Source organism: Rhinopithecus roxellana, chromosome 21 (assembly GCF_007565055.1).
Source record: "Rhinopithecus roxellana isolate Shanxi Qingling chromosome 21, ASM756505v1, whole genome shotgun sequence".
NCBI classification, from domain to species: domain Eukaryota; kingdom Metazoa; phylum Chordata; class Mammalia; order Primates; family Cercopithecidae; genus Rhinopithecus; species Rhinopithecus roxellana.
In genome coordinates this window covers 70,412,872-70,484,960 of record NC_044569.1, presented here as the reverse complement: position 1 = coordinate 70,484,960, position 72,089 = coordinate 70,412,872, and positions in this window count along the sequence as shown.

The following is a 72,089-nucleotide window of genomic DNA, read 5'->3' as shown; positions in this document are numbered from 1 at the left end:
CCCACCTCACTGAATAAAGTATTCTTTGTTGGAACAAGCATTCTTTGTTTAACCAGAAAAATATGCATCTTTCTCAAAATAAATGGAAGCAACTCTTTATATCACTGGGTATATTTTTTGATAGGTTCATATGCTGTTATATAAAAAGTCGTTTGTAGTTTAAGGCTGTAACCATTTCTGTTTCTTTACACATATTGTTTTCTTATATTTCTTATTTTTCTTTTCTTTTTTTTTTAAAAAAAGAAAAAGTAATGTGGTTCAACCTGAAGTTAATTTGAAGCTCAAAATGTCTTAAAGCAAGTAGATCATGTTCCTTTTCTGGTTCCTCACACTGTTTTGATGTACCCCTTTAGGAATAGCAGCTGATATAAAGTGGTTTGTTTATTAGAGCAGAGAGAAAAATAAAAATGAAAGAGGTAAGAGAATGAAGGAAGATGATTTCCCTTGATTGAAAAAGTTACCATCTCATAAATACTTGGTGGGAGTGGATTTTTGCTGTTAGTATGGTTTTGTGACCAGAGATAGAATAAAAAAGAGTGACCCAAGGCCACTCCTTGAAGGCGTAGCCACTCCTCTGGTACTTCCTCCAGCCTGTGTGTCATAAAAATAAGAGTTACATTCTAAAGATTCATGAGATGTGGAATTGATATTTCTACAACTTGAGAAGGGAGATTTTCAAATGGTATTTCTGTTATAGTTAATTTAGGTAATATGTTAGGGGTTTTGGAGGTTTTTTGTTTTTTTGGTTTGGTTTTTTGTTTTGTTTTTTCAGAGATGTCTCACTCTGTTGCACAGTCTGGAGTGCAGCAGTGCAATCATAGCTCACTGTAACCTCAATGCTGGGCTGGGACTATGAGAGTGTGCCACCATGCCTGACTAATTTTTATTTTATTTCTTGTAGGATCAGGGTCTCCTTATGTTGCTCAATCTGGCCTTGAACTCCTGGGCTCAAGTCATCCTCTCACCTTGGCCTCCTAAAGTGCTAGGATTACAGGCATAACCCACCATGTCCAGCGTAGGTATTGTTAGTGAAGAGACAATAAAACATCTTTGCTTCACTATGTTTTACCAAAAGATTTGTTGAATTTCTGATTCACTATATTGACTCCAATAAATAATAACTGTAATGCTCAGTACAGTAATTATGAGAAAATATTTCTGAGTTTGGTATTTTGAGCTATTTAAAAATAGTTTCCCAAGTCCAAGTATCAGAGTTTGTCTTCCTACAGGCCCCATTTCTTTAGCACAACTGAAAAACATTTTTCCTTCATAAAGATTATGCTATTGTTGTTCACCATGCATTTGGAATGTGAGGTCATGTTATGACTTATCAGGGGAAAAAAGTTGCTAAGAATACTAAAAAAAAAAACAAAAGTAAGCGTTTACCAAGTATTGTATCATAAATGTGTGGCAGAAATGTCAACAATAACTCGTTAATGAAAATTTGTCAGGCACATACAGAGAGGTAAATAGAGGCAATCTGTACTGTGGCTTGATAGATAAACTTCTTTAGGTCTAGGTGTCTTTGCTGTAGCTTTTTTCAGAACTCTCCTGATTATGTATGTAACCTACGTTTAGGCGGCCATCTCCAACCCTTCCTGATGGCCAACTTTGTCTCCTTCCCCTAATTTCTATTTCCTATAAAACTTTCAGTCAAGATTATATTTATTGAGTTCTCACCTGTGCCTGAAAACTGACCTGAATAAGTGTCCCCTTAGTTTATTATTTCATCTGAGTTTTTCTCATCCTCAGTTTTTCTCATGTGTCAGAGTCATTTTGTTGAATACAACGAGAAAGGAAAAATGTAAATAATTCCGGCCGGGCGCGGTGGCTCAAGCCTGTAATCCCAGCACTTTGGGAGGCCGAGACGGGCGGATCACGAGGTCAGGAGATCCAGACCATCCTGGCTAACACGGTGAAACCCCGTCTCTACTAAAAAATACAAAAACCTAGCCGGGCGAGGTGGCGGGCGCCTGTAGTCCCAGCTACTCGGGAGGCTGAGGCAGGAGAATGGCGTAAACCCGGGAGGCAGAGCTTGCAGTGAGCTGAGATCCGGCCACTGCACTCCAGCCCGGGCGATAGAGCGAGACTCCGTCTCAAAAAAAAAAAAAAAAAAGGAAAAAAAAGAAAAAGAAAAATGTAAATAATTCCAAGCAGAAGAAACAGCAGGAACCAATGCACAGATGATGGGATAAGTTGATATAACAGGGAGGCAACCTACCCAGATTGAGATGGATGAAGACAGAAGTAGGATGAGATAATCATAGTCATAGTAATTTTATTATCCCTCACTATCTATATATTATAACGGTACATTATGGTTAGTTGGTTAAACTTAGAATGCTTGGCCTGACTTACTATTCTTGAATTTGTTTAGGGGTTAGAAAATTCATCACAACATTCTTTTCATAAGCGAAAGGAATATACCAAATACCTTTTCTGTGCTTACAATAGCACCCAGATATTATCAGAATCCCTGGCAGTGCTACTCCAAGGAGGTGCCCTAGCAGCCTATCCTTTCAAAATGTTTTGGTATGATGTCAGTTGAAAATTCAAAAGTGACTCTGGTGGCCATTTGCCGTCTGAGCATCTGATGCACATCTTTTTTGATGGGAAAATTGTTTTGGGAAACCACGGTTAGGACCTCAGTCCCATTGGAGATACCTGAAGAAAGTTCCGGAGATTGCAGATTGATGAATCTGAATAATTTGAGAAGGAAGCCCACCCATGAAAATGGAAATAGTTACTTTTGAGCTAAGAGAGAGCTACTCTGTTTATGTCACTGGATAAAAATATACTATGGAAATATGAGGAGTTGAAAAGCTTCCTAGACCAATGTCTTGAAATCAGCAGACAAAAGTATTTAAAAAAAGAAGTAAATATTATTGTTTTCTACCAACATCAGTGTTTTAGAAAAATGTATTGCAAAAATAATGACAATGTCTTCTCTCCCTGAATTTACGAGTCTCATTGATCCTTTCCTTTGGTCAGTGTATCCAAAATCAAATGAAAACTTTATAGAAGATTTTTCTATATGACAAACCAATTTTTCACTTTTTAAAATCTGGCTGTCAAATATATAGATTCCCATGTCACTGTTAGGAGAGATTGCCCAGAATGTGAAAGATTACTTAGGTACATGAGAGTATCCTGAACTCAAGCACAATGAACAATTCATCAAGGCCTTCCATTGTCCTAGTTTGACAATGTAAATTTAGCTAGGAGAATATTCAATTCTGAAATAATCACTTCAGCATGTATTACAAGGGTCAGCAAACTAAACGGCCAGGTAGTAAATATCTAAATATGTAAATATGGCTTTGTGGGCCATATGGCCTCAGTCTCAACACTCAATTCTGATGTACTAGTATAAAAGCAGTCATAGACCACTGGTAAACAAATGAGCCTGGCTTTGTTCCAAAAAATCTTTATTTATAGACATTGATATTTAAATTTCACAGAATTGTCAAGTTCCAGGAAATTTCTTCTTTTTTTAATCACCTAAATTATAAAAAATATACTGGGCTCACAGTCTGTTTGAAAACAGTAAGCAGATTTGGCTTGTGGTCTATAATTTGCCAACTCCTAGTATATTATAATTCAGTGTATTCTAAATTTTTTAAAATTATTTTACTTTCTAAAATTTCATTTTTTTTAATTTTAAAAGATTAAAATGTTATTTCTGTACCTCCTATGTGGTTATAAGAAGAAAAACTAATTTGGGTACATTATATAATAAAAAACAAGAAGTATGCCTATGCACAAAAATAGCTTTTGTAGGTAAAAATGAAGCTAAGATCCTGAATGTTGACACGACTGTGGGCCTAAAGTAGTTGTTGCAATTAAACCCATCTCCAGATAAGAAAAGAAATTACACAGACTTCTTCCAAAAACCACAGTCATAGTGTCTCACCTAGGAGTTGGGAAAATATTCCTTAGGTATCAGAGGAAGAAACATCTGTGTGACTGGGAAGAGCCCAGATTGTCAGGATGCCTCTAGGTTCAGCTTTGTTATTACCCAGTGAGATCCATGTCCTAAAACACAGAGTCTCTCTTGGCCTTCGTCTTGATTCAGAAAATAAGATATACTCTTTATTCTCCAGCAGGATTCTTGTTTGAGGTCTGGTGTAATATAATTCCTTTCATTGGATGTTTCAGAGAATGAATACATTGCTTAGTTTCCTTCTCATAAAATCTGTTTTCTTATCAAGGCAATCTTCTTTTAAATCACTATAGCTTTTATATGTTGTTTATGATTCATCCTATTTATCTGGCAAACTCTATCTGGTATTGCCATATCATAAACCTTGTAGGATGATAACACAAATAAACATGCCTAATTCAAGGTTGGGCAATTAGCAAATGCTCAATAAGTGTTCCTTAGTTTCTATTTTGACAACAGTGTATTTCAGTATTCAACAATGAATATTCTACATGCCTTAATACATTTATAATAATGATGACTATGATTAAAACATTCCTTCTTCTTTAGCTTAAGCATTTCAAGTGTGTGTGTGTGTGTGTGTGTGTGTGTGTGTAACCAGAGAAAAGAGATAACATAATATAGTCTGGTGAAACAGTGGCCTTTTATTTCCTTTATTGTTTAATAAGAATCCTTAAAAAGAAATTTGTCTTGGATTTTCCAGGGCTTGTCTAGTTTTTAATTTATTTTTTTCTTTCTCTAGTCCCAATCTCACAGCCTGGATAAAATAATCATAAAACAGTTTATTCTAGTCCTTGACAACTTTATACTAGATTACAATAGGGTGACCCATACAGTACTTGAAAATGTAACAAAATTGGGCTTTCCATATCTATAGAGAAGTTTTTTGAGTTGGGCTTTACTTCAGAGGCTTTCTGTCAGTGTTTCAGCATTTCTGTATCTGCTCTTTGCTTTCCTTTTATTCTACAAATAGGACAGGGTTCAGAAGAGGTCATAGTCTTATTTTCTTTTGCAGCATTTTGCCCAGTCTAAATATATTTCTGGATTACAGTGGGTCAAGAACCCCATGAATTTCTAGATTTGATAAACTAATGTTTAACGAAAAAAAAAAAAAAGAAACCAATAACATCTGAAAATAAAGCTCTGTCGAGGCAAACTATCTTTGAGGAAGAAAAAATATAATTTTGCATCTTGTAACATTTTTATCAGCCATATAGTTACCATGATCAAGTATAAGGGAGGAACAGAGAGTAAAAGTTAATAGAACCTCATTAGAAGATATTAGAAATGAAAAAGAAGTATGCCTTTCTAAAGTATATTGTAAATGCAAATGTGAAATCTGTAAGAGTTGGAGGAAATTGAAAAATATATCCTGCCATCTTTTAGGGAATAAATATGGTTAAATTAAGAAAACCAATTAAGATATAAAAAACAGCAGGCTTGATGGTTTCAAGGCAAGAGATAGCAGATAAAAAGTTTCAGGAAAAGACAGATCTTAGCTTGCAGCAAAAAAAAAAAAAAAAAAAAAAAAAAAGAAAAGAAGAAAAAATAGCATATGAAGTTTGTCAGCCTTTGCAGAAAGTAATAGGAGTTGAAAGCGTAAAAATGAAATGATCAGAGAAAATGAATACGGACCTTCAGAGTAGAAAGATTGGGAAAGTTTTCCATGAGTTAATAGAGTGCCACAAAGAGAAAGAGACAAAAAGCAAAAGGTATATTGATGATAAATTTTTGGCAAATACCCATGAATGAATTGAATACAATAAAAATTTCCAAGTGTTACTACCTAAGAGTTATGGGATGTTTCTTCCTCAAAGCTAAGTTGATTTTTTAAAAAACTGAAAACATTTCAAGTATCAAAATAGATTCTAAACCCTATCTATTAAAATATATGCAAATGTATAACCCAAAATACCACCTTAAATTATAGGCTTATGGTTGATCATACAAGCTAAATCAATTCCATTTGAAAAATCTGTGCTAGAAATAATATTGATATTTAAACATTCATTCACTGTGGTAGAATGTGACTAAAGATAGTCTCAAGTTTTTTGATATCATTCCCTTTCAGAGATGAGGGTTTATGTCCCATCCTTCAATCTGAGCAGTCGTCATAACTGCTTGATCAATAGAATATAGCAGAAGTGACATGCTACTTTCTAGATTCAGTCCTTAAGTACCAGATTGTTTCTACTTCCTGTTTCTAAGAACACTCAATCGGAGAGACCTAAACCACCAGGTTAGAAGTCCAACTACCCTGCTGAAGAGAACACTGGGAGATAACCCAAGACTCCATGCAGAGGGAGAGAGCCTCACATTGGCCCACTCTTCCTGCCATCCACATCCTGGTGCTAAATGCGTGAATAACCACCAGGTCATCCTGGCTGTCAGTTCAGTGTCAATTGAGCATGGCCCAAGTTCCTGAGCCACAAAATGACAAGGTAGAATAAAATCACTGTTGTTTGAAGTCATCAAGTTTTGAAATTATTTCTTGCTCAGCAGTTAGCAGCCAGAATTTAATTAGTTCCTAGAAGTCAAGTGCTATGGCAACAAAAATCTGAGACATGGAAAGTGAGCAAGAGAAAAGGGGTTCCCTTTTATGAAGTGTCCATACATTTGTCAACATTATTCAGTGACAAAATGGGAAATAGAGAGGAGACTTAGTGAACTCATGGATTTTACTGGATAGATTTTCAGGACAAAATGTAGAAAGTTCTAAGAGACTAGTTGCCTATGATAAAGTATGAGGAGAAAAATGAAGGAGCTATTAAGTCATTGAGCAGAATTTAAAGGATAAATGAAGGAAACAAGTTTAAGGGTCTAATATGGACTGTTTCTTATTTCTAATCTCTATGAGAAATAGATTCTTAAAGTAAGATATGATTTTAGGGTGAACACCAAATCCAGTGGGCTGTCAAAATGGGATGGCTTCATTGTAAACGTCTCCCTGACATTACTAAAAGAGTCTTTTATTTTCAGAACTCGAAAAGTTTTAAGGGCATGCCTAATAGGGTTCCTAATATTCCTAATATTGTGCCTTGTAGTTAAGTAACAGGTTTTCTAAGAATTGCAAAGGTGTTTTCTCACAGTGGCCTCACTGGAGCCCTTAGAAGAGTATATCTCGAAGAGATTGGCATTGAATAGATTTTATCTAATGTAGTGGATTATAATTGATCTGTGGGAACTCGACCAATATTTTATTAATTATGCTAGCATGAAATAAAAGGTACATAGAAAATACAAAATAAAATGAGGCTTTGGGGCTCTTAATTTACAACATCAGAAGTTTAAGAAAACCACTCAGCTACAAACATGGGGTTTCTAATAGGAAACAAAGGGATCATTCAGAGTACAGAGCCAAGAGCCATGGAAAATCATTCTCAAACGCAAGGCTGAACAATAATTAATGAACTGATGATATGTATTTAGTTAGGTTCTAGAAATGCTATGAACCAGTGACTTCCATGTGTCTAATTCTTCTCTTTTTAAATGGGGCAGTCTATTGCTGTCATCCTATCTCCCATTATATTTTGTGCATGTAGGGTCAAATAACTTCCCTGTTGCATCACAGGATGTGAAGAACAGCCACTATGCTGCAGGAAAGTTCCAGCAGCCTCATGGAGAGACTTATTTGTAGAGAAACAAAGGCCCCAGCCTAGCTCTCAGCTGACAGCTATCACCCACTTTTCAACCATCTGTGAACCATCTGTAAGTGGATACTTCTGCTTAAACTGCCTCAGCTGATGCCATGTGAACCCAAGATGAGCCATCCTCATTGAAACCTGCCCAAACTGATGATTCAATAAACAAAGTATTGGCATCATCTTACACCACTGAGTTTGTCATATAAGAATAGGTATCTTGCACAGTCTTATGAGGTAGAGAACAAAATGAATCTACCCTCTGCAAGATGTTTCCTTGCAGAAGCAGGAACAAAGAAGGCCATAAAAGCAAACAAAACTCCTCACAGGCAACACAAACACAATTCAGGAAGTAAGATAAATGAGGCATTCATATCAATGTAAATTGCATGATTGTTACATAAGCACATACAATATTATAGCTATAAGCATCAGTAAGATGATTCAGAAGTTTCATAATGTTATTTTTGAAAAGGCAAGGCATTATTATGGCAAAGTGGAAACTTTAGGTTGCTGTCTGATCTTCCCAAAGATCTGATTATCTACAGACAACATTCCATCGCTACTGGGTGCAACAGAAGTAGACATGACTTGAATTGAGAATAAAGAGTGCTTACCAGAATAGAGAGAGAAAAACAAAACACTGCACTGTCAAGAAGGAAAGGTATCATAAGCAATCCTGGTGCCAAAATGTCTTTGGTTGCAGGTACAAAAGATAACTTTTGACTTGAGAAATACTGTTTACTTGGACAGATGACAAGAAATTATTTAGGAGCAGGGATTAAATAAAAACGGCTAGGAAATAAGATGGAGGCCCTTGAAATTTGTGAAAAATAAGAGTGGATTGGATCTGTACCCTTGAACAGTTAGAAATATATCATATCTGGAAGTTTAGAATAGACGTATTTTATACATGATATATCTCCTGATACTATTTTCTTTATAAGTATGTCATTTTGAAGATTCTGAAAATAGAATAAAACAAAGAATTACAAATTTATATTCATTAAAAATGCTAAATCTTTAAAAGCTTCTTATTGGCAATTATAATGGCATAGTTTCAGAGAAGATTGCAGGGCTCTTCATAGTCATACTCTCCCAGTGCTGCAAAAGTGCCTTGAACTCTTTCTAATACCAACATTCACCTTTTGGGGGGAAGCTAGATCTTATTTTATTACATAATCTGAAGTACATTCAATGGGAGTTATGATGAGTTATACCTTTAACTCAACATAACTTTAAGGAGTTATATCTTAAAGTATGTTGAGGAACATATTTAATTAGGAAAAACATTTAAATACAATCAAAGCCAGTCAGGAAAGTAAATGTAAACACAAACAATACACCCGTACTGTGGCAATAGTCACTTTGAATTCACTTTGGGCTCTTTTAGGAATAACAGGCCATTGAAATAGCCTCTCACCACTATTCTTGTTGAGTCTATTTTTATGAATAGATGAAATGAAAAAGCCCTCAGTTAAATTTAAAACATGTGATTTTATTACTGAAAATAAAATAAATTAGATTTCCATTTATGAAACTACTCAAGGGTCTATATTTAAATCAACTAAAGAAATCTAGATGTTGTTTTATATTTATGAATTAACAAAACTCATTACATATATTAACAGAAGAGCGATGGTTTGTAAGTTCAAAGGAAAAGGTTGTCTTCTATACCATCATCATACTCATATGCGCCATTCACCCCAATTGAGTGCGCACTGTCTCAAATACTTCCACATTTCTTCCCCAGTAGCTGTGCTACACCTGGAATTCTTTCATCATTGCTCTCTATGTCCCTAGGTTACACGCAGATTTTTTTTATTATTAGTATACTTTAAGTTCTAGGGTACATGTGCACAACGTGCAGGTTTGTTACATATGTATACATGTGCCATGTTGGTGTGCTGCACCCATTAACTCATCATTTACATTAGGTATATCTCCTAATGCTATCCCTCCTCCCTCCCTGGTCCCCACAATAGGCCCCGGTGTGTGATGTTCCCCTTCCTGTGTCCAAGTGATCTCATTGTTCAATTCCCACCTATGAGTGAGAACATGCAGTGTTTGGTTTTCTGGTCTTGCAATAGTTTGCTGAGAATGATGGTTTCCAGCTGCATCCACGTCCCTACAAAGGACACGAATTCATCCTTTTTTTATGGCTGCATAGTAGGCCATGGTGTATACGTGCCACATTTTCTTAATCCAGTCTGTCACTGATGGACATTTGGGTTGATTCCAAGTCTTTGCTATTGTGAATAGTGCTGCAACAAACATATGTGTGCATGTGTGTTTATAGCAGCATGATTTATAATCCTTTGGGTATATACCCAGTAATGGGATGACTGGGTCAAATGGTATTTCTAGTTCTAGATCGTTGAGGAATCACCACACTGTTTTCCACAATGTTTGAACTAGTTTACGTCCCACCAACAGTGTAAAAGTGTTCCTATTTCTCCACATCCTCTCCAGCACCTGTTGTTTCCTGACTTTTTAATGATTGGTGTGAGATGGTATCTCATTGTGGTTTTGATTTGCATTTCTCTGATGGCCAGTGATGATGAGCATTTTTTTCATGTGTCTGTTGGCTGTATGAATGTCTTCTTTTGAGAAGTGTCTGTTCATATCCTTTGCCCACTTTTTGATGGGGTTGTTTGTTTTTTTCTTGTAAATTTGTTTGAGTTCTTTGTCAGTTCCGGATATTAGCCCTTTGTCAGATGAGTAGATTGCAAAAATTTTCTCCCATTCTGTAGGTTGCCTGTTCACTCTGATGGTAGTTTCTTTTGCTGTGCAGAAGCTGTTTCGTTTAATTAGATCCCATTTGTCAGTTTTGGCTTTTGTTGCCGTTGCTTTTGATGTTTTTGACATGAAGTCCTTGCCCATGCCTATGTCCTGAATGGTATTGCCTAGGATTTCTTCCACAGTTTTTATGGTTTTAGGTCTAACATTTAAGTCTCTAATCCATGTTGAATTAATTTTTGTATAAGGAGTAAGGAAATGATCCAGTTTCAGCTTTCTACTTATGGCTAGCCAATTTTCCCAGCACCATTTATTAAATAGGGAATCCTTTCCCCATTTCTTGTTTTTGTCAGGTTTGTCAGATCAGATGCCTGTAGATGTGTGGTATTATTTCTGAGGGCTCTGTTCTGTTCCATTGGTCTATATCTCTGTTTTGGTACTAGTATCACGCTGTTTTGGTTACTGTAGCCTTGTAGCATAGTTTGAAGTCAGGTAGCGTGATGCTTCCAGCTTTGTTCTTTTGGCTTAGGATTCTCTTGGCGATGCGGGGTCTTTTTTGGTTCCATATGAACTTTAAAGCAGTTTTTTCCAATTCTGTGAAGAAAGTCATTGGTAGCTTAATGGGGATAGCATACACCCAGATTTCAGACTCAGCAAGTGTTACTCAGACTCTGAATGACCTCTTCTGGCCACTCTTTCTTACAGGATTCTTCTTCTCCTCTAAAACCCTAGAACACTATGCCCATATTATACATATGTCATTATTATTCACTAACATATATTTATTTGATGGTTCTATGCATCATTTTTCCAAATGTATACAAGGAACACATATTTCTGAAATGACTAAATTATCATTGAATAAAAATGGACCATATTTAATCAATCAGGAAATATTTATTGAAAATCTACTCAATGAAATTGGCAAGTAGAACATTTTTCTTGCCATAATTCTCACCTATATCAATTACTATATGATTCCTTAGTAGTGTAAAGAGTTCCTTTTCTTCATAGTCTAAGACATCCTGAGCATAGTCCTTTCCTCTGAAGATCATCAGTTTGGAAAGATACGAATATTATTTTATTGGTGGTTTGATTTCTCTTTCTTTGGTAATAGTGAGAGTGACCATTTTTAATGTATTTGTCACTATTCTCCATTCCGCCACACAGGCATTCCATTTTATGACTACAGGAGAAAGAAAGAAAGAAAAAAAAAAAACCCTTCTCCTTTTCTTGCTTTTGCCTATACTCTAGGTTTTCACTAGATCTGTTGCGACACCTGCTCCCCTAAGAGTCACTACCCCCAAAGATTGCAGGTTTCCCACATTTCTCTAAAATCTCATCAACTTTCATTGTCTCCTGGGCCCTCTTTGGCTGATGTGTATATTGAGGATTTTACCAGCACTAGGAGAGTAAGATTGCCTTAAAGTCAAATGAATGTGAAAAATTTCCTATAGGCAAAAAAAAAAAAAAAAAATCAAGTCAGTAGTAGGTAACTAAACAATACTCTTTAATATATGGGTGGGCAGCAAAATCAATCTGTTAGAAAAAGAAACAAGTCATAGCTTGGACATTTAAAAACTAGCTTAGAATTTTAACTTAGCATTAGCGGGTTTTGATTCTGAGCTCCCTTTTTGCTAAACAGTGACCATGTTAATACCTGCTCAATTATTCTTACAGGGTTCTTTGTAAGAATCCAATGAGGAAGTATATGTGAGGTTAATGTTGCAGAGTCCAGAAATTTAAAAATATATTTTACGCGATAAATGTTTAAGTATTAAATGATTAAAGTAAAATCAAGGAAGTGTAAATTGGAAGGAAGAGTGACACAAAATCTTTACTTTGGCTTTTATCTTTTCTAAGTTGAGAAGAAGACACAAAAATTAAAAAAAAAAAAAAATCAGCAGCTTGAACTATGAACTTGTTTACTCTTAGTTGTTCCAGTGAAACACAACTTTCTTTAATAGCTCTCAGTGGGAACTGGGAACATTCAGTGGGGTATTTGATACTTTTTAATGATAGTTATATCACTTAGAATTTTTAACATCCTACACCAAGGTTGTTAGTTTCATTTCAGAACCATAAATGAGGACATGATATCTTGTGTTCTTGGCAGAGCTGGGTACTGATGTCTTCAGTTGCTGTTCTCTGGAAGTGAACCTAAAGGGCATCCGTGGAGCAGAATTATCTCAGTAAAGTGTATTGCCATTTAGTCTTCAGGGATCAAGAGAAGGTGTGCCATTCCTCTGTTCTTTTCTCTAGAGTCTGAACTAACATTATCATTCGGGGAATAGATTTACCAATTAGGCCTGAACACAAAATGCTATTTGCATAAAGCAAATCTTCAACTGCTCTTTTGGGGGGGACATGTGGACTTGTGCTATTTTCTATTGCATCTCTAATGTGATGCTGCTTAGTAGCAGCCTCCAGGAGGAAGACATGCTGGGGAGGGTTGGAATTGCCCAGTTTGGTAAGGAAAGTAATTCAAAGACACATCAGGAAATCCTGGCTTCTCACTGGATGTGTGTTTTATCAGTTATCTCTGCTCTAAAAATAAAGTAAGGAAAAGACAGTTATAATAGGGGGAGGGTTCTAAAAAAGTCAGTCCCTTTAAGAAATTAATGTGCTGGCATCTCCTGCATGTTGCCTAGGGAAAATGATATAATGCAAAAAGACCACAGAATGGATACTTAGCAAAGAAGGCATTGGAAAAAATGTACCCAGGATAGAATCAGCCTTAATCATTGCTTTTCAACATTTTTCATAAGAAAAACTGTTTCCTCAAGTTTCAAAAAAAATGGAGTAAAAGAAATCAAACAAGAATGAGGTAAAGTATTCCAGGGTTTATACTAAATAAGGCTGTGGTAAAAGTCAAAGTTGCTAGCAAAAGGCAGAATCACTTAAATTACAGGGGAGAAATATTTAGTGCCTGGATAGAAAATTCTCTTCTTCACCTGGCAGGCAACGACTCCTTGTACTGCTTGATTGTGTTAGGAAGTGACTGGGTAAAAAATCACAATGAATCAAATTAGCAAGAAAATCTAAACATGGGACTCATCACTGCTCCAGCCCAGGAGAGCATTACTTCTACAAGAAAATTCTGTCTCCTGAGGCTTTCAAAGTGAAAATACTGAGCTGTTCAACAGGACACTGTTCCTTTTGGGCCAGACAATGCCAACCATTAGACTTGGTTTCACATTGAAATATGGGGGAAAGACACTCTTTCCCCACTATCTAATATCTGGTCACCTGGATTATGAAGCAACATAATTTATGTGCCTCTAATGAAGATTACACTTTCAATTTCCATCTGCAGATACTTTCTATATAGGAAAAAAAATAAATTCTAGGACAAAACTGGGAACAGATTACTCATTACAGGCAGGTTGTTCTAATTAGGGAGAGAAGGCATACACCAGTGGGTCAATGCAGCAAAACAAACAAAGTCGATGTCTTTATCCATTGGAGGGCTCAACAGAACACCTGGCTCCATAAATTTCAGCGAAATTCTTCCTGTTTTAATTAATGTTTGAATGAAATTCAGAGATAACTATTATCTTCAAATTTCATGTAACTTGGCACCTGCAATATTGAATTATTTTTCTTACCAATTTCTTTTTTTTTCTAAATTTACTGATAAAACGTAAAAGAATATTGTGTGTGTTTCAAAGTCAGAAAGTTGGGAATTAAAGAAGTTTCCAATTTTTTGTTGACTGTTAGAAGAAATTAGTTTATATTGAATATTAAGTGTTGGTATGCTAGAGCCAACTCTTACCAGCTGGCAAGGACTGATTGTGCACGACTCTTCCAGCTCTGCAACATGATGTTACTTTGGTAGCTTGAAATCAGCCAAAGAGAGAGTACTTACACCACAGGAATTGGCAAATAATATAAGTTAGAGCTTTTCCAGTAATTAAATGTTTACCAGCCTCTAACTGATGATAGGAGATGGCAAGTAGAAGGAATCAGATATACGAATTTCTGAAAGCTGATGGAAAGACAATGCAAGCTAAGCAACCTGAATAATATTCAATATAGAAAATTCTAGTATCCTTCAAACATCAAAAATTCAATTAATTTAATTTAATCAGATCAAACAGTGGACAACTACACAGTTATAAGAAAAAACTACGTATCTTTATATTGCATTATATATCATTATATAGTAGTTTTCAAAGCACAGTAAACAATACATTAATTGCTGCATAGTAGCACTTGTAGAGTGCTACTATAGAGTTACTATTATCCATATTTTATAGATGAGGAAACTAAAGGTCATTAAGGTTAAATGTTGCCTATGGTCATATAGCTAGTATATGCCAAAAACAAGAATAGCAGTTTTCAGTTGATTTTCCTGCTATTGATTGCGAGAGAAAGAGTTGTATATAATGACCCAAATGTTTTCCTAGAAGGCAGCTATTATCATTCAATATTATTCTTGGCTCATTTTATTTTCTTAAGTATTTCTGAGAAGATGAGCCACAGCCCCAAGCTCATTCCTCTTCTACTACACACGCTCAGCTTCATTGAGGTTCCGCACTGGTTGTCCACCAGATGTTCAATGTTATCTCCCCACTGAAGGTTGTGACAAAACCCCAGAGAGTAAAATGACAGCAATCTGTCAACCAGTCATCATTATACTTTTTTTTTTCATTTTCCATTATTCTCCACCTTATGTCACTGTTTTTAGTGTGTAAATTGCTCATTGTTTATTTCTGCTCATTTCTTCCATCAGTATTTTAAATTTTAACGACATTTAACTGCTGAGTATATTTAGAGTAAAACTATACTTTTCTTCATTGAAGAGAGAGATAACAAGGAGGTATCCAATACTCTGAGAAATGCAGAGGTGCAGGGTGTTTTGCCACTAACATGGGACATGTGATAAATACCCTGATTCACATTTTAATGCCATCAGATCTTTTTATGAAAATTATGATATCCTGGTTACTTATCCACTAAAAGTTTCACAATGTAATTGAAAAAGGTTAATTTGAATCATCCTGCAAGAGACCAGAATTTGGGTTGGTTGAGTCCTTAGAAGTGTAAACTGTTATACTGTTAAACACATTTTTTGTTATCTTCTCCTACATGATTTCTGTTTCTAAATCTAATACAATAAATCAGCAAATTTTACTAACCAAAATTAAATGCCACCCTCTATGATAAGTGCAGGTCCAACAAGTATGACCAACAAAGGTCCTACCCTCAAGGACTTTATGGCCATGTCCTAAAAATATTATTTAAAAACTATTTATAATAAAATATAACAGAGACATCAGAGAAAGAAAGAAAATGACTATGGGATAACTGAAGAGAGAATAACTAATTTTTAGTAACAACTTCAAAAGTCTTCACAGAACTAATGATATTATATCTGAACATAGAGTTTTGAAGGCAATTTTTCTATATACATGAATTAAGAAGGGTGCTCTGTGTATTAAATAATATATGGCTAAAAGTCACAGCGGGAATGAATGTTGTTCTGCTGAAATATTCATTTCTGTTACCTGGTACAATGGCAGGAGATAAAAATTAAAATATAGTAAAGTACGAACTGAGAACAACTTTGAATGTTGGGCTAACATTTCAGAAATTTATCTAATAGGTGTTGCAGGCTCCATTAGAAAATTTTAATCACTCTTGTTTATGTGAGTCCCACAAAGGATCTAACTTTAATCTTATTTTGATTCATATTCTGAATATTAAGTGAAAACAGAAAATGTCCTTTGTTGAGTAACTCTTGAATAGAAACTTTGTTTAGTTAATTTATATCACAAATATTTTTCAATACTTCATCAACATTCTCCTAGGGAATAAAGTATACTAAAGGACAATATAGACAAGTTTCATGACAAGACAGACAGGACTCTTCTTGCAATAGCTAAAACTGTTGTGGGTGTTAACCTGGCTGTACAAAATGATTCTGGCTTAAATATTCAGGATTTAAGAAAAGGTTTGGAATAATAAAAAAGGTGATCTTTATGATTACCTACCCTATTCCACTTGGTATTTATGAACTCAGATTTTTATTACTGAGTCATAACCCTTTCATGACTAATTTTCAAAATCTATTCCTTATTAGAGGTATTGAATATTACCAAAGTATTAGCAAATAAGTATTTTTGGATGTCTTTACTTATCAGGTCTTGTACTTATTAGTAATTTAGTTAATATAACCCTGTAAATTAGGTATAGGTTGTATTATTAACTCTATTCTGTGTTACAGAAATCCAAGGTTTTGAGTAATGAGATAAATTAGCTTCTTTTCATTACTTATTACTGAAAATAAATTCAAACTCAAATTTGTCTAGACTCTGAGACCAAACCCTAACACATTATGTATTCATTTGTGTTTAGTTATTTATGTACCAGGTAGAGAGGCAAAGACAGTATCAATTGGGATGGGAGTAGGTCTTTCTATTTTTACCTGTTTTAGCCCATTTGTATTGCTGGAAAAGAATACCTGAGGCTGGGATTTTTATTTAAAAAACAAAACAAAACAAACAACAACAACCAAAAACAGATGTACTGCATTCACAGATCTACAAGCCCTGCAACTGATGTGGACTTCAGACTGCTTCCACTTACGTGAAAGACAAAGGAAAGCCACATGTGCAGAAATCACATGGCAAGAGAAACGAGAGAGAGATGAGGAGGAGCAGAGGAGGGAGGTACCAGGCTCTTTCTAACAGACAGGAACTAATAGGGGAAGAATTCACTCGTTACTGCGAGGTTGGCACCAACACATTCATGAGAGATCTGCTTCCATGACCCAACACCTCCCATTAGGCCTTACCTCCAACATTGGAGATTAAATTACAATATGAGGTTTGGAGGGCCAAATATCCAAGCTCTAGAACTGTACAAGTACTAGTCATTACATAATTGTTAAATTTGAACTAAAGACTTACTAATCCACCCCTAAAATGTAGAAATAATATGAAATCTGTGTAATGTGATGTTTGCTATCTTCTTCAGGAAATGACACATAATTTTTGCAAAACTAATCAAATTTATTGCATCAAGTCAAGTCTTTATCTTCCTTTTGATAAGAAAACTGTTTGTGTCTGAAAATATTCATATAATCTTACTCATTTGATGAAATCAAAGCCATTCCTGTTTGATTAATACCCAAAAGTTAAACTTATTTCTGCCAATTAAGTAGAAATTGTTGCTAATTAACAACTTTTTTAAGAGCAATGATCTTGATTATATTGCACTGAAACAACTACATACACCTAAATGAACAATTATAAGAAAGGATATGGCTTCTCAGAAAACATGAAAATTTCACACAGATTCAACATAACTGTTTTGATCCTAGAAGGAAAGTGAAGTTTCACATAAATGTCTATTATTATTTTTCAAAAAACTTTGGCTATGCATGTATAAAGTCAGAACAGCTAGATAGGTAGATAGATGTTCAAAAGATGAAAACTCAGCAACTGAAGTATACAAGGATAGTTTTAAGACTCTTATGAACAGATCACCTTTTTAACTAATATTTATCATATTTTATAAATATGCAACTTTTTATAAGGCATTAGCTGAAACCTTATTCATAATTCTCTTATGTCTCAGTTCCTTAAAATTCTACAAACATCAGAGCAATTCTGCTACTGCTACTGAGGATGGGAACTTGAAATGGCATTTTGAATGTAGATGGAAATTGGGTTTGCCAAGAAATTCTTCTGCTTACCCATTCACTGCAGACAAAGATTTTTGTGTGGGCATTGTAGCATTAAAAAAGGGAAGTGTAAATTTAAACCTGCTGTATTGTGATCTGTGATCATTATCAGTAAGAACACTAGATATCCTGGAAACCAAAATAAAATGTCTCCACTGGGCTCATTACCTGAGATCTTTTTGTTGACCTTTTCTTGAGTTTTCCATCATTTCCTCATCCGTGATTACATATTATATCTGTTCCCAATCAGCGGCTGACCTCTTAAGAGACAAGCTAAATATGTAGAATTTTAGCAGCGACCAGAGTGTTGTCTTAAAACCACATTAAAATGAGAGCAGTAGAAGAAATCAATGGGTTCCAGCACGTGAGATGGAGACCCGACGTTGAATCTGCATTAGCTGCTAGTAGGTCTTTGGTGAACGTTACTTCCTTTTATCCCCAGAGATATCCTTAACCATGGAAATCAGGTCATGTTAATTCCATTTCATGATCACTCCAGGAAAGGACACAATGTGTTATTCTCATTGCTGGACTCCGCAGATTCCATTGCATGCATTAACCTTCATGGTATTTGTTGAGTTATTCGACTCTTTGTATACCATGAATAATTTCATTAAATATTAAGAATTTACCCACACTGTATCTTTGTGTATTTTTAAATATTTACAATTTGTAATACTGAATAAATATGTAATAGGTGGGTCAGGGTTTCTAGGATTTAATATTGCTTAAACCTGTCATGTATTATAACCTTTTGGAGCTTATGTAATATTCAGCTCCTTAATTCAGCGTCAGAGCTGTTATCATAGGTTGATGGGAAAATAACAGCCATGTTGGGTCTCTCCAGTCACTAATAATTCCTATTTTGATTTGATTAGCATATAAATGTTCCTGGATTTATGCAGTGTCAGGGGAAAATGTATTAAAAATACTCCTCAGGGTTCTCTCTTTCTCTCATTTTAATCAGGCAAGAGAGAAAGAATCTTGTCATGCATGAAGCCTAACTTGCTTTTGTTCAAATCCTTGATTTATGGAAGTTTCCAGAAAAAAAATTTTGGTAAAAGATAACATCAAAGAAGACTTTATTTCATACTTTATGACCAGGGATCATTGATAAAATAAACTTTTTATTGAGTTTGTTTTTCCCAGAGAGTCCATAATGTGATGGAGGAGTGGATAAAGATTCTGCTCATAGACACAAATCAACTAAGCTCTGGCCAGACCACCTAACAAATTTGTAAAGCTTCCTCTTGGAGTAATCCTAAATAATGACAGCCCAGTTAACCAAACTATAGGATTAGGTTTGCACATATTTATCTTTTTCTAATACACTGAAAAACCAAAGATATCTATTTTGCCTCTGCTACTATTAAGAGTGCTCCTCAAAAATGTAACCAATACAAATGTTGATATCACAAAAGCATTATTATAGTCATAAAGCTACAGCCTCCGAAAAAAAAAGAAAAAAAGGAGAAAAAAAAAAAAGCTCAGTATTCATTGTACTAGAAGAAAATGAAAAGGGAAAGGAAGAGAGTCAATGCTTAAAGTAATCATGCTTTATTAGATTAAAACAATCAAGCAGACGCAAAATACCCCTATCCTGTGAGTGAGCAACATGGCTCTCATCACAGACTCAGCCCATAAAAGAAACCTTAAAAACAAGAACTTAACCAAAATACTTGAATTTTTAATAATATAATATAACTTAAGAGACATTAAGACTCATTTACCTAGGGGGGAGTGACTATCAATAGATATACGAGATCACAAAAATTATAATTCACATCAAAATAAAAGGCAAAAAATCAAGGATGAGGATCAAAATTAAAGTCTAGAAAGATATGCTTAGAAGAAAATGAGTTATTCAGAAGTTATGTTTTTTTTTTTGAGACGGAGTCTCGCTCTGTCGCCCGGGCTGGAGTGCAGTGGCCAGATCTCAGCTCACTGCAAGCTCCAACTCCCGGATTCACGCCATTCTCCTGCCTCAGCCTCCCGAGTAGCTGGGACTACAGGCGCCCGCCACCTCGGCCGGCTAGTTTTTTGTATTTTTTAGTAGAGACGGGGTTTCACAGTGTTAGCCAGGATGGTCTCGATCTCCTGACCTCGTGATCCGCCTGTCTCGGCCTCCCAAAGTGCTGGGATTACAGGCTTGAGCCACGGCGCCCGGCCAGAAGTTATGTTTAAAAAATGTTAAAGTTATCTCACCCTTGTCAAGTTAAATTTATATTTATCTTATCAATTTTACACGTGTATGTGCCCTTTTTGATTGCTGATTATTTTCAAAATCATCTTGATCTGAACACATTTCTAAGATCAAACTTTTAAGGCTCAATAATTTTTATCCCAAATGTTTTGTTATCTTGAGTTTTACCTTCTTGACACTGTTCAGCGTACATTTTGTATACCATTCAGACAGATATTTGCTGCCTGCCCCTTTATGCAATCATCTCGTTGATTTTTCTTCTTGCCATTTAGAGCACATGTGTTTTAAAAACCTTAGCCCTTTTTACCAAAAGAACTACATTGTCCTCATAGGCTACTCCTACTTAACTCTTATCAGAATAATTTTAAAATGTGATCTTTTCAATTATTTAATGTAATAATCAGAAATTTGTTCATGATAATTTTGCTAATCTTTTGAGATTTTTTTAAAAAATTAAAGACATGTAAAATTGCCTACCATTTATTTGAACACTTAATGATTTGCCTTAGGTCCAAGTAAAATTATATTTCTTTCCTGGATATCAGACTCTAGATATCATAATCACTTTCTCACAAGATTTCTATAATATACATGCTGTCAACTTATCCCTCCATATTATGCATGATTAGGGTGAGGTCCCCTATCATTTCTTTTGTCTTTCTGGAAGACAAAATTGTCAATTAGTACACAGAGAGTTTGTCAGATTAACCAGGGTACAGTCTAAATCGAACACTAGGCAGACATTTTATAAATATTTACTACATGGATTATAAAGATGCTTATGTCATAATTTTATAATAAATAAGAAGGTGAGTCACCAGCCTGAGTGACAGAGTTCGAGACCAGCCTGGGAAATGTCTAAGACTACATCTCTATCTAAAAAAAAAAAATAATGCTTTCTGCGTTTTCCAGGATATAGGGAGCAGCCCACAATATGTGTTTAGATGTTATCTTGCAGCTAGACTCGGCAGAGTTTAGGCTATTTTCCTATGTATGGTTTAATTCATCTGCACAAAATTCTAATCATATTGCACATAAAATTCTGCATCCTTTTTTTTTGTGTGAGACAAGGTCTTACTCTCATCACTTAGGCTGAAGTCTACCTTCTTATTTATTAAAAAATTATGACATAAGCATCTTTATAATTCATGCTGAGTTTATTTTATTCACAGGAAATATCAGGAAGATTCTTGGAAAAGCTTTTTCATGATGCTAGCTGGAGATTGGAAAGAGCAGCCACCGCCAACGTTCACTGGGACTTACTCCCCCATCTGTTTGGGAAACGAAAAGCCTTAAAGGTAAGTGAAAGAGCAATGAAACGTGTATATTGTAGGCACCAGTGAAAATCAGTTGCAGCTGGAAGAGAGAAATGGCAGCCACCACCAAAACTGCATCCAGAGTTTTCTGGCTTACTTTTTCTTATGGAACAAAAAACCTGACTCCGCAGCGGGAAGGGAATCAAAAAGGTAGCGTGTGGGCTCTTTTGGAAATACACGGCAGCTGGAGAAGGTAAGAACAGGAAAAAAAAGTTATTTCCTCAGGAGAGATGAAGGAATATCTGCTAAACTCAGCAGTGCATCTGGAGAAAGGGCAAGAATACTTTTCGGGGCCAGGATGCTGAGGGCTACGTTCACAGTGCATGAATAAAGCTAACAGTTAATCGGAATTTTAGAGGCCCACCTTCTTTTTCTGTCCCCTCCCACCACACTAACAAACACTAAGTAAAAACAATATAGAATACAATTGAGAGAGTTGCAAGGCAAGGATTCGCTCTGGGAGCCTCCTTAAAATGGAAATAATCAAAGTCAACTGGGGACACTAAAGTACAAATAGAAAGCAGAGTTCAATCCCAGTGTGACTTCTGACAGGTGTAAAATAACTTTCCAGACTAGGGCCTAAAAAAATAATATAAACTCATATCCAAACATAAAATTATGTAACTAAGACTACTGCTTTATACAACATGTCTTTCAATCAAACATTGTGAAGCATATATTAAATGACAAGGAATAAAAGTAAAAGAAAACAACCACCAAAACCAGATTCAAATATGACACGGATATTGGAACTATCAGAGAGAGAAATGAAAATGATTATTATCAATATGTTAAGTTTTCTCAAAGAAAAGAGGCAGCAAGCAATATCAGGTCATTTGTTCAGATTTGGAAATTATAAGAAATAATCCATTGGAAACACCAGAAATAAACAGACATGTGAAATCAGTAATGGATATTAAAATAGTAATCAGTGGGCACTTACAGAGATGTGAAATAGTCACAGAAAGAGTCAGTTAACTTGAAAGTCAATAAAAATTTACCCAAACTGAAATATAAACAGAAAAATTAGTGAAAAATTAAAACTAACAGAACAGACCAACCAAAGCTATGGGGCAATATCAAAAGGTCTAACATGTCTTGGTACACCAGAGAGAAAAGGACAGAAGATGTATTTGAAGAAGTAATAGTCAATAATTTCCCAAAATTAATAGTGGACTCCAAATAGCCAATCCAAGAAGTTGACAGAACACCAAAGAGATTAAATTAAAAATAAACAAAAACTAATCACAGCCTGAGAATATCCTAATCAAACTGATGAAAATGAAAGGGAAAGAGAACATCTTAAAAATAACCAGGAGGTAAAGGGTAGAGGGGAGTCACATTATTTACAGTAGAAAGTGAAAAATAATTACATCAGACTTCTCAACAGAAACTGTGGAAGCAAGAAAAAAATGGAGGAACAACTTTATGTCCTGAAAGAAGTAAAAAAGCCTGTTAGAAATTCTATACCCAGTGAAAATGTTCATTAAAAATTAAGAAGAAATACTATCTCATCAAGCAAAAACTCATTGAATCATTGCCAGTAGATTTGATCTACTGAAGATGTTAAAGAAAGTTTTTCATGTTGATGAAATATGATGTCATAAACTTGTCTAAAGAGCATCAAAAATGAAAAAAATTTAGGAAAAGAAAATATTTTAGTCATTTGTAAATTAATGAATAAATCATTGGAAAAGAAAGTATTTTTAGTCATTTATGATTTAACTGAACAATAAGTGTTCAAAGCAGAACTTGCAACAGCAGTGTGTTTTACATAAAACAGAGATGTATAAACAATAAGAGAAAGAAGATACACTGATACATAGATTGTTGCACTGTACATAGAGCAACATGATATTATTCAAGACTATACTGAGGTTATTTAAAAATGAATATTGCAAAACTCAAATCTAGCCCCAATAAGCTTTTTAAAATAAATATAAAGAGTAAACAAGATAAAAACTAATTATAAAAGGGATCAAATATACTCAGAAGTTACAGAAAAGAGGAAAAGGGAAGCAAAGTACAAATAAAACACAGAAAATAGCCAGCAAGATTAATTATATATTAATCAACCATACAAAAATTACTTTAAATGTGAATGATGTCATGCATTAATTTAAAAAGATATATACATATATATATATATATATATATGTAATGAAATAAACCAAAAGAAAGCTGAAATAGATATTTGCTTAAAACAACTATTTAAGCAAAATAAACTTCAGGAAAAGGGCTATGATCAAAGATAAAGTAAAATACTACAAAATAATAAAGGAATCAAGTTATCCAAGAGGCAATAAAAATTCCAAATTTGTATAAACCTAAAAACAATACTTCAAAACACATAAGACAAAAACTGGTTTTATTTATTTATTCATCTATTTTAAAATTTTTTCAAATGTTTATATTTATAGTATACAACATGTTTTATTATTTTTAAAATTAACATATATACATATTTGGAGGTACAATATGTTGTCTTGTACATATATACATTTTGCAATGATCAAATTAAAGTAATTAACATATCCGTTACTTCAAAGGTTTATCACATTTTGTGTTGAGAATATTCAAAATTCTCTCTTCTAGCTCTTTGAAAATACACAATAAGTTATTGTCAACTATAGTCACTCTACAGGCCTATAGTACAGTAGAATTTATTCTTCCTATATAATTGTGATTTTATATTATTTAATCTCCTTATCCCCTCACTCCCATGCATCCTAGTCTCTAGTAATAGTTATTCAACTTCCTATTACTGTGAGATCAATTTTTTAGTTTTACATGTTAGTGAGAACATGTGGTATTTACCTTTCTGTGTCTGCCTTATTTTACTTAATATAATGTCCTTTAGGCTCAATGATTCTGCTGTGAATTAAAGGATTTCTTTATTCTTTGTAGCTGAATAGTATTTAGTTGTGTATATATGCCAAAATTTTTTATCCATTCATCATTTAGTTTGATTCCCTATCTTAACTATTGTGAATAGTGCTACAATAAGCATGGGGATACATGAATTTCTTTGATATAATGATTTTCTTTTCTTTTGATAAATACCCATTAGTGGGATTGCTTTGGTAATTATATTTTTAGTTTTTTTAGAATTCTCTATACCATTTTCTGTAACAGCCGTAATAATTTACATTACCAAAAAGAGTGTAAAAAGGTTTTCTCAGCATCCTCACTACCATTTGTTTATGTGTGTGTGTGTGTGTGGTTTTGATTTGCATTTCTGCAAATCAAACCCTGATGATTAGGGGTGTTCAGCACAACAATTTGTATGTCTTCTTTTGAGGGATGTCTATTCAAATCATTGCCCATTTTTCTATCGGATTTTTTTTTTCTTTTTTTTTTTTTTTTTTTTTTTTTTTTACTGTTGAGTCGTTTGTGCTTCTTGCATATCCTGAATATTAATCCTGAAGTAAATGAATAGTTTGCAAATATTTTCTCCCATTTTGCATGTTCTATCTTCAATCTGTTGCTTGTTTCCTTTAATCTTCAAAAGCTTTTTAGTTTGATATAATTCCATTTGTCTATTTTTGCTTTTGTTGTCTGTGATTTTGAAGTCTTAATCATCAAATCTTTGCTCGCACTAATGTTCTGAAGCATTTCCCCGGTTTTCTTCCAGTAGTCTCACTGTTTCAGGTCTCATATTGAAATCTTTAATCCATTTTGAGTTTATTTTTATCTCTGGTGTAAAACACGAGTCTTGTTTCTTTCTCTTGTATATAAATATCCAGTTTTTCCAACAAGATTTATTAAAGAGATGTCTTTTCTCCAATGTGTGTTGCTGGTGTTACCTTTTAAAAAATGTAATTGACCAGAAATATGTGTACTTTTTATTTCTGAACTGCCTATTCTATTCTGATGGCTTATTTGTTTCTTTTTATTCCAGGACCATATTGTTTTGATTACTATAGCTTTGTAGCATATTTTGGAGGTAGTGTGGTGCTTTTAGTTTTGCACTTTTTGCTAAGGATAGCTTTGGATTTTGGAACACTTTGCAGTTTCAAATTTTAGTTTTTTTTTTTTTTTTTTCCTTTGAAGAATGTCATTGGTATTTTGATAGGAATTGTAATTAAATCTGTAGATTGTTTTTGGTAGTATAGTCAATTTAACAATGCTAATACTTTCAACCCATGAACATAGAATTTCTATTTGTGTGTGTGCGCCCTCTCCAATTTCTTTTATCAGTGTTATAGAGTTCTCTTGGTAGAAATAATTCATCTCCCTGGTTAATTTATTCTTAGGTATTTTATTTAGTTTGGGGGGCTACTGTAAATGGGATTTTTTTCTTGACTTCTTTTTCAGGTAGTTTGTAATTAGTGTATGGAAATGCTACTGATTTTTATGTTAATTTTGTATTCTTCAATTTTACTAAACTTATTTATTAGTCTTAAAAATTGTTGAGTGCAACTTTTAGGTTTTTCTAGATATAACATTTTTGTCTGCAGATAGGGACAATGTGATTTCATTCTTTCCGATTTGGATGTCCTTTTTTTCTCTCTCTCATGCCTAATTGCTCTGGCTAGGACTTCTAGTACTTCTTGAGTAACAGCAGTTAGAGGGAGTATCCTTATCTTGTTCCAGGTCATAGAGGATAAACTTTCAGCTTCTTCCCATTTGGATGTTCCCATATGATGTTAGCTGTGAGTTTCTCCTACATGGCCTTTATTGTGTTGGGGTACATGTTTTGATACCTAATATTTTGAGTTTCATTATGAAGGCATGTTATTTTGTCAAATACTGGTTCTGCATCTTCTGAAATGATCATACGGTTTTAATCCTTATGTGATGTGTTACTTACATCAATTCAGATATATTGAACCATGCTTGCACCCCTGGGGTAAATCCTGCTTGATAATGGTGTATAATCTCTTTAACGTGCTGTTGGCTTTGGTTTGCTAGTATTTTGTAGAGAATCCTTGTATCTATGCTTATTAGACAAATCAGTCTGTAGTTTTCCTTTTTGTTTTGAACTTGTCTGGTTTTGGTATCAGCAATGATGGCGTTGTAGAATGAGTTGAGAAGAATTCTTCAAATTTTTAAAATTCTTAAAATTCTTAAAATTTTTGGGATATGTTGAGAATAGTTGGTATTAGTTCTTTAAAGTTTTGATAGAATTCATCAGAAAAGCCATCCAATCCTGGGCTTTTTTTGTTGTTGTTGACAGACTTTTTATTATTGATTCAATTTTGCTATGCTAATGGTCTATTCAGGTGTTCTATTTCTGGTTCAGTCTTTGCAGGTTGTATGTGTCCAGGAATGCAATGATTGTCTCTAGGTTTTTCAATTCGTTGGCACATTATTGTTCATAAGTTTCAAATAATACTCTGTATTTCTGTGGTATCAGCTGTAATGTCTCCTTTTTCCTTTCTGATTTTATTTGGGTCTTCTCTCTTTCCTTCTTACTTATTCTACCTAAAGTTTCACCAACTTTGTTTATCTTTTCAAAGAAACACATTTTTATTACATTCATTTTTTTAGTCTCAATTTCATTTATTTCTGATGTGATCGTTATCATTTATTTTATTCTACTAATTTTGGATTTGATCAGTTACTGCTTTTCTGGTTTATTCTGGTACATTGTTAGATGATTTAAAATCTTTCTAATCTTTTTTTATAGACATTTATTGTTATAAACTTCTATCTTTGTACTGCTGGTGGTCTATCCCATAGATATTGGTATGTCTTATTTACATTTTTATTTATTTTAAGACCTTTATAACTTTTATTCTTAATTTTTTCACTGACTTATTGGTTATTCAGGAGTATGTTGTTTAATTTCTATTTGTTTGTGTATTTTCCAAAGTCAGTCTTCTTATTGTTTTCTACATTTATGTATTACATATTTTGTTTCTAAATTTTTTGTTATAAAATACACGATGTCATTTATATTTTTTGAATTCTTGACAATTGATTCGTGGCCTAAGATATGCTCTATTCTGGAAAATGTTCTGTCTACTGATGAGAAGTATGTATATTCTGCAATTGTTTTGTAAAATGTTCCATAAATGTCTGCTAGGTTTACATGGTGTATAGTGGAGTATAAATACAATTTTTTTTTGTTGATTTGCTGACTAGATGATCTGTATAATGCTGAGAGTAGAGAATTCCAAATATAGTTCCAAAATATAACTGAAATGACATTTATCTCTCCCTTGAAATCAAACAATATTTGCTTTATATACGTGGGTGCTCTTGTATTGGGTGATTACATTTACAATTATATTCCTATTCTAAATTGATCCTTTTATCACTCTATAATGACCTTCTTTGTCTCTTTTTGTAGTTTTTGAGTTAAAGTCTATTTTATCTGATATAAGTGTAATTACTCCTGCTCACTTTAACTTCTGTTTGCATGGAATATCTTTTTCTATCACTTAACTTTCATTCTGTGTGTCTTTATATATGGAGTGAGTTTCATGTAGGTTACATATAGTTGCATGTCATATTGTTATTAAGTCAGTTTTTATATTTCAATTGAATAATTAATCTGTTTTCATTTAATGATATTATTAATTGGTGAGGATTTACTCCTGTCATTTTGTTAAATTTTTCAGGTTGTTTTGTATACCCATTAGTGTCTTCTTCCTATCTTGTCATTTACCTTTGCGGTTTGCGAGTTTTTCACAATGGTAAGATTTGATTTCTTTCTCTTCCTTATTTGTCCATCTGCTCTACCTGTGACTTTTGTACTTTTCATGCCTTCCTAACAGAAGTTATCATCATTTCACTACTAGATGTAGGATTGCATTCATAATAGTTTTCAAGGCCAGCCTAGTTGTAATGAATTTTCTTTGTTTCTGCATATCTAGGAAATAAGTCATTTCTTCTTTTTTTTCTGAAACACATCTTTACTGGATATAGTATTTTTGTCTAGAAATTTTGTTTAGCATTTTGAATATATCATCTTTTATTTTTCCTGGACTGTAAGGTTTCTGCTGAAAAATCTGCTGTTAGTTTAATGGGGATTCACTTACATAAGACTTGACAAATTTATCTTACTATTTTTAAAATTATCTCCATATCTTTGACTTCTTAAATTTTCAGTATAATGTGCCTCAGAAAGGACCTTTTTTCATTGAATCTATTTGGAGACATTGAGCTTCCTAGATGTAAATGTCCATATCTCTCTCAAGTCTTAAGAAGGTTTTAGCTATTATTTTATTAAATTGGTTTTTAATGACTTTTCTCATATCTTTCTCTTTTGGAACCCTTATGTTGCAAAACTTTGTTTATTTAATGGTTTTTTGTTTATTTAATAAACAAATTTATTTATTTAATAAACAAATGTTTATTTGTTTATTTAATAAGTTTTGCAGGCTTTCTCTGTTGTTTTATATTTTTATGTGTGTATGTTTGACTGAGTTATATCAAAAAACCTGTTTTCAAGTTCAGGGATTCCTACTTCTGCTTGAACTATTCTATTGCTGAAGGTCTTGATTTTATTTTTTATTTCATTAATTGAATTATTCAGTTCTAAGATTTGTTTGCTTCTATTTAATGACATCTATCTATCAAATTTATAACTGATATCGTGAATTGTATTTCTGACTTTGTTAAATTATCTACCTGTATTCTCTTGTATCTCAATTAGTTTTCCTAAGATCATTATTTGAGCTTATTTTCAGTCATTTTGTAGATCTCCTTTTCTTTATGGTCTATTAATGGAGAATTGTTGTGTTCCTTTGGAGCTATCGTGTTTCCTTGCATTTTCAGATTTCTTGTGTCTCCACACTGTTATCTGTGCATCTAGTGGAACCGTCATCTCTTACAATTTTATGGTGTAACTGTCATAGAGAAATGCTTTTTCCTATAGATGTGTCTATAGTGTACATTGGCTAGGTTTCTTGGGCTTTAATTCTGGTTAGGTACGGCATTGTAACGTCTGTGTAATTTCTTCATCTGTTATCAACATAAGTGATGCTTTTAAGTACCTCTGTGGCCTAGACTTTGAGTGTTTGTGAAGGTAGTGGAATGACTTTGCTGGGGCAATGGTCACTTGGAAGGTTATCCCTAAGGCCCTGGGCTGGGCATGTGCTGCGTGCAGCAGCTTTGCTAGTCAAAGAGGTGGGTTCATCAGTGGAGGTGAGCACCAACAGGGTTACTTCTCACGCCCCTGATGAGAGGTGACAGTGTGCTAGCAGCCCTCGGTTGCTCTTGGTGCCTCCTTGGCCCCATGTCTGCTCTGGCCACACTAGAGGAGACCTTCAGCCCGACGCTGCACTATGAGGGCCCCTCTCTGGGGCTGGTCCAGGCCGGAGTCAGCTCCCTCTGCTCTCTGGGAGGTGTGGAGAGACAGGCGGGGCGGGAGCCGGGGTAGCCAGGGATCCAGGATGGCCTGGGCTCTGCGGCCCATACTCAGCTCAGCTGGCTGGCACCCGCTGGGCTTGATCAGGGGACGAGCTCCCTCTGGGCTGCTGGAATGTCCGGGCTAGGTGCTGCAAAGTCCCCTAGTGAGTGTGTTTGAGAGGTGAAGCCAGCTGGATTTCTAGGTCAGGTGGGGACTTGGATAACTTTTCTGTCTAAAGGTTTGTAAATGCACCAATCAGCACTCTGTGTCTAGCTAAAGCTTTGTAAATGCACCAATCAGTGCTCTGTGTCTAGCTAATCTGGTGAGGACCTGAAGAACTTCTGTGTCTAGCTAAAGGATTGTAAACTCACCAATCAGCACTCTCTGTCTAACTAAAGGTTTGTAAACACACCAATCAGCACTCTGTCAAAATGGACCAATCAGCTCTCTGTAAAATGGACCAATCAGCTCTCCATAAAATGGACCAATGAGCTCTCTGTAAAATGGACTAATCAGCAGGGTGTGGGTGGGGGCAGATAAGGGAATAAAAGCAGGCCACCTGGGGCCGCCAGCAAGTTGCTGGGGTTATTTTCCAGGCTGTGGTAGTTTTGTTCTGCTTCTCACAATAAATTTTGTTGCTGCGCACTCGTTGGGTCTGTGTCTGCCCTGCCTTTATGAGCGGTAACACTCAGCGCCAAGGTCTGCAACTTCATTCCTGAAGTGAGGGAGACCACGAACCCACCAAAAGGAAGAAACTCCAGACACATCTAAACATCTGAAGGAACAAACTCTGGACACACCATCTTTAAGGACTGTAGCATTCACTGCGAGAGTCTGCGGCTTTATTCTTTAAGTCAGCGAGACCAAAAACCCACCAATTCTGGACACAGTAAGGGGTGCCCATGATGTTCAGCACTGCTAGTGGAGAAGGTATGGTTATAAGCAGAGGTAAGGAACTGGTGACCTGTCCTCAGGCCCTGAGGGCCATGAACATTGGTTTCTACAATCTTGGGAACACACTCCCCACTGTGCTAAACCTCCTGTTTCTTGAGGTGCAGGTTACTGCATGACCTTAGGTGCCAAGATTTCAGTCGTACTGCTTGTTTTTAACTAGGGTCATGGCATTGCATCCTCTTATGTGGGCATAGTGAGATGATGGCAGGGCCTCAGGGATATGGAGACCCAGGGGCTGCTGGTCCCCAGAACAGAATGCTTTCTAGCAGTCTCTGTTCTCAAAATGGAATAGCAGCTTGGGTCCTGTGGAGTGGGAGGGAGCCCAGCATGGCTTCCTTTCTTCAGGCAATGCTGCCACATGGATTCCAGGCAGTTTTGTGTACTCAGCTGAGGGCGTGTTAGGACTGATGGACTCTTTAAGATTCCAGGCATTTTCAGTAGTTAATGGTGTCTTCTGGGGGTCTCCTACTATTTCCTCATAATATGGAGTGTTTTTGGCTACGAGCTGATCCTTGGCCAAGTGCTTTACTTCCCTCTTTATCCTGCCATCATGTGTTTCTGTGCTTCAGAGCGTTTTTCTCACTTCCTTGGTGAATTCCAGCATTCACCCTTAGATACTCTACTCAAAGTCTAGTAATTTACCTGTTATTTTGTTTCTTCTTTTTCTAGATGAGTACTAGATACCTGTAGTCAAACATCTTAGTGGTGTCATGCCAACATGTTTTGATATAGGAGTACATTGTGGAAAGTCTAAATCAAGTTAATATAGTTATTACCTCACATATTTATCTCTTTTGTGGCAAGAACATTTAAGATCTGTATTTTTACCAGTTTTCAAGCATACTATGTATTTTTTAACTATAATCACGTTTTGTACAATAGAGCTAAACTTATTCCTCTTGTCTAACTGAAACTTTGATCCATTTAATCAACATATCCTCCTCCCACTCCCAACCCCCAAATCAGCCCCTGGCAACCACCATTCTACTCTATTTCCATGATTTGAAATTTTTTAGATTCCACATAGAATTGTGATCATGCATTATTTCTCTCTCTTTGTCTGGCTTTTTTTTCAGTTATCATAATTTTCTGTAGGTTAATTCATGTCAATGCCAATGATAGAATTCCTTTTTTCCTAAAATTAGATAGTATTTTACTATGTACATATGCCACATTTTCTTTATCTATTCATGTATTGATGAACACTCAAAGCTGATGTTTGAAATAAGAAAGATAAACCCAAAATTGTAATAGAAAACTCAACATCTTTCTGTCAGTACTTAAGATAATGAATGGGCACCACATCAGTAAGAATATAGGTAATCTGAAGAGCACTAGCAACGAACCTAGTTTAATTGGCATTTGTAGAGCACTCCATGTCAGAGCAATAGAATACACAAATGTTTCAAGTGTACCTGGAATGCTCGCTAAGATAATCTTCTGGAAAATCTAGATGTTAAGGAAGTGAAAGTAGAAAAAAGAGTATCTTAAGAGAACACACAGGAGACAATATGAAATAATTTCTAATGGTTAAATCAATAGCAGATTAAGCAACAGAATAAATACAGAGAGTAATGAATCATAATTTAAAGATTTTAAAATTATATATTATAATTGAATAAATAATTGAGTAAAAAATTAGATAATTAGCATGGAATAATCTCTCTAGAAGAATTTCAATAAATATAGAAAGAATGAGGGAAATAAAAATAATTATTGGAATACTGCCGTAATAATTACTTCAGGCAAGATCCACTGATGAAAGCTAACATTAGGTAGAACTTGAAAGGGAGATGGGAAATTTACATATCCTTAATTTCTCGTAATAGGTATTCATAACTGAGGCAGTTTTAAATATGTTCCTAAATTCTTTGATACATCTCCCACCAGGAGGTGGAGCTGAATTTCTCTCCCTTTTGTTATGGTTCAGACTTGGTGTCTCAATAGCACGATACAGAGTAGAGAAGGAGAAACACAGTAACTTTACAGTGGAGTAATCAGGAAGATACCACCACCACAACCAAGTGTTTAAGATTAACATAGCCAGCAGTAAGCCATTTTGATATTATGTGCTAGTTGATATGTATTTAGAAGGGCACTTCACCTCTTTGGTAAACTTTTAAAAAATCCATAGCCACCATCTAATCAAGAGAAAACATTACATGAAACCAAACTGAGGAATTTTCTACAAAACAGCTGACTGGTGCTCATCAAAAGTGTCAAGCTTATGACAAAAAACAGAAAATACTGAGAAATTGCCACAGACTCCAGGACACTAAGGAGACATGACAGGTAAATGCTATGTGGCATTCTGAATTGGATCCTTCAAAAGGAAAAGGACAGGCAGAAAAACTGGTGAAATACACATAAAATATATAGTTTATTTAAAAGTAAAAAAAAAATACTATTTTAAACTCCTCTTTAAATTTAAAAGTATTTCAAAATACAGAGTTTAATAAAATGGCTCTCAGTTTCACTAGAAATAAAGGAAATGCAAATTTAAAACATACCAATAAATAGACAGTTTTAGCAAAGTTTGACAATACTAAGTGTTGACAAAATTACATGGAGCAATTAGGACTTCTTTTAGAAGTTCCAGAATCATTCTTCCTTCCGATTAAGTAAATTTATGCATATATCTAGAAAACTGTTAAATCTAAATGTTATGCTTACTTATGGCCCAGAATATCTACTGTTAAGCATATACATAACATACACCCATGAGTGCCTATGTGTACAAAAAGGGACTCATAAAAAGGTCTGTAGTAGACAAAAAAAAAAAAAAAAAAAAAAACTAACATTAAACTCCCAAACAGTAGAATAAATAAATAATATTTTCATTCAAACAAGGCTTTTACTCTAGTAAAATCAAATAAACTAAATCTTAACACAACATAGCTGTGTCTCACAAATATGTTCAGGAAAGGAACGCAGATACAAATGAATATATATTGCATTTTTCTATTTAAATAAAGTGAAAAACAGTCAAACATATATGTTGTAATTTAAATCAGGATAGAGGTTATCTTCGGTAAAGAAGGAACAGGCTCTGATAGAAGAGAGGACATTCTGGGAAGCTGGATAACATTTTATTTCTTTATCTGTGTTGTGGTAACATGGTTTACTTAGTGATAAGTTATTAAGTTGTCCATTTATGAGTGTGGATTTTTCTGTATGTGTTTCATACTTTTACAAATATGTTTTTAAAAATACATGAGTGAATATAAGATTAACAGAAATCAAATGCATAACTGTCAAACCATAGTAGAAAAAAAATGTACAAATAATACAGACAGGCTTTGCATGGATCTAATATGCATGAATTTCAGTTACCATGGCTTAGTTAAATAAAATGAGATCCTATAACATGATTTAAATTTTATTTGCCACATATATTAGCTGTGAGTAATTGCATAAAATACAAACTTTCTTGCTGGCTCTTCAGGCCACAAATCACTACATAAATTATGTACATCATGATCAGTGGCATCATGTCACTTCTTTCAAAGTCGGCTGAGGGTGGTTATTGCACATCCGTTATTAAGTTTATGCACAGAGAACAAATGTGTAGTTTTGTTTTCTCCTTGTTTCTGAGTGTTAAGCTGTGTGTAAAAAATAAATAATCAAAAGTGAGAATTGAACAACAAAGATAAAAGAGCAGCAACGGAACAAAACTTATGTCGGGAGGGAAATTTGAATTAATGTAAATAGAGTTATAGAAGAAATTGGTTATCAGGGAAATGTTGACACTGGTATTCTTTAAGAGATTCTAGATAATGCAGTCAAAAGAACTTAAAGACAAACAAAATAAATTAGGAAAGCAATAGTGACAAAAGTTGGAGATGTTCCATAGGAAGTGAAATCGGCAAAAAGCTTCATATTAAAGGAATTCTAGAAGATGTTTCACTATGCTAAAACACAAAGTATAAAATATTGGTATTCATGACAGAAAATACGTTCACTCAGTTAAACTCAGTTTACACAATGAGAAGGCAAGTACTGGTCGAACTATTCATATTTTTGCAAATAAAAAAATACTTTAATTCTCAATGTTTTCAGTGTTTGAAATTACAATGTACTGAGCAACTATTAGTGTAACTTTTAGTAGCAATTCATGTAATTTTTAATTTTTTCTATACATTTATAATGAACAGTTTTGAATTTCTTAATAAAAATTTATAGGAGACAAAATAATTCTAATATTTTCCTTGATTATTAATATTACTTGCATAGTTTCAACCAGCACAGTCATTTTTATAATCTGACCCTACTGTGCTAAGCAAAATATCTGATATAATGAGACACAATGAAATAAAATATATGTCCATAAAACATGCAATATATGAAAAAGACAGCAAAGCCTAAATATATAGTAGTAAGAAAAAGTGTAAACGGGTCACTCATTATAACTCAGAGATTCTTATGTTAAACTTGAAAGTTTGGCATTGTACATTTTATCCAAAATGTAAGAGACATCATGCAAAATATTTCAAATAAACGGATACACACATATATATATATACACACATACATATATGCAGCAATGGAAACCAAAAGAAACCTAAGGTAGCAATATTAATATGACATATATTAGAATTAAAACTTAAAACATTAATAGAAAAATGTCACTTTATTCTTCAAAAAAAAAAAAAAATCATAAAATTCCGATAATACATTAGGCCACAAATACCAAATTCAAAAGATTTGGTGCAAAGAAATGCCATTCTTTGATCATACACTCTAAATTTTGAAATAAACAACATACCAGTTAGTGAAACGTCCCATGTGTTTTTTAACTTTAAAAATCTGTAAAATCTATGTCAAGAAGAAATCATAATGGAAATAACTTGAATGAACTAGAGTGTCAGTTCTAGATTACAAGCCTACACTATTCAGTTGTGTATAGGAAATTTGTCAACTTCAATGCCTTTATTAAGGAAAAAGAATGAAAATGACGAGTAGAGCTGATTAAAAAACTTTATTACACAATTTAGCTGATAAAATACTTTACTACACAATTTAGCACAAAGCTTTAGTGAAATGAGGGGTAAGGAATATATAAGGCAAATTGAATGTTAATGAATAAATAAGAAAGTGAAGAATAATTGGGTAACTGATACTTACCTTAGAAAAACACAACAAAGTGAAACCAAAGCATGAGTTGGAAGAGAAAGGATTGGAAACCAATTAAAAACAAACCAATAAGCAACAAAACAATTTGTGCCGCAGAACCGTAGTAAGGTCAGGAACTCTGAGGTTCACAGTGATGGTTGGGGATAAAGAAGGAAATTGACTGAAAATTGTGTAATAAGAGGCAGTTAGATAACCATAAATATTCTTCAATACCAGAAGAGGACTGTTGGTTGAATACTGAAGACTGATGTGTAGCGGAGTACAAATGTCTTGTCTTATGGAAGATGAAATCAGAGAGTGTCTAAATGCAGAAAGATGGATGCTTTATCTTTGAGGAAACTGATCAATTCTGAAGAATGTCAAACAGATGCTGACATTGGTAATTAACCAATAAATTACCCACATATTTATTTGTTTACTTCTTTGTTTCCTTCCTTCTCTCCTTCCTTTTTTTTTTTTTTTTTTTTTTGAGACGGAGTCTCGCTCTGTTGCCCAGGCCGGAGTGCAATGGCGAAATCTCGGCTCACTGCAACCGCTGCCTCCCAGTTTCAAGACATTCTCCTGCCTCAGCTCCCCCGAGTAGCTGGGACTACAGACAGGGGCCACTACATCCTGCTAATTTTTTTTTGTTTGTGTTTTTAGCAGAGATAGGGTTTTTCCATGTTGGTCAGGCTGGTCTCAAACTTCTGACCTCAACTGATCTGCCCACCTCCCAAAGTGCTGGGGTTACAGACATGAGCCACCGTGCCGGGCTTGCCCACATATTTATTTGCCCCATTCATACACACAGAGCTTTGAAGATGTCTTTGAGTATCTCACTGTTAATGTATATATTTTTTTAATTTTAAAATTTTATACTTATGTTTCTGTTATCAATAATTATTTTATGGAGAAATTGTTGAATACATAAATAAAATAAATAGGAGCAACTAGTGGAAATTAACCAATTGACCTTTTGGGTTACATATTTATTTCTAGTTTGGCTACTAAAAATCTATACTCTTAATTTTGACCATTAGCTGAGCTAATATAATTTTTCTCATGAACATGCAGATCTAAGGATTCTAGGCCAGGAAACTTCTGCATCTAATTTGATGGTTAATTTTAATGTATCAACACTACTAGGCCATGGAGTGGCCAGATATTTGATTTAACATTGTTTCTGGATATATCTGTGGGGGTGTTTCTGATGAGACTGACATTTGAATTGGTAGAGTGAACGTAGAAGCTTGCTCCCTCCAATCCACTGTAGGCCTGAATAGAATACAATGGCTGTATAGAAAGAATTATCTGTCTTCAAGCTTGGATATTGGTCTTTTGACCTTAGAATCAGACTCACCTGGAGTTTACACTACTGGCTCTACTGGTTTTCAGGCCTTTGGACTTAGACTGAAACTATACCATCAGCTCTCCTGGGTCCCCAGATTTTAGACGGAAGATATGGGAGCCAATTCCTTATAATATAAATATATGTATATGTTCTGTTTATCTTGGGAGCTCAGACCATTAAGACTAATAGATCCAATTTTAATAAAGCCTAATAATCATGTACACAGCGTCTGATATGCAACATCTATCTAGGCTTTATAAGATTTCTTCATAGTTACTGCTCATATTCTCAATGCGACTTTCAATTATTTCTTCAACTAATTCTTACTCCTAACTCTCTCCTCTTTCCTTCACCATTACAAATTTTACATATTATTTAGAACTCTGCTCACATGTTCCCACTTTCATAATGAGGAAAAAAAAATAAGAGCAAACAAAGTTTAAATAAATCTGAAAGACAAACTTTTCTGCACAACATTAAGAAATTTCCTTTCCTGGTTTCTTCATCTCACACTGATATCCTCCTTTTCTGACTTCTTTAATAGTTAGATATTGGTCCACATGATTCAATGATTTATTTTATTTCTTCCTGTGTTTTTGGTAGAAGTTGCTACTTGTTTTCCAGTATACATTCACTTCTTGTTTGTTGGTAATGAAATCAATTTCTATCTGGTTGCATGGTCAACCAGATGAAAATTACATTTCCCAACCTCTTTGCAGCTATACCTGCCCATGTGACTATGTGTGGTTCAATCAAATATAGGAATTGACGTATAAGACTTCATGGAGCTTTTTTAAAATGAAGAGTCAAACCTTTCTATTTCCTTCCACCACCTGCCTCCTCCAGCAGGACCCATCCTTGACCATGAAGTTGGAGGCCACATCAAGGAATGGTTATACAGAGAACTGGAACACTTCTGGGTTTTTCCAGTGTATGGAAATTCCATCCACTTCCCAGACTGCTTTATTTTTTAAAGAAATCCCCCTTTTCTTTAAGCCGCTACTTTTTAGCTTTTTTTCCTTGAATCCAAAATTAAGCCTGATACATACTACTTTGTAATTGTTTTATGGGTTTTTAAATGTATTTTTTTCTCCTTTGTAAAAGTTTAAGCTGTTTAAGTGACTATTGTACCTCTCAGAGGGGGATGGAACTCAATTCTCAGTTTCATGGTAATAATCAGTAAAAACTCATTAGATTGATTAATTAGATTATTAATGATTAATAATCACCATTCTGCTCCCCTGAATACCCAGGGGCAAGACTTCAAACTGGCAGACTTGTGAACTAACCCCTCTAAGCAAGTTTATAAATCATTTTTAAGGTTTCCATTTGTCTGTGAAGTTTCACAGCACTGTTTTTAGACAATGTTAGACTATAATGTACAAGTAAGAGTCACCTACTTCTCAAATACATTAAATCCACATAATAAGTATTTAACTCCCTACCAAGTTCTCTGTTAAGAACCCAAATGGCTATTTGTGTCTCTGTTCATATATTGATACAGCAGGATTTATTGATTTGTATGCTCTGCTTATCACCATGACATTAATCCTTATTAACACTAATGCATCTTACCATGACTGTAATTAAGATTCACCAGGATAAAATTGAGATTGGGACAATTCTTATTTTTGCTTAAACTAGCTTGTCCATTCCCATTTGTTGGACTTTTCCTATTCATTTATTGGAACTGTTGCTTTTCATTAAATTTGCAAAGCAAAGCTTCATTTTGATAGAATGGTGCCTGAGAAAATCAAAATGTATTTTTTAAATTCATTTACAAAAATAGAGAAAAATGAGCATATGAAAGGAATCAAGTAGTATTATTAATGTTATTAATAATAATCACTTTGAGGATTTTTTTCATATCTGGGGATTTTAAAGTCTCAAATTATGTTAAGCTTGAAATATAACTGCTTGGGTATTGAATGGAGGAGACAACTGTAACTTTTACATCTTGGAGTGTGGGGTCAGAGGAGGACTTTAATGTGACAATATGTCAGTTTCACAATGGGATTCTGGAAGCTGAAATGCACTATAGACTCACTTTTAAATTAGATCAACTCACCGTATGTGGGTTCCTTTTAATAAGTAGTGATGGTATCTTGAAATATGTATTTCCCAAATCTAAACTTTTAAGTATGTGATCTATGCTATATGATATTACACAATAAGAGGACTTGTAGAGATCATCACACCCTCTCAATAACATTCTCTCTAAACCGTTTCCACTCCTGTAAGATTTGCATCAAGAATTCCATAAGAAAACCATACCCGAAATAAATTATGCCTTCTGAACATGAGGACATTATTATCTTACTATTTGATACTCAGCTATGAAAGGAAGATTGCTTCCCATGATGGTGCCAAAAAATGTTGAATTCTCAAGCAAGATCTTTATCTCAAGAGATATTCCATTATATTTGTGAAACAATATAAGAATACTTGTGAAAATGTCTGAAACCACTCAATTTGTTTGTCTTTGCTTTTTTCTGTTTTATTGTTTGTATATGAGATCTGTTTGCCATGTAATTAAAAATTAATTTTATTTTCATTTTCAGTAGTTAGCACATGCATCTAATACCAAAGTCAAAAGATAAAAACAGGTGTACGGTATAAAGAAAATTAAGCCTTCTTCCCATCCTTTTTTTAGGTAATCTAATTCCACTCTTGGAAGGCAACCATTGTTACCAGTTGTACAGCTATACTTTGTGTATATCCAGGTATACATAGATTAATAAAATTGCATTTACTAATTCAAAGAGCATGCATTTTAAACAATTTCATTAGATGTTGTCAAATTGTACTCCACAAAGACTGCACCTATTTGTATTCTACCAACAATTTATAAGAATACTCATTACCTGGTAATCTCACCAACACTTTGAGTAATAAAATATTTTGTTATTTTCCAGTAGAATAAGTTTTAATTAGTGCCTCATGTTTCAATATGAATTTGAACGGTTTACTTGGCCCATTTTTATTATTGGTTTCATACATAGTCTTTTGCTTATTGATTTTTATGAGATTAATTTATATCTTAAAAGCTGTTCTTCTATTAAGGAAATTAAGCCCTTTTCTGCACTCTGAGTTGCAAATATTTTATAGTTTATTATTTGATTTTTTACTGTATATATGGTTGATTTGAAGAATTTAGATTTTTTTATGTAACTAAATTGTATCCATATGCCCCTTCATAGGCAGTACTTCCAAAATCCACCCACAGACCAAGAACACATTTGAAAAACTATTACATTTCTCTAGGACTTTTACATTTCTTATCTTACATTTAAAATTTTGATCCATTTGTACATTATTTTGGTATTAACCTGAAACAGAAATACAGCTTATCACTTTTTCAGATTATGAATAAGCTATCTCCAAATCATATATTAAATAATTGATTTTCCTACTTGTTTGTAATGCCATCTTTATAGTATACCAAATATCAATTTGATAATCAAATGTTAAGCTAGTACTGAAGAACATTTGCTGTGGTCCAGTCCACCCTCAACACTTTATGTATGATAACTCATTTTATTCTTAAAATTATCCTACTCAAAATTCCTGTGTATGTCTTCATATGTAGAACTGGTTTTTACTGGCTCCTAAGAGAAAACTGTTAAATTTCTAAGACTTACGAAGCCAGTTCTTAAATATAGTCATTTAAAATCAAATTATCAGCATTAATTTAAGCAAATTATACCAAAAACAAAATTAATATTTTCAAATTTCCTATCTAAGAATTTTTCTATTATTTATTCTCTTAAGGTGATGCACAACTATAGATCTATACAGCTGTTTCTAATTCTGCTTTAGGTAACATCAAGTATATAGCTTGGAATTTATCATGGTGGAGTATTTAAGTCATAGAAATTTGCAAAAAATCAAAGCTTTTTTTCTCCTCTGTAAATACATTGTTAACAATTACCATCACACAATTATGTGTAATTATGTGATGTTTATGTTTAATGTATTTCTATCTATGTATGTGCAATGCACCTCAATGTTTATACACATGTGTATATGCATGTGTGAATATGTGTCACATGTGGGTATATGTGATTCATATACTCTATGTATAAGAATCGTATATTTATGATTGTCCATACATTTTAAGATGTTCAAATCTGTTTGCTTATCTGTTTGCCTATTCATCTGGTATTACCAACCAATTTTAATTATTGTAACTTTATAACATGTTTCAATATTGCATGAGAGAGTTACAGACTATTATTCTCTGTGTTCAGAATTTGTTCATCCTGTAAATGTTTTTAAAATTATCTGTATTATTTTTCTTTGTTTTCATCTAATTTTTCTGATAATTGTGCTATTTTAAAAATTGTGATTGTTAAATTCATAAATTACTTAGGAAGATTGGTGTGTTTATAGTGTAAAGTATATTTACCAGGAACAGTATTTGTTTTCATTCACTAATATTTTCCTTTGCTGTACTCAAAAGCTTTTCTGAGTCGTCTTTGTTTTTCCCCTGCACTCTCTCTAAATCATGCTGGTGCTGTACATTCCTTCACGATTTGGTTACATTCTCCTTTTGAAAGTTAGGTCTATTTTTCTTGTTTGTTTTGTTTTCAAGCCTAGAAGTTGGTAATGGGGGTAGTAAATCACTTGGCTATTTTCTCTTTACTTCTATGGCAATTTGTCTGTTTAGATTTTATTTTCTGAGTTCAGCTTTAATAATTTTATATTTGTCCTGAAAATAATTCATTTTATGCACACTCTCAAACAGATATGAGCCAAGCAACCACTGAACAGCAGCAGTGAGCGCCCTGCCTGCAACCTCCAGGAATTCTGCCGCCAGCATCTGCATCTCTTTGCATAAGGCCTTTTTCTAAATTGTGGAAGACAGACTGTAAGTGTCTGGGAACGCTGGGAGCAGCATTCAAGCAATGACTGATAGAAGTTGGTGTGTATATATCCCAGTTTCCTCACCCCATGAATGAGGTAAATCTATGGCTTGTGCTTTAAATGCTTTCTCAGGTTAAGCTCTAGTCACCTACCCATGGTGATAGCTGTATTGATCACAATCTTTTATTGACTGTTTTGTCTTTGCTTTATCCCTTTGACACAAACTGTCCTGAGCCTCACAAATAAACTTCTTGCACCAGAATATTTGTCAGAGAATTAACTTCTAGACAAATCCAAACTAACATATAGATTGAGTTTATCTTTCATTCTGTATCTCTGATTATTTCTCTAAATTTATGTTACTTTTGTTAATATATCAACTTACTCTGTCTCTTGTCATTGTTTCATAAAAATACATATTTTAAGGATTTTAAACTGAGGGAATTCCTGCCCTGAGAAAGTATTAAAAATGATTAGGGTGTCTTGATTGTCACTATGACAGAGAAGGGTGATATTTACTTCCAAAGGCCGGGGATGCAAAGTGCCCTTCATTTATCATTATACAGCCTCATAAAACAAAAAAAAATCCCCTCTAAAACACCGATGGCAACCCTGTTGAGAAGTCTACATTATTAGGTCTTCCGAAGAAACAAAGTGCTATTGCTTTTCTGTTTTTTTAATTTAATTTATTTATGCTTTAATATATGATCTTTTTTTCTTCTGTTTACATGGGACTTACTTTTCTATTTGGAACATGTAAGTGAATTAATAGGAGTTTTATTTGCATTTTAAATGATAAAATCCTTTTTTTTTTTTTTTTTTTTTTTTTTTTTTTGAGACAGTTTCACTGCTGTTGCCCAGGCTGGAGTGCAATGGCACAATCTCAGCTCACTGCAACCTTTGCCTCCCGGGATCTAGCGATTCTCCTGCCTCAGCCTCCCAAGTAGCTGGTATTACAGGCATCTGCCACCATGTCTGACTAATTTTTGTATTTTTAGTAGAGACAGGGATTCACCATGTTGGCCAAGCTGGTCTGAAACTCCTGACCTCAAGTTACCCACCCGCTTTGGCCTCCCAAAGTGCTGGGGTTACAGGCAGAAGTCACCACGCCTGGCCAAAATCAATTATTTTAGTCTTGCTCTGTCATCCAGGCTGGAGTGCAGTGGTGCCATGTAAGCTCACTGCAACCTCTGCCTCCCAGGTTCAAGTGATTCTCCTGTCTCAGCCTCCTAAATAGCTGGGACTACAGGCATACACCACCACACCCGGCTAATACTCATATTTTTAGTAGAGATGGGGTTTCACCATGTTGGTCAGGCTGGTCTCAAACTCCTAACCTCAAGTGATCCACCTGCCTCGGCCTTCAAAAGTGCTGGGATTACAGGCGTGATCCACCATGCCCACCCTGATATATCAATTTATATTCAAATATTCAATGCCGGGAACTTTTTTATTAACTGCATCTTACAGTTTGTGTTTATTATTCTAATTTTCCTTTTTTTTTTTTTTTTTTTTTTTTAAAGAGGCATGGTCTTGCTCTGTCACTCAGGCTGGAGTTTACTGGTATGATCCTAGCTCACTGCAGCCTTGAACTCCCGAGGACAAGCAATCCTCCTGCCTCCTGAGTCATTGAATAGCTAGAACTACAAGCATGTGCCATTATGCCTGGATATTTTTATTTTCTTGGAGAGATTGGGGGGGGTCTCGCTATGTTGCCCAGGCTGGTCTTGAACTCCTGGACCCCAGTGATCTCCCACCTTAACCTCCCAAAGTGATGGGGTGACAGACGTGAGCCACTGCACCGAGGCTTATTCTTATTTTCTAACTATAAAAATTTATATTTACTTTTTTGATTACTCTTAAGATTTTTTAAGATTATTTTCAAAATTTTCCATAAGGTAAATTTGTGTTGTTGTCATTGTGCTGCTTATTACTAATATTAACTTCTAATTTTATTGAATTATGATTATAGAATAAACTTGGTAATACTTCCACATTTGAGAAAGTCCAAGATTTTCTTTGTGGTTTAATATGGGTCACTTTCATTGTGATTCTTATTACTTAAAAATAAAATGTATTTTGTTTCATTTCAAATAAATACTGTTCTTTAAAGTATTAATCATACTGTATACTGCATTTTTGATACATTAGTTACACTCCCACATTAATATGTTGTTTCAACTTTATATATTTTTATTTCTTCCTTTCTGCCATGAACTGAGAAAGGTTAAGATTTTTTAAAATGTATTTTTGTCTATTTGTCCCTATCTTTGCCTTATACATTATCTTGACAATAATAACTTATTAGCCTTGTTTGTGTATTTTGCTCTTTGTCATTGTAAAGTATCTTCATCTCTTTTCATATTTTAACCTAAATTCTCTATTTTGATAGGGTTATTTTGTTCATTTTTTTCTTTTTAATTCCATTTGTGAGCAGAACATTTCTCCATCTGTTTTTTCTTTTAACATTTCCAAAGTCTTGTGGTTTTTGCAGTCTTTTGAAATCAGGACTTACGTGAATTATGTTCTATGATCAATTATAAAATGCTTTATCTTTTACCAGTTTAGAACATTTATATTTATTGATATGACCTACATACTTTATTATAATTCTATCTTTGTATTTATATTATTCTGTTTTTAAAAATTTTGTGTGCAGTTGTGCTTGTATCTTTATATTATTTTATCTGTATTCTCTTTATGTTGTCAAGCATATTTGTGCTTTTCTGATAAAATTGAAGTTTTGAATTTTATTATTTTAACTGAATATAATTTTAAAATATGTATTTAATTAAATATAATTGTATATATTTATCATGCACAACATGATGTTTTGCATCATAGATATGGTGTGAAACAGCAAAACTGAGCTAATTAACATGCATTACCTCACATATTTACCATTTTTGTGATGAGAACACTTAAAATGTAATCTCTTAATAATGTTGAAGAACACAATATAAATCTTTACTAACTGTAGTCACTATGTTGTGTCATAGATCTCTTGGACTTTTTCCTCCTATCTAGCTAACATTTTATATCCTTTGATCATCAACACCCAATTCCTTTCCCATCTTTAGGAAAGCACCTTTCTACTCTCAGTTTCCATGAGTCCAACTCTTTTATAATTTTCATATAAGTGAAATCATGTGGAAATTGTCTATGCCTGGCTTAATTCGCTGAACATAACGTCTTCCCAGTCCATCAGTGTTGCCACAAATTATAAGATTTCCTTCTTTTTAATAGCTATATAGTATTTTATTGTGTATATACACTACATTTTCTTTACACATTCATTCATTTATGGACACTTACGTTGAATCTGTATTGTTGACTATTTTGAATAATGCCACAATGAACATGGAAATGAAGATATATTACTTCACCATACTTAATTTCTTTTGAATGTATATCTAGTATTGGGATTGCTGGATAATATGGTAGTTCTGTTTTGAATATCAGAAGGAACTTCCAAATTGTTGTCCATAATGGCTATATAGTTTACATTTTCACCAACAATGTGCAATAGTTCCTTATTCTCCACATCCTCACCAATACTTGTTACCTTTCATCTTTTTGGTAATAGCCATTATAACACATGTGAGGTCATATCTGATTGTGATGTTAACTTAACAATTCTCCAATAATTAGATATGTTGAGCATTATTTCATATACCTGATGGATATTTTTATGTCGTCTTTTGAGAAGTGACTATTCAGTTCCTTTGCCGTTTTTAATTATTTGTTAAATTGTGATGCCTTGTTTGAAGTCCTTATATATTTTGGATATAAATTTCTACTGGATGTATGGGTTGAAAATATTTTCTTCCATTCCATAGGTTGTCTCTTCCCTCTATTGTTTCTTTAGCTGTTGAGAAGTTTTTAGTTTGATGTAGTCTAGCTTTTCTATTTTCACATTACTGTCTTTGCTTTGGGACCATATCCAAAAAATCATTGCCCAGACCAACGTCAGAAAACATTTTCCCTGTGTTTTCTTTCATTAGTTTTACAGTTTCAGGTCTTATAATGAAGCCTAATATCTACTTTTTAAATGTATGGTTTGAGATAAGGGTTTAATTTCATTCTTCTGCACGTGACATCCATTTTTCCTAACATCGTTTATTGAAGAGACCGGGGTTTCTCCATTGCAAGTTCTTGCCATCTTTGTTAAAAGTAAATTGACTATAAATGTGTGGACTTATTTCTGAGCTCTCCATTCTTTTCCACTAACTTGTTTTGTTTTTATGCCAGTAACATGCTATTTTGATGACTTTGGCTTCGTAGTACATTTTAAAGTTGGGGAGTGTAATGTCTCCAGCTTTGTTGTTTTTCCTTGACTTTACTTTGTCTATTTGGGTTCTTTCGTGATTACATATGAATTTCAGAAATGTATTTTCTATTTCTGTAACACGTTATTACAATTTTGATACATTGTATTGAATATATTAGTGAAGACATTGGGTCCTGGGCGTTTCTTTGTTGAAAGGTTTTGGATTATGAATTCAATTTGTTTACGCATTACTAATCGGTTGAAATGTTATATTTCTTCATATTTCCATCCTTGGTAGTTTGTATGTATGTAGGAATGCATATATTCTAGCATGTCCAATGCCTTGTCATATAATTGTTCATAGTAATCTCTCGTGATCCTTGTATTTCTGTGATATCTGTTGAAGTGTCTCCTTACTTCTGATTTTGTTTATTTGCATCTTCTCTCTTTTTTCCTTAGTCTAGATAAGGATTTGTCAATTTGTTTATCTTTACAATAAAACAACTCTAATTTCACCAATATTTTCTATTTATTTTCTGGTATCTAGTTTATTTCTGCTCTGATCTATATTATAGCCTGCCTTCTATTAATTTTGGACTTAGTTTGTTCTTTTTTTCTCTACTTCCATCAGGTATAAAATTAGCAATTTATTTGAGATCTTTCTTTATTTTTTATGCATGCATGTTTACTATATTCTTCCCTCTTAGAATTGCTTTTTCTCTATTACGTATGCTTTTGCATATTGTTTGTTCAATTTTATTTGCCTCAAAATTTTTTTTAAATTTCCCTTTCCATTTTATTTTTGACCCATTGATGATTCAGGAGCATGTTGTTTAATTTCCATGTATAGAGTTTTTTAGTAGTTCCTCCTATTACCGATTTCTAGTTTCATACCATTTGGTTGAAAAGATACTTGATACACCTTCAGTCTTCTTAAGTTTAAGACTTATTTTGTAGCCTAACTTATAATTTATCATGGAGAAAGTTACAGGTGCAATTCAGGAAAATATATATCCCTCAGCTTTTGGATGGAATATTGTGTACATGTCTGTTCCATTTGAAGTAAAGTGTACTCTAAGTCCAATGTTTTCTTATTGATTTTCATCTAGATAAACTATAGCTGAAAGTGAGACATAATAAGTACTGTATTATTATTATATTATCATCTATCTCTCCCCTCAGATCTATTAACATTTGCTTTATAGATTTAAGTGCTCTAATATTGGGTCCATATATATTTATAATTATTATATGTATTGATGAATTGACCCTTTATCATTATATAATAAAATTTAATTTTACAGTTTTTTACTGAAAGTCTGTTTTATCTGATATAACTATAATTACCCGTGCTCTCTTTGGTGTCCATTTATGTGGAATACATTTTTTATGCCTTTACCTTAATCCATGTGCAACGTTAGATGTGAAGAGGCAGCATGTATTTGGGTCTTGTTTGTTTTTATCCATTCAGCTACTCATCTTTTGATTGAAGACATTTGTCCAATTACCTTTGAGATGATTATTAAGAAGTAAAAACTTGTCCATTTTGTCAGTTTTTTGGTTGTTTTATGGATCCTTTACTCCTTTCTTCCTCTCTTCTTGTCTTCCTGTGTGATTAGGTAATTTTCTGTAATGGTATGCTTTGATTCTTTACTTTTTAACTTTTGTGTATTCACAATAGGTATTTGCTTTGTGAATACATAAGTCTCACATAAAACATCTTATAGCAGGCTATATTATGTGGATAACATAACTTTGATTGTATTTAAAAAACCCGCTATTCTTTTACTCCATGTTTGTCTACATGTTTTATGTTCTTGATGTCACAGTTTAAATCTTTTTTATATTGTGTATTTTTTTACAAATTATTGTGGCTGTTATTATTTTTACCAGCTTTGTCTTTAAACCTTTATATAAAAAATTAAGTAATTTACACACCACGATTGGAGTGTTAGAGTATACTGAATGTGACTGTGTACTTACTTTTATCATTGAGTTACATATTTTCATATGTATTTGTGTTACTAATTAATGTATTTTTATTTCAGTTCAAATAACTCCATTTAGCATTTCTTATAAGAAAGATCTGGTGGCAATGAACTACTTCAGCTTTTGTTTGTCTGAAAATGTTTTAATCACTCCTGCATTTTTAAAGACAGCTTTACCAGGTAAGGTATTCTTTGTTGGAGATTTAAAAAAAAAAAATCCTTCTGCACGTTGAATACATTATTCCCTGGCACCTGGCCTGTAAGTTTATGCTGAAAAGTTCACTGCTAGCCTCATTGAAGCTACCTTATATGTATATCTTTTTTTTTCTCGCTCTTTTAAAAATTCTCTCCTTGTCTTGAATTTTGACACTTTGATTTTAATATTTCTTGATGTACTCTTCTTTGATTTGAATTTGATTGGAGATCATTAACTTTTCTTCACCTGGATATTTGTGTCTTTCCCCAGCTATAAACACTTTTCAGCTATAATTTATTTTAGTAAGATTTCTTCTCTTTTTCTCTCTTTTCTTAAACTCCTATTCCTAAAATAGTTGTGCTGTGCTCAATAAATCCTGCAAGCTTTCTTCATTAATTTTTTTTTTGAGACAGAGTCTCAATCTGTCACCCAGGCTGGAGTGCAGTGGCATGATCTTGGCTCACTGCAACCTCCACCTCCCAGTTTCAAGTGATCCTCCTGCCTTAGCCTCCTGAGTAGCTGGGATTACAGGTGCATGACACCTTGCCTGGCTAATTTTTGTATTTTTAGTAGCGACGAGGTTTCACCATGTTGGTCAGGCTGGTCGCAAACTCCTGACCTCATGATCTGCCTACCTCGACCTCCCCAAATGTTAGGATTACAGGCCTGAGCCACCGTGCCTGGCCTCTTCTTTCTTTTCTATTATTTTCTTTTTGTCTCCCGTGACTGTATATAAAAAAAAAAAAAAAAAAAAAAAAAAAAAAAAACCTAACCTTTGAGGTCAGTTTTCTTTTTTCTGCGTAATCAGTTCTACTGTTGATGCTCTCTATTGTGTTTCCATTTTATTCATTGCATTTTTCAGATCCAGAATTTCTCTGTAATTTTTAAATGATTTTAATATCTCTGATGAGTTTATTATTTTGGCTCTTAATTGTTTTCTTGATTTTATTGAATTGTTGCATTGTATTTTCTTGAAGTTCACTGAGTTTTGTTAAAATAATCATTTTGAATTATTTATCTGGCAGTTCACACAGCCCCATTTATTTAGGATTGGTTACTGGTGTTTTATTTTTCAGTTTGTGGGTATCATATTTTCATGATTGTTCTTGATACTTGTAGCACTGTGTTGGTGTCTTTGCAAAATTGAAAAAGTAGAGACTTATTTCAGTCTTTGCACACTGGCTTTGTTGGGGAAAAGCCTTAATCAGTCAGCATATCCAGGGATTCTGGGCAGCCCATCTGAGAAGATCTGTGAGTGAGCTTGCTGCTGGAGTTTTCAAACAGGTTGGCACAGTTCCTGGGTTAGCAGGTGGGTGTGCCTAGAGCCTGGATCCACTGGGGTGGACATGTTTATATGGTCCATGGTAGTGGTCCTGCAGCCTGAGTCCATGAGGGTAGGCCTAAAGCCCACATCTACTGGGGTCAGGCTGAAGCCTGTGTCCACAGGGGCCAACTTGGTATTTGGGTAGTCCCTGAGTTTGAGTCTCCAGAGGCCAGTCAGGCCCTAGGATTGGTCTCATGTCTGGTCTGCTGGGATGGGCCTGAAGCCTGGGTCTACTAGGGTGCATCTATACCCTAGGCTGGCTGAAGGAGGTCTGGGTCTTGGGGCCACATGCCCTGACGTGGAGCTTAAAGCTGGTCTGTGCTAGAGCAGGCATAGATCTTGGGTCTGTGGGAGCTAGTCTGGAACCTAGGATCCTGTGTGCTGGCCTGGTGCCTAGAACTTATGGGGTTGGTCTGGAGACTGGGTCTGTGAATGACAATCTGGAACTTGAGTCCCTGAGGAAAGCCCTTGAGCCTGTGTCTGTAGGGCTTCAGGCAGAGCCAGGTTTTATCAGAATGGCCATGGATGTTGGGTCAGCTGGAATGTGGGGCCATAGCGCCTGGAGAAGGAGGCTTGCTTAAAGTTTTAACTGGGTCAGGTCTGGTTTTGGGATCTGAGTTAAAGTTCAGTGCTCATTTTCTTCTTTCCCCAAACATAGGATTTCTTTCTATATACTGTACTGTCTGGGATGGGTTATATGGGTAATGTATAATTCTCCTTCCTACCCTCTTCAATGTGTCTTCTTATTTCTGTGATATACTCAGGTACTGTAATCTCTCACTTGATTTCCTTAAATTTTCATGCATGGATAGTTCAAATTGATGTTTTTGTGGTGGGATAGGCACTGGAAGATCCTATTCCACCATTTTGCTGACACCTGGACTATAGAATTCTGGATGTAAATATTACACATGTGCTTAACTCTTTAAATAACGTTGATCAATTCTATTATTTAGGTATAACAGAACAAGCATATATCTATTCTTCCTTTATACTTCATTCCATTTTTAGTCTTATTTTCCAAGCCGAATTGGTTATTTCCTGTGGTTCATTTTTTTATCTTCAAATATGTCCATTTTTTTATATTTATCTGTTTTATATATGTTGACCTTATATGTACTACCTTTCTGTTTCACCTTCTCCTGCTATTATTGTTTTTTAATTTCTACATTATTAGAATTAAAAAAAAAAATGTACTCTGTTGTACAACCATTGCACTTCCTTCAGTCTTAATTATTTAATAATTAGAGTTGAATACATGGCACCATTCCATTTGCTATCATGTTTTTGCTATTTATTGGTTCATTAAAGTTTGTTCTCCAGATATTTCTTCAGGAATGACTAAATGGTAACTACATTGTCACATTTCTTCAATTTTAAATTTGCGTGTTTTTTGCCTCTATACTTGAACTATTATTTGGGTATGTAACAAATTTTGGGTTATGATTATTTTTCCTAAATAGCTTTTAGACATTATTATATTATAGAAATGGAGCAGGCACAATGGCTCACGCCTGTAATCCCAGCACTTTGGGAGGCCGAGGCAGGCTGATCACAAGGTCAGGAGTTCGAGATCAGCCTGCCCAACATGATGAAACCCTGTCTGTACTAAAAATAAAAAAGTAGCCAGTGCAGTGGCGGGTGCCTGTAATCCCAGCTACTCGGGAGGCTGTGGCAGGAGAATTGCTTGAAGCTGGGAGTCAGAGGATGCAGTTAGCCAAGATCACGTCACTGCACTCCAACCTGGGTGACAGAGCAGGACTCTTATCTCGGGTCGGCAGGTGGGGCGGTGGAAGGAATTAATTGTCTGATACCAGGGTTTGATTTCTTTTCTTCCTGTCAGTATGTTCAAAACAACTTTCTTCATCCCTGAAATTTAGTAATTTTATGAGAATTTGACTTGTTAATTAAGCATTTTATGTCAATTATTCCTGGGATAAATTATGCCTTTTCAACTTGCTGATTCCATTTTTTTTTTTTTGTTTCTGGAAAAAGGCTACCAAGATGCATTTTTACATATTTAATTCCATATTTTTCTTTTAATAAATGCCAAAGTTGCAGAGAAGTTGAAATAATTCAATTAACAGCTATCTCCATTTTATTCACATTCACTAATTGTTAATGTGTTGCCACATTTGTAATCTCTCTTTCTTTGTTCCTACTAAACCACTTAAAAATAAATCTTTCACCCCTAGGTACTTTATTAATGTTGTTTCTAACTACAAGTATAACTACTATCTACAAAACTTTATTAACATTATATGCAAAATATTTAATATCAATTTCATAACTAATAAGTTTTCATAATCATTTCTTCAATTTTTTAAAATGTCTTCTATAAATTCATAGTTTATTTTGTGCTAAAATTCAGTCAAGATAGGTCTATATATTTGTTTTTAGTTGTCAAATCTCTGTGCTTTTTCAATCTTGACCAGTGTCCCAAACATTTTTGTCTCTCATTACATTTGGTAATTTTTGAAGAATTCTGACCAATAATCCAGCAAAAAAATCCCCTACTTTTATCTTGTATGAAATGAGGGTTTTTTTTAATACCAACAACCAGGCTAAACATTTTTGAAACAAAGTCCTCATAGATGTTATGTACTTCTCATTCTATCACATTAGGAGGCTTATAATGTTTTTATTTATTCTTACTAGTGATATTTAAATTGACTACTTTTTAAAGGTAACATCTGCTAGACTTTTTCATATTAACAATGCTACTGATCTTTGTAATTCAAATGCAATCTGTACTAAAGTCCTCTTCCCCCAAAATAAATGCTTTTTAGTATCTGTTGATACTAAATGCAATGAATGTTTTAGCATCTATTTATTATCTATTAATATGTCATGCCTGAGGCAAATATTTTATGTGTGGAGTAGGAAACATGTTGCAAAATCGTTACTTTCTTTCTAATTTTCTCATTTGTTCTACTTTCACTGTCGGTTTTAAAATTCAGAGCTCTTCTTCCTATTTTTTTCTCTTTTCTTCTTTGATACTATATTGACTCTTATGTGCTTTTCAAGAATTATTCAGTGTATTACAAACATTACCATTAAAGATTTGTAATGTTCTAATTGTCAAAAATGAAGCAAATGTTTGCCCCTTTTAATATATATCCATTGGTTTCCTAGAACTCCCCTGCTTTCTGTCCATTTTCCACCCCTTATTTAATATGAAGCAGACATTTTTTTCAGGAAGCCCTTGTTTCCTTCAGGGAAGAATGGTATTCAGAAATGAATATATGGCTGTTAGGTGTACACACAGTAGACCCTTCTAGTGGATAGAGTTAGGTGTTTCTTAAATCATAATAGTGATTGCTCAAGTTCAAATCTATTTGTACAGATTTCTTTGTCTATTTTCTCATTCTATGTTTTTATCTCCTTACAATTATAGTGAGAACAATGGTCCCTAATACAGGTATTCATTTGATCTATCTTGTAATGAACACAAAATTGTTTTAGAATTACTGCAGAAGTACCATCACTAAGAAAAAACATTTTGGTAAGATTTTTTCCTAAATCTTTTTGTTCTTAAAATATGTCACACGAAGGATGGATAGTTACAGAACTGTGTTTCACAAGTTACTTGAATCATCTTCATTCCTGTATGGTTATATCATAAAATTGAAATACTGTTTTATTCATTTATTCTGCTTGTATTGAGTTTTAATGTTTTCATTCCATTCATATATATATATATATATAATTTTATATATATATTTAAATATATATAATTCTAACTTTTAAACAATATAATTAACACAAATGCATTATTTAAAAGTTAAAATTTTATATAAATTATGTATTTAGAAAAGATTAATTCATGCTCCTCCTACTCTGCTGTTACCCACACCTCATAGGTAACTACTTTTAAATTTTTCCCATTTATTTTAAAAGAATAACCAATACATTATATCACTTTCCAATGAATTATGTAGATACTTATCAATAGTGTATGTTGTAAAGCTTTTCAACTTCTGCTAATCGACTAGGTAAAATATACAAGTTTTAGTGTACATTTCTCTTGTTTTAAGTAAGGTATATTTCCTATGTTTATGGGTAATTTGTACAATTTTTTACATTGAAATATGTATGTTTTTTCTTGAAATATATATGTCCATGTTCTTTTTATTCATCATCTCTATATACTGAGTTTTGCTAATTCTTTTATTTCTTTGTATATCGTGAACATTATTCCTTTATTATATAAATTGCAAATAATTTCTCATCCGTTTGTCATTTGTCTCTTGACTTTGCTCACATTGTTTTATTTCCTTGCAAATGTTTTTTATTAATATGTAATTATTTTTATCTATTTAATAAACTGGATTTATAAATTTAATGTAGCCATCCACATATGATCGGTTTTGTTTAGTAAAAAAGATTAAAAGTAATCTCAGCAGAGTTTCTTGTTCATCTAACCTGGCTGCTCTCCTCCCCCTTGTCTGTGCCACACAGACACCTAAACATATCTTTTTGATGTTTGATTTGAGTTTCCAATGAAGTTTCTAGAGAAAGATCCTGCAAGACAATGTTAATCTCCCATTTTTTTTTTTATGTCTCAAGGGTTTTACATTCTATTGCCAGCTCACACTGTACTTTCACCAGTTTGGCAAATATATTAGCTGAAATTTTCTTCCTGGTGTCAGGTTATACTACCCCAAGTGAGAAAGGATTCCAGTCTCCTCATGCCTTCAGAAAGACTCCTTTTACATTGGGCACAATTTTTTATTCTTCAGTGATTCTGGAAAAAGCTTTCAATTTGAAGTTAATCTGGTTCCCTTCCTTTTCCTTTATTTGATTTTGTTTTTTTTCTTTTTTTTCAACTTTTATTTTACATTTAGAAGGGTACATGTGCAGGTTTGTTACCTGAATACATTGCATGATGCTGAGGTTTCTTCACAGACGATATTATTTTATACTTAGAAAACTCCAAGGAGTCCACCAAAAGGCTCCCGGAACTGATAAATGACTTCAGTAAAGTTTTGGAATATAAAATTAATGTACAAAAATCAGTAGCATTTCTATACACCAATAATGTTCAAGCTGAGAGTAAAATCAATAATGCAATTCCATTTACAGTAGCTATGAAAATAAACATATTTAGGAATACATCTAAGGAGGTAAGAGATCTCTATGAGGAGAACTAGGAAACACTGTTAAATTAAATCATAGATGACACAGACAAATGGAAAAGCATTCTATGCTTATGGATTGGAAGAATGTGGTTCCCTTTGGCTGTAAGGGTGGAAGTGACACTTTTTCCTGTCCCTACATTCTGGGACAGAAGACAAACTCTAGGATAATCTCTTTTAATATCTTCTCTATTAAATTGTAATGGAAAGAAGACTTAAACTCCTAGAAAGACTATCGAATACATACATATACTGTCTTCCTTCAGTATCCATGAGGTATTGATTCCGGAACCCCCCCCCAGATACCAAAACCTGTGGATACTCAAGCCCTTTATATAAAATGGTATCTTATTTGTGTGTAACTTACAAATATCCTCATGTATACTCTATATTACTTACAATACCTATGTAAATACTATATAAATGTTATACCATATTTGTATTTGCAATATCCTTTAGTTTTATTGTTTTGATTTTACTTTTTGAATATTTCTGATCCACGGTTGGTTGAATCCATGGATGTAGAACCCACATATACAGAGAGCTGACTGCTATATATATCTATATCTATAGATATAGATATATACAAACACAGACACATGTACATACACACATATATATCTATATGCATATGTATACTAATACGGTTTGATCTCCATATTGTAAGAGGTACTTATATAGATAGAGCTCAATATTAGAAGTGGGTATCAAGTTGCAGAACACTCTACAAATATATATATGTTTGATAAAATGTCATTCTATGTATGTATATATAGAATATTGTACCACATATGTCTGTATGTAAATGCATAGACTGTTAATCTAAATCATGGTCACAAAGTGTAAAATAGTAATTAGATCTAGGGAAAAAGGAGGTAGTCTGAATGAGGGAGTAGTCAAAGTGGACATCCTTTTTCTTGTACATTATAACTGATAACTTTAAAAAAGAGAAAAATTGTTTCCAGATATTACTTCTATTTATATTATCTGTAGTGATAGTACAGGTGATAATAAGAACAAAACACTCTGGATATTTGTTGTAGATGTAGACAAACTGGTTATAAATTTACATCAAAGTTGAAAAAAATTAGAATGCCAAAAACGTTTTGAAAAAGAACAAAGTGGATCACTCACACTACCTAAGTTTATTTTATAAAGCTAGTATAACCCAGACAGCATGGAACTATAAAAGGAAAGACATAGATCAATGAAACAGTAATAAGTCTAGAATTAAAACCATACAAATGCAATCAATTGTTTTTTTGACAAATGCAAAGGCAATCTCATGGAGAAAGAATTAGCTTTTCCAGATTATGATATTGGGGCAATCAGATATTCATCTACAAAACAAATCAAAATCAGACTTAATCTATCTTTCAAGGCTAATGTAAAAATGAACCCAAAATAGATTACAGATATAAACATGAAACTATAAGAAATAAGAAAATTGATATGACCTTGTATTAGATAGTCCTTAGATATGACACCAAAATAAAAATTTGTAAAAAATAAATTGAAAGCCAGGCGCGGTGGCTCAAGCCTGTAATCCCAGCAGTTTGGGAGGCCGAGACGGGAGGATCACGAGGTCAGGAGATGGAGACCATCCTGGCTAACACTGTGAAACCCCGTCTCTACTAAAAAATACAAAAAACTAGCCGGGCGAGGTGGCGGGGGCCTGTAGTCCCAGCTACTCGGGAGGCTGAGGCAGGAGAATGGCGTGAACCCGGGAGGCAGAGCTTGCAGTGAGCTGAGATCCGGCCACTGCACTCCAGCCTGGGCGACAGAGCGAGACTCCGTCTCAAAAAAATAAATAAATAAATAAATAAATAAATAAATAAATAAACTGAAAAATTAGACTTTATAAAAATTGAAAATAGAAAAACTCTTGTCTGCAAAAGCATTTATCAAGAGAATGAAAAGATCATTTATGGACCAGAAGAAAACATTCACAAATCATGTATCAAAGGACTTATAATTACAGAAATAAGCAGGCCAATTTAAAAAACATGGACAGTCTAGGTGCAGTGGTTCATGCCTGTAATTCTAGCACTTGGGGATACTCAGGCCAAGGGATTGCTTGAGGCCAGGATTTTTTGAGACTAGCCTGGGCAACATAGTAAGACCTCATCTCTAAAAACAAAATTAAAAATTAGGCATGATGCTGTTCTAATAAGTAGTGAGTAGTAATTCTAGCTACTCAAGAGACTGAGGTGAGAGGATCACTGGAGCCCAGGAGTTTGAGGGTGCAGTGATCTATGATTGCAGCACTGCACTCCTACCTGGGTGACAGAGGAAGATCCTGTCCTTAATACATATATGGACAAAAGATGTTAAAAATCATTTGAAAGGGAGGATATAAGTATGGCACATGAGCATATAAAAAGATGCTCAACATCATTTGTCATTTTGGAAATGCATATAAAATGGCAACATGGTACCATTTTTAAAAATTGAAGAAAATGGAAAAGAAATGCTGACAGATGTAAGAAGTGACTGGAATTCTTGTATATTGCTGATGGAAATGTAAAATGGTGTATTTGGAAAATAATTTGGCAGTTCTGCCTAAAGTTATACTGACTTTACCATTTGACACAGGATTATTTTTTCAATTATTTGTCCAGATGAAATAAAAATGCATGTCATGCAAATACTTATACAAAAAGTTCATAGCAATTTTATTTTTATTCTTTAAAAACTAGAAGCAAACCAAGTGTCTTTCAATAAAACCAGGATGTTTTTGATGTACACAAATACATACAAAATGGTGGTGTGTGTTGTGTGTATGTGTGTGTGTGTGTGTGTGTATATATATATAGGAATACTATTCATCAATAAAAAGAAAAGATGATAGTTATCATTTAACACAGCAGTTGCATTTCTACATATGTGCCCAAGAGATATAAAAACATGTCCACAAAAAACTTGTAGTGAATGTTCATTGCAACATTATTCATAATAGCCAACTATTCTTAAAAATTGGAAGCCATTCAAATGTCTATGAATTGATAAATGGCAAAATAAAAAGGAGTTTATCTGTACAATGGAATGTAATTTGGCAATTAAAAATAAATGAAGTACTTATACATGCTACACATGGATGGAACTTGAAAACATTATGCATCCTATGTGAAAGAATCAGCCACATATTGTATGATCCTATTTATATGAAGTGACCAGGATAAGAAAATTCACAGGGAAAGAAAAACTGATGGTTTTTCAGAGTTGTGAGTTTCATGAAGGAAAAAGTGGGAAGGGTGTGAGAAGAATGGGAAATGACTGCTAATGTTTACAGGGTTTTCTTGGGGACTGATGAAATTTTCTAAAATTGATTGTGAGGATTGTTGCACAACTCTATACATAGACTAAAAAATGCTGAATTGTACCCATTAAATGGGGCAAATTGTATGCTGCTTGAAACTCAATAAAACTTCTAAAACAATAAATGCAATCTTGATAAATGCAACAACGTGGTTAAGTCTCAATAGGGTCAATAGGGTTGATCCCAGGAACCCACTCTTTTAAAGTTACATATCATATAATTTAATTTAGGTGACATTCTTGAAAAGATCTATGGTGATAGAGAACAATTCATTGGTTCCAGGGGGTAGGGATTAGGGGAGGGCTTTATGATAAAAGGACAGCATGAGGAAATTATTTTGGGTGATGAAACTGTTCTGTATCCTGCTTGTGGTGGTAGTTACACAAATCTAATCATGAGTTAAATATCATAGAATTATGTAACGAAAGAAAAATTTTATGCTACATATTTTTTTTAAAGGAAAAGGAAGAGAAACACGACACAAAACATCAATATGCAGAAGATAAATTTTATATTTTTCTTATCTGAGGGTAGTATTTTTTAAAACCTTTTTACACTTTTAACGTGTTTATCTTATGTCCCCAATGAACATCTATTTAATGAGAAGTTGTCAAACATCACACTTCACTTGGTAAGGGAATCTTACCAAAACTAGCCTGACAAAACAAAAAAGACCTGAGTCCATCCTGGGCATCCTGACGTATACCTAGGTTTTTGACACCTGACTGGGCTTCTATATTCTGCACCCAGAAGCTGTTAACGGCTCTTCTGACATAGTAATTGTTACTCAATGCCAGCCTCATTGAATAACTCAACCACTAATCTGCCCATCTGTCTTATTCTGAGTGGAACATATCCTATTTCCACTATAAGAGTCTTAAAGGTAAAGAAAAAGGATGTATACTGCAAGTTTTAAATCCATCTTATTATCCAGCTAAGGAAATTAGATGATCAGTTTATCGTAGCTCAATAATTAAGTTATGTCTGCTCCAAAATCTCTTTAAAAATTAAATCAGCATTAAGGCTGAGAAGATAGTTGGTGGAATTAAATACTTATAGTACCACTCCCATCTTATTCCTTTCTAATACAGGTAAGGTCTAGATTTTGTCAATGTTTTTATACCTTTCACTGAATAAAGAGGATTACCATTTCTAAAATTGAATAATTTTTCCTCGAACTACACTTTGTACCTGATAGATTCTTGGAAGTAATATAAGCATGTGATTATGCTGACTTTAAAATAAGGTGTACATCTCTGATGTGAGCTTAAACACATCTATTTAGATGTATGTTCATATAAGTATCTTGTTTTGAGTAAGTTATAATGGAGTTAGCATAATACAGTGGACTACCTTAGCTTTATTTTTCCAGAATTTCAGTTTCCTCATATAGCAAAATGATGGTATCATATCTACCTGGCCTGCCTACCTTATAAAATCATTGTCTCAATGTTTTTATTAATATAGTATGTGACCATTCAGTCACCCTTGCCAGAAGCTAGGGCCTCATGACAGAATCTTTTTTTTCTTTCAATCCTCTAAAACCATGAGATCAGACATATGAAGGTATCTCAATGTCCCAAGACCATCATCTGCCCATACACTCCTCTGCATTCCTTTGCACGCTCAGATAAGGCCTTCATTCTTAAATGGATTACTATAACTTTCTATCTAATTATCTTATTGCAAACACCTTATTTTATTTTTATTTTTTGGAAATGGAGTCTCCCTCTGTCGCCCAGGCTGGAGTGCAGGTGGCACGATTTCGGCTCACTGAAAGCTTCACCTCCCGGGTTCACGCCATTCTCCTGCCTCAGCCTCCCGCGTAGCTGGGACTACAGGTGCCCGCCACCATGCCCGGCTAATTTTTTTGTATTTTTAGTAGAGACGGGGTTTCACCACGTTAGCCAGGATGGTCTCGATCTCCTGACCTCGTGATCCCCTCGCCTCAGCCTCCCGAAGTGCTGGTATTACAGGCGTGAGTCACTGCGCGTGGCCTGAAATAAGTTTTTTATGACCACCATAATCTCACATTATCACCCCCATTTTATCTTCACACTAATGATATGATGGTCTTCCTAAAGCAGAAATCTAAACAGGTCTTCTGATCTCTTTAAATTCCATCAAAGTCTCCTTGTTGGGATAAAGCTCAAACCCCTTACACTAATCACGTTTTAAAATATAATAATAAATCTGACCTCTGGTTGCCTCTGCAGTTTCATTTTCCACCAATGCCCATATAAGCATGATTTGCTCAAATCCAAATCAACCACCTGCAATTGAATAAAGACAGAATCCTATTTCACACCTCTGTAGCACAAACTATACGTTTATATGTTATGCTCAAAATGTCTATCTTGCCTCTCTATATCCCTCCTTTTGTTTTCCTAATGCCTACAAGTGACTAAAAAAGTCGTAACTATTCTTTGGGAGCCTGAGGCAGGAGGGCCACGAGGTCAGGAGATCGAGACCATCCTGGCCAACACAGTGAAACTCCATCTCTAATAAAAATACAAAAATTAGCCAGGCGTAGTGGTGCATGCCTGTAGTCCCAGCTACTCGGGAGGCTGAGGCAGGAGAATTGCTGGAACCCAGGAGCCAGAGGTTACAGTGAGCTGAGGTCATGCCACTGCACTCCAGCCTGGTGACAGAGCGAGACTCAGTCACAAAATAACAATAATAATAATAACTAATGAAGATCAAAGTACTATAAAGATTTTCCTGACCACCATACTAAGGTAGAGGACTCTTACCTTTACTTCTTGAGTACTTTATCATAGCTCTTATTATACAGACTTACTGCCTTTCTTCCCTCACTACACTGTAATCTTCACAAAGGAAGCATTACCTCTTTTTTTTCTTTTTAACCTGTGTATCTAGCACATGACATCGTAGTTTATATATTACAGGTAATCTATAACTTTTGATTGAATAAATGTTATATGTAAAAGTATTTTATCAACTACAAAAAAATCATCAGAATATAAATCACTGTGATCATTACCACCCACAAGTTAAATGTTAGGATAGTGTAATATTTTAGTCCTCTTCCTAAATATGAGAGCCTTTTCTTGACCAAAAGTGCTAATTATGCCATAAACCAGGTTCTGGCTAAATAATATAAAGTATTGGGATCTCATCTCAGATGTGCTACTTACTCATTTGTTGTTTGATTTTGGGGAAAATACTTAGTATCTGTGAATCACAATAACATCTGCAAACTGGCAATATTAACTATTAATTTACAAATTTGTTATTAGATTTATGTATATTTATATATCATTGGATGTGTCATATAGGCAAATGGAGTTGGTACAGTTTCTCTTTACTTGAAATATAATATCTAGGCACACATGAAATTGTAGCAGCTATTATTGTTATTTAAAAATAAATTTAGAGGAATAAATAAGAAAGTTTCTGCACATTTGTGTGGCAACTTTATATTCCATGTATATTTGTGGCTTGGGGCATTGTTCATAAAATGAAAATATATGGTACCAGATACGGGTGCTGCCAGATGTCACATTCTATCCTTAAGATATAAGAAGAGGAAAAAATTTGTGGAGAGCCGAATCAAATCATCTATATTATTTATTGATATACATACTACTCTCCCATATGCACCAACTGGTCTAGGTATTGGGTTTATTTTTATAAATGAACTTGATAAATAATTGAATATGATATTCTGTCCTGTCCCTGCTATTTTGTCCTTAGACTCTTGGGGCATTAAGAATTCATGCCTCTCTTGACCTGCAAGCTTCTACTCCTATTCCAGCAGCCCTGTGTGGTGTCTGAGAAGAGATTTGCCACTCAAGCTGAATTGTGTGGTGTTTTTCTGATATGCAAAATGTTGGCCCAGTGGAAGCCTCTGGACTCATTTTCATTAGTGATTTAAACACATTTGGAGAGTAGGATGGGGTGGGCAGCAGATTATTTGCCTTTCAGCATGGCAAAACCACCTTTCTTGTCACTGCTCACTGGCTCAGAAGAAATTAGCCGCCTAAGTATGTAACCTCTTCTGCTTTTCAGTGGGCTGATTTGTGCTCATATTGGGTTCCTGGGATCACCAGTGAGGGTCAACTCTCCCCTGATTAATCAGGTAGGACAGAGCCCCTAAAAACAGAGCTGGTCCTTCCCCTAAGCACCTTGCTCCAGAATTTTGTTCATTTTGAGTATTTATTTCCACCTATCTGGGGTGGTGTGCAGATAAGGGTGTCAGCTAGCTTTTAAAAATATTAAATAAAGCTTGTCTGAATAAGTTATCAGATCCTTTGCTACTTAATTTTTCAGTATCTATGAACCTGCTACCGACATATTAGAAATGGGAAGCCTATAACTCCCCTAACTGGTGTTAATGAATCATGTTTCCATGTCCTTGAGGTAGGGTTTAGGGCTCAGCTTCACTTAGTCCCCTGGTGCATTGCATTGTCTTAACCTCCTTTAGTTTGCAAACTACAGAAAACTCCTGGAAAGTCATAAGGTTAGATATGTTGTAGCCTGCAGTTAGAAAGTAGTCATTGTGGAAGAGCTCAGACCAGCAGGGATGATATTCCATAATGGTAAATATTGCCTTGGATATTAAAAATATGAGAGAGACAAAGTAACACCACTTAGAGACAGAAAGGTCTGGATAATTTCATACTATTTGCAAAGGATAAAACCAAAAATTTCTTTCCTCACGTTCCAGAAAATAATTTAGCTCTCTCTCTGCAGCAGTTACTGTCATTTATCACTGTCTTTCATCCGTAAAGAATTTTCCACTAAATAAATTTCTTTAAAAAGCCCAAAATAATACATTGGAAAAAATTTGTTCAAAGTCCATTTGAACACCAATCATACTAATTCCCAACCTGTTCCTGAGATTGTTGGAGATCGGGCTTCTGTGTTGGGCAGATCTGTTTATCAAGTGAGCCAAGCAACAGCAGGGCCTCGGCTATTCAATTCTTCTCTAAGGTCCTGCAGTGATGGTCACTGGTCATGGGCTGCCTGACGGCCTCTGCTGCTGTCTGCCTGCACTTCTCTAGTCCTCACCATCACTCCACCCACTCTGTTTTTCTGTCCAGTTTTTAAACCAAATATATATATACATATAGATGTGTGTGTGTGTGTGTGTGTGTGTGTGTGTGTGTATCATTTTTTTCCCCTAGTTCTCATCTATTTTTGATGTACCTGGGGTTTCACTTTGCTGAGAGTGGCGGATTCCCCCACACAATTCCCAAAGATTTTGATACAAAGCTGGGGGTTGGGGGTTGGTCAAGAAATTTGAACTTTTTTTTTTTTTTTTTTTTTTGAGACGGAGTCTCGCTCTGTCGCCTGGGCTGGAGTGCAGTGGCCGGATCTCAGCTCACTGCAAGCTCCGCCTCCCGGGTTTATGCCATTCTCCTGCCTCAGCCTCCCAAGTAGCTGGGACTACAGGCGCCCGCCACCTCGCCCGGCTAGTTTTTTGTATTTTTTAGTAGAGACGGGGTTTCACCGTGTTAGCCAGGATGATCTCGATCTCCTGACCTCGTGATCCGCCCGTCTCGGCCTCCCAAAGTGCTGGGATTACAGGCTTGAGCCATCGCGCCCGGCCGAAATCTGAACTTTTAATTGTCATTTAAGCTTATTCAGGCATGGTGATCTTGGGAACATACTTGGAGCAACATTGCTGTACAGAAGGAAAACCTGTTATTTTTTTAAAAATTACTGTTATATATTTAAAGTATACAATATGATGATTTGATATACATATACAACATGAAATTATTATTATAGTCAAGCAAATTAGAATATCCTTCACCTCCCAAAATTATCTTGTGTGTGTGTGTGTGTGTGTGTGTGTGTGTGTGGTAAATGCACAAAAAAATCTCCTATCTTAGAAAATTTTCAGTATACAATATTAACTATGGTCCTCATGCTGTACATTAGATCACTAGACTTCTTCATCTTACATAACTGCAACTTTGTACCTTTTGATTTGCATTTCCTCATTTCTTCCCCTTCTCTGCCCCTGATAACCAGTGTTCTACTTTCTGTCTCTGTGTGTTTGGCTCTTTCTAAATTCCACATATAAGTGATATCATGCAGGAGTTTTTATTTCTGTATCTGGCTTCATTCCTTTAGCATAATGCACTTCAGGTTTATTCATTTTTGCCACAAATGGCAGGATCTCATTTTTTAAGGCTGGATAATATTTCATTACACACACTTACAATACACACACACACACACACACACATACACGCATAAACACATACATCACAATTTCTTTTTGCATTCATTCAATGATAGACTCTTAGGCTGTTCTTCTATTGTGGTTATTGTGAATAATGCTGCAATGAACATAGAACTGCATATATCTCTACAAAATATTGATTTCACTTCCTTTGGATATATGCCCACAGGGTGGATTCCTGGACCATATGGTAGTTTTCTATTTTTAATTTTTTGAGGAAGCTCTATATTGTTTTACATGTCTACTAATTTACATTGCCATCAGCAGCATACAGTGTTTTCCTTTTCTCTATACCCTGGCCACACCAGCAGTTTGTTATCTCTTGTCTTTGGGATACTTGCCATTCTAACAGGCATAAGGTGTTATCTCATAGTTTTGATTCACATCTCCTGGGTGAGTAGTAATGTGGTACATTCTTTTATCTACTTCTTGGCCATTTTCTTTGGAATAATGTGTATTCAGGTTCTTGGTCATTTCTTAATCAGGTTAGCTTTTTATTATTTTCTTTTGCTATTAAATTTTGTGAATTTCTTATATTTTTAGATATTAACCCCTGATCATCTGTATGGTTTACAAATTTTTTTTTTTTTTTTTTTTTTCCCAGTCCATAGTTATTCTTTTTATTTTGTTGATTTTTGTTCATTGTTTCCTTGGCTGTGCAGAAGCATGTTAGTTTGATGTGGTCTTACTTGCTTGTTTTTGCGTTTATTGCCTGGGCTTTTGGTGGCATATTTAAAAATTTATTGCCAAGGCCAAAGGCAGAGAGATTTCTTCCTGTGCATTCTATGAGTTTAACAGAGCAAATCTGCTTTTTTTTTTTTTTGCAATTACTAATTTTGTCAAGATGTTGCAAGATGATTTATATTCATTTGATACTCACAAAACACCTGTGAGTTAGGTATTATTAACTACATTTCTCAGGTGGGAAAAAGAAAACGAGATTCAGAAACTTTAAGTACTTGCCCAAGGTTACACAGTTAGTGCACAGCAGAGCCGGGATGAAAACCCAAGTTCGTCTGATTCAAAATCCACCTCTTTCCACCGCGTCATGCTGCCTCCTCAGGTAAGACGTTGCCAAGATGTTTGCCAATGAACCTGGCAACCGCTCATGCTGGCATTCTCCCTCTCTCATCTCTACATCCTTCTGTGCCTCCATAAGGACTAAATGCCCATATATTTTTGGGCTTTGTCCCAAATAACGTGGATGAGGCCAAAGAAAATTGAAAATACATTATCTGCTCTCCAGGATTATGGATTTTATTGGCAAAGACAGGTGTCACACGTAACAGTTATTTACAAAGAGTAAATGACAATAATGTGATCATGACTTGGGGCTAACTTGGTTTTGAGATAAATAGTGCCCTATTTTTTACTTGAAATTGATGTTGATGTTATGGAGATTTCCTGTATAGCAATAATGGCATGTGTCAATGTCAAAAAGTACAAGTTTCTAATTCTGGTTTTACTAGCAAAATCTCTAAAATACTGTATCCCCTAAACTTTATGGAGCACATTACTTCTGAGGGAATCCTTAAAAAATTGAATAGCATTTTGTAATGAAAATCCTAATATATTCAAGGTAAACATTATGTTAAGAAAATACTGATCACCTTGGACTGAGCTGATGAAAACAGAACCCTCTCTGGCTGCAAATACAGGAATTTAGTCACAGGCAACAAATGCAGTTCACATCAAGAAACAGAATCAATGATGCAGAATCAGTACAACAACCTAGAGTGTTAGAATCTAAAGAACACAAAGTAATAAAATGACCTGAAAAAATGCTATGAAATAATTATGAATAAGATACAAATTTAGAGTTGAACTCTAAAGAAAGATAAATGTAAAAATGCTAAAATTGAAGCAAGCAATCAAGGCAAAAGCATTAATGAGAGGTGGAGAACCCTAATATTTATAATAAGCTGTAGGGTTTAAAAGCTACAAACTGGTATTCTAACACACAGCCCAGGTGCAAAAATCAATAGGAGTATGAGCCTGAGTAGGGTAAATAAATTAGAACTGAACCTCTTGCATAAATCCTAGGGTTCCAAATTCTCCCCATCATTTTGGGGAAATACTGTGTGGACACTGCATGGGGGTATTGAGATTTCTGCTTGGGAATAAAAAATTTATTTCCCAGCTACAGCAGACAACTCTCAAGCTCTTTCAGGAGACTGCCTCAACTAAAAGAGCCACTTTGACCAAATGTATACCCCTTTACTGGGCTGGCCCATCTTCAGTGTCTGAGCATAGCATTCAGGAAAAAACAAAAAACTGTAAAGTCATTCCACCTCCAGGGCTTCTTACAGGAGTAGGCTAGTTATCTGTTGATAATGCATAGCTTGAATTTTGCCTCTGTCCAATATTGAGTTCTCTTTCCTTTCATAGGTGTTGATTCCGAGAGCACTCAGTATGTCTCTTCCTACGGAATCCCTCCTGCAAAATATGTCTATTAGAGAGCTCAACCTAAAGGGACTCACAAAGGTACATGCAAGCTTTAATTTTACTTTTTATCTTAAAGGAAGAGGAAGAGGAAGAAGAAGAAAAAGGAGGAGGAGGAGGAAAGAGAAGAAGGAGGAGGAAGAAGAAGGAGGAGGAGAACAAGAAAGAGGAAGAAGATGGAAGACAGCGGGATTAGTAGAAGGAGGAGGATGTGGAGGATGAAGACTAAGAGGAGACGCAATAGGCAAGAAAAAGATGAGAGGACGAAAGAAGAAGAGGAAGAAGAAGAAGAGGAGGAAGAAGGAGCAGGAGGAGGATGAGGAGGAGGTAGAGGAGGAGAAGGAGGAGGAGAAGGTGGAGAAGGAGAAGGTGGAGAAGGAGGAGGAGGAGCAGGAGGAGGAGGAGAAGGTGGAGAAGGAGGAGGAGGAGCAGGAGGAAGAGGAGAAGGTTGAGAAGGAGGAGGAGGTAGTGGAAGAGGAGGAACAGGAGGAGAAGGAGAAGGTGGAGAAGGAGGAGGAGGAGCAGGACAAGGAAGAGAAGGTAGAGAAGGAGAAGGAGGAGGAGAAGGTGGAGGAGGAGGAGGAGGAGAAGGAGAAGGAGGAGGATAAGGAGAAGGAGGATAAGAAGGAGAAGGAGGAAGAGAAGGAGAAGGAGGAAGAGGAGAAGAAGGAGGAGGGAAAAATAAGTGACGTGAAAATGAAATCTCAGGACAAATGCATTGCATTACTTTTGGTCTGATTTCACACTATCCATTTTCAGTGAGTGAACTAAAGCTATTACATTGATATTAAAGTTGTTCTATGATAAACTGAACCCAAGTAGATACAGGTAAGAAAATTCTGTTAGGAACTTTTCATATGTCAGGGCATACAGGACTTTCAAAGAATAAACAATGTCAATAAAGAAAGTTACAAAATCAAAAATTCAATATTACATGAAGGCATTAGAAAACTGACAATGTTGAATTTTATCTCAGTCTTGTATTACTAGAAAATAGCAATGGTCAAGAGATGCTTTCAGTCCTCTGTGTTCTGAGAAATGGCTAACTGGAAAGGACTACTCTGTTGCTGTGCATTCAGAGAAAAAGACCTATGCCTATCTTTCCTCATGACTCCCATAATGTCACCCTCATTTTCTTTGAGAAGCCACTCATAAATGTATAATAACTGTTGTAACATCCTGAAAAAAAAAAAAAATCTTCAATTGTCTGGTGCAGTTTGTCTTTCACAATCTTGATACCATGACTCAGGTAGGCTCTGACTGTGCCTTCATAACACAATGAACTCGCCTCAAGTAAATGAGGCCTCTTGTAACTCTTTTTTTGTGCTCCTGTAGGTCTAGAACTCAACAGTGAACTCAGCTCTTTTTATGCTACTGACTCTTTTGTTGGGTGATAGATAATTAATTTTGGGTCCTGATTTTTTACTTGATTTCTGGTGCCGGCGTCTTTTGGCTTTATTATCTAACCATTTGGATTTTTCTGTAAATTGATTGAAGGTTTACAGAGATCTTGTATCTATTGGTAGAAAGACAGAGAACATGGTTTGTTAATCTTTTCAGTTTGTCTCTTTGTTTATTTTGAGATCAAATCAATTGAGAATTACATGCCTACCAGGAAGTATATATATGAATTGGTAAGTTTGTATTTCTGTGTTTATGCTTGACAAAGGACTAATTTTAGAACTGAAGTTATAAATTTCCTCTCCTGTATGTTTGTACGTTTATGTGTCTCTAACATAGAAAGGCCTTCATTTTATGTGTATATAATATTTTCTCTCCTCTAAATATATTTCCAAATTTGATTATATACTCTCTGAAAAGAAGTTCTATTCTAGTAGGTATAGAAATAAATAAACACTAATGTGACTTGGAAGTTCCAAACTTCCTAAGAAATAAAAAAATCAATAAATAAAGGTTTTCCTTGTAATTCAGAAATGTTTTAAAAATTCAGGTTTACATAATTTAGGCTAATCTTTGGTTAGATTAGCTTAATATGTTTTGCTTAATAATTGCAGATGTATCTTTTCTGATTTGTCAGTGTTCAATACAATATAAAAATAGATTTTTATTTTACCTACTGATTAAATAAGCTAGTGTTACTTCATAACTAAGCTTGTGTTGTTTATTAAGTATACTTAAAAAATAAGCTAGTGTTACTTCATAACTAAGCTTGTGTTGTTTATTAAGTATACTTAAAAAATAAGCTAGTGTTACTTCCATGGAATGCCTAACATTAATAAAAAGGTAAGTTTATAAAGTCACATTAAATCATTATTCATCGTTTTTCTTTATTTTTGAGACAAGAGTGTTGCTCTGTCACCCAGGCTTGAGTGCAGTGGTGCGATCTTGGCTCACTGCAGCCTCTGCCTCCCCAATGCAAGCAATTCTCCTGCCTCAGCCTCCCGAGTAGCTGGGATTACAGGCGTGTGCCAGCATGCCCAGCTAATTTTTCCATTTTTCATAGAGACGGGATTTCTCCACGTTGGCGAGGCTGGTTCCTGACTCCTGACCTCAGGTGATCCGCACACGTTGGCCTCCCAAAGTGCTAGGATTACAGGCGTGAGCCACCGTGCCTGGCCAGTTTTGTAATATTTCATCTTGATGATAATTTGAAAGATTTTTGGACAACTGAAAAACTTGAAATGATACTAAATTGAGTTAGTGAATAGATATTCATCATATACCTAGATTATGTCTAAGATAGAGTACTGAAAGTTTAATTGCTGAGCATAATTATAAGTTTTTGTATACAAAAACAAATATATACTTTTTGTTTCACTTTTATATGGGGAAGATTGGCTATAGATCTTTGGGTCTGATAATGAATATGTTCATCTTGCTACTTTGAAAAGTTGTACAACAAGGGGTGTGTATAGATGTGAAAAGTTGTAGAGGGTTTGTGAAAAGGGAATTTTATTTATCATGGTCCAAGCTGGTTAAAATTTGATAGTTTTATTTACAGAACTTTCAAAAGGAATTTAGTATCAAATGTTATAGTATTGAAAGCTAAAATTTGTTTTCTTCTCTGTTAAGATGGAAAAAAAGATTGGATTAGTGGCCTACCATTAATAAGGGCCTATAAAAGGTATACTTTACCTTCTGTGTAATTTGCCTACACAACAAAAATTCTGTGTCTTACCAGAATAAATTTTTATGGTTTGTTTATTTTAATATATCCTTGATTATTTAAGTAAACAGGTTTCTCACTTAGGAAAGAATGAAAGTTATTTCAAAATAATGTTATCTCCTTTGTTTTCTTTTAAAATATTTTACTGTCATTTTGATTAAATAGGTTATAAAGTATTATTGCACAGCCATCCATCATCCTATATTAATCAAGTGTTCAAATCTCCTGACAACTTTTGATATTTTGCTTTCCTCAAATCCAGTCCTAAATGATATCTTTTGCATCTGAAACTGTCCTTCAGATATCCCAGAGGGCTCTTGGAAAATCACAAAGATTTGTTCTTTTTCCTTGTAATAAAGAGGTGCTAGAAATAATTAAGTTTATTTGATATGTTACAATTGAGTATGGGCATTGTCAAATCAGAATAGATATGTAGCCTTCCCTAGGTTAAATTTGTATGAGTGAAATTATATTAATATAAATAGTTCAGAAATTGTATGCTATATGAGAAGTTTCTAGAGATTTGTCCCTGGCCATGATATCAGTCTTTTTTTTTTTTTTCTTTTTTTTTTAAACACAATCTCGCTGTATCACCAGGCTGGAATGCAGTGGCAAAATCTCGGCTCACTGCAACCTCCGCCTTTCGGGTTCAAGCGATTCTCCTGCCTCAGCCTCCCAAGTAGCTGGGACTATAGGTGGGTGCCACCACGCCGAGCTAATTTTTGTATTTCTAATAGAGATGGCATTTCACCATGTTGGCCAGGATGGTCTCCATCTCTTGACCTCGTGACCATGATAATCATCCTATTTATCAGTCTTGCTGTTTTTCCTGATATTACATAAAAATGGTATAGTTACCAGTCATAAGTTGTCATTTTAAAAAATGATAAGTTAGTCATATCTTTACTTCTTTAATGTAAATCTAGCATTTTCTAGGCCATTGGTTTTCAATTGAGGATTCACAGCAGTGACCTATTTTTATTTAATATATAGATGTTTAAGAACTACTCTTCACTGACTGAATGTCTATACTTGATGTTCTTGATAGATTCTAGAATAGTCTTAGTGTATGAATGGTATATTTGGAGCATATTATGTATCAGGATGATTTTATGTTACATTTTAATTTTTCTGTGTAAAAGTTATCTAATTTAAAAAAATTTAGATATCGTATCTACTATTTTGAAAATGGAGTTAATCAATATATTTGCAGTTATTTTGCCTAAAGAATGTTTGGATTCGTTTTGTCTTATTTCGCATGCCACAAAAACGAGATTTTTCTTGTCAATTCCATTACAAGTTGAGCATCCTGTTCCATTGGTCTATATCTCTGGTTTGGTACCAGTACCATGCTGTTTTGGTTACTGTAGCCTTGTAGTATAGTTTGAAGTCAGGTAGCGTGACGCCTCCAGCTTTGTCCTTTTGACTTAGGATTGTCTTGGCAACGCGGGCTCTTTTTTGGTTCCATATGAACTTTAAAGCAGTTTTTTTCCAATTCTGTGAAGAAACTCATTGGTAGCTTGATGGGGATGGCATTGAATCTATAAATAACCTTGGGCAGTATGGTCATTTTCACGATATTGATTCTTCCTATCCATGAGCATGGTATGTTCTTCCATTTGTTTGTGTCCTCTTTTATTTCACTGAGCAGTGGTTTGTAGTTCTCCTTAAAGAGGTCCTTTACATCCCTTGTAAGTTGGATTCCTAGGTATTTTATTCTCTTTGAAGCAATTGTGAATGGAAGTTCATTCCTGATTTGGCTCTCTGTTTGTCTGTTACTGGTGTATAAGAATGCTTGTGATTTTTGCACATTAATTTTGTATCCTGAGACTTTGCTGAAGTTGCTTATCAGCTTGAGGAGATTTTGGGCTGAGACAATGGGGTTTTCTAAATATACAGTCATGTCATCTGCAAACAGGGACAATTTGACTTCTTCTTTTCCTAACTGAAT